This window comes from Balaenoptera ricei, chromosome 2, assembly GCF_028023285.1.
Source record: "Balaenoptera ricei isolate mBalRic1 chromosome 2, mBalRic1.hap2, whole genome shotgun sequence".
Lineage (NCBI taxonomy): Eukaryota > Metazoa > Chordata > Mammalia > Artiodactyla > Balaenopteridae > Balaenoptera > Balaenoptera ricei.
The window spans coordinates 62670739-62739290 of NC_082640.1; the positions used below are offsets into that span (position 1 = coordinate 62670739).

Below are 68552 nucleotides of genomic sequence, written 5' to 3' on the forward strand. Positions count from 1 at the left end.
CTGGGAGAAAGCCCCCGCGGATACCGAGGGACGACTGTATGCAGTTTCTCTAAGAGTTCAGCGGAAATTGCCCTCCCCGAATTGATTCCCACCACTGCACGCTGGGGCGTAAGAGGAACCCGGCTTGGTAACTTCTCTCAACGAACCAACTTTTGGAGGAAGTCATCGTTGGGTTCCTGGTATGCCCTCAAAGGTAGGGTCGCCACGAGAAGCCAAAGGCGAGAAGCACAAAAGAGGCTGACTTCACCCGAAGGCAGGCCGTTTTCTGGTGAGGGCTGCAAGGTTGAGGCGTGTCTGAAGAGGCCGCTCGGGAAAGGGCCCTCTGGGAGCGAAGGGTCGAGGCGGGAGGGGATCCGGGGTCCGCGATGTGCCCAAGAGCCCGGCAGTGGGAGTGCCCACCTGCGGCGCTGTAAGGACCCGGAGTATCCGAAGGACTCTGCATGCGTCCCAGGACAGTGGGGGAATCGCGGGGCTGTAAACCTCACGCCAAGCCCCGCTCTCGTGACCTGCGCCCTGAAACACTGACAGCTCTGGACTCCTCTCCGACGAAAGCACGAAGACGCTCTCGCGCCGGAACTTTCAAACCGCAGAGAAGCTACGCCCTCCCCGGAACCGGAAGCTTTATAACTAGCGCCACTTGCAGGCTGGCCAATTATAAAGGGGCGGGGGCCGCAGTAGGAACTGCAACTCCCAGAATGCAGCGCGGAGCTTCCTGTTTCCGGCGAGAGGACGTGAGTGAGTGTTTACACCGGCGGCCCTGCGGCCGGGTTCCTTCCGCGGGACGGGTGAGGTCGCTGGGTCATGGGTCGCGCGGGCTCGACGTGTGTTGACTAGTTAGCTGGTCCCGTGGGAGCGGTGGGGTCGTTATCCAAGAGGTAGTGTCCCTGTCCCAATATAAACTATCAGTGACCTTAGGCCACTGACTTCACCTTTCTGAGTCTCGGTTCCTTTGTCTGTAGTATGTAAATGAGAATTCCTGTCTCAGGGAACAGTTGTGAGGATTAAATGAGATATGGTAGATTAAAAGCCCCATTTCCTTCCCTGCCATAAACCTGGAGATGGCCGGTTTGAGGATGCCTTAGGGTCTGCTGGTCAGCCTCTGAAGCCTTTTCTTTCCTCTTACAAAGAAGCCACTTTGGAAATAATAATGATTATAGCAAGGGCTTATCTTGCCTTACAAGGTTCTTCTCCCCTCAGGTTTTTGATTCATTTTCTGGGCACCCATAAGTACTTGGCTTTGGGACAGTAACGACCAAAAATTCTGGTCTTTGCTTTCCAGAGTCTCTAATAATGGGATGCCGGGGAGATTGAGAAGTAAATAGATAATTGTAACCCTTTGCCATGAGGGAATACGACAACAATAGAGGGAAGAGAGAGGGGACAGGAGAGGTTGTATTTGGGTTGGTCTTGATAGGAGTTTGCTTAGAGATGGAAGAGGGAAGATGAGTTACATGCAGAGTTAGCAGATGAGCGGAGGTATAAAGTGGGGGAGAGCTTTGTTTTGAATCCAGGCTTGGGGAGGGCGGGGCAGCCCAGAGCTCCTGGGGAGGAAGGCTGGCAGAGAGAACAGTTGTGAATGTTTTTGAAAGCCAGGCTGTGCCGTTTAGACTTATTCATAGAGGTGGTCTGGAGTCATTGGAGGGATTCTAAGCAGAGGAGTGACTTGATCAGATCTGTGTTTTAAAATGATGGCTTGGGTGGCAGCATGGATATTTAGTAGGGAGAGGCCAGAGGCAGGGAGCTTGTTGTAAAGCTGTGTGGTAGTTAAAGCAAGAGTTGATGAAGAAACACAGAGTGTACGTAAGGGAGAGTGTTGGATGATCTCATTTGAACCTCACAACATTCCAATTAGCTGGCATAACATTTTTTAAATTAATTAATTAATTAATTAATTAATTAATTTATGTCTGTGTTGGGTCTTCGTTTCTGTGTGAGGGCTTTCTCTAGTTGCGGCAAGTGGGGGCCACTCTTCATCGCGGTGCGCCGGCCTCTCATTATCACGGCCTCTCTTGTTGCGGAGCACAGGCTCCAGATGCGCAGGCTCAGTAGTTGTGGCTCACGGGCCTAGTTGCTCCGCGGCATGTGGGATCTTCCCAGACCAGGGCTCGAACCCGTGTGCCCTGCATTGGCAGGCAGATTCTCAACCACTGCACCACCAGGGAAGCCCCTGGCATGACATTTTTATGTCCACTTTAAAGCTGAAGAAACTGAGACTTAGAGAGCTGAAGTCCCTTGCTGTCTGTCATAGGATGAGTGAAGAGAGGGCCCCAGGTTCTGGCCTCCTGATGCTGCATCTTGCACTTTTCCAAGTGTCACCCTGAATTACCTCTCATTCAGCCCCCTGGTGGGGTGGGGGCGGTGTAGGGTGGTGGTCTGTCCTATAACCACTAAGGCTTTGTTCCTTTACAGGGAGAAAGAGAGAGCGCGAAAGAGAGAGGATGTCTCTCTCAGATTGGCACCTGGCGGTGAAGCTGGCTGACCAGCCACTTGCCCCCAAATCTATTCTTCGGTTGCCAGAGACAGAGCTTGGAGAATACTCACTGGGAGGCTATAGTATTTCATTTCTGAAGCAGCTCATTGCTGGCAAACTCCAGGAGTCTGTTCCAGACCCCGAACTGATCGGTGAGTCTCTGTGGACTAGGGATGGGCTGCTGCTCTGATCTCTTTTGGGGGAGAATAATTCTGGAATTAAAGGGTAAATTAAGAGTTTGGGATTTGTCTCCTAATGTTAACACTCCAGGGAAGTGATTGTTGTTGGGTGAATAGAAACACAAATCATAATGAAACTGTTGTTGCCATTTTAGTCGTTCGTTATACTGAGCTACTTTATCACGCCATTCCTTAACTGTGACATTGTTGAATTCTTTCTCTGATAGAGCAAGAGTTTGGGGTAGGGAGACTTCCCTGGTGGTCCAATGGGTAAGACTCCGTGCTGCCAATGCAGGGGGCCTGGGTTCAATCCCTGGTCGGGGAACTAGATCCTGCGTGCATGCCGCAACTGAGAATTCGCATGCCCCAACTAAGAAGCCTGCATGCTGCAACTAAGACCCGGCACAACCAAAAAAAAAAAAAAAGAATTTAGGTTAGGAAGGAGGAGCTGGCTAGGGAAAGCCCCTCAGCATATGGCATTTGAGCTGGGTATTAAGGGGTGGTTAGAAGGATTTTTGGTTGGTTTGTTAGAGGGAAGGCAGTGAAAAAGGAAAGATGGCAAGGGCATTCTAGGTGGAGGAAGAAGGAATTTAAATATAATTTCTTCCTTCCTTCCTTCCTTCCTCCCTCCCTCCCTCCCTTCCTTCCCTTCCCTGCGTGGCTTGCAGGATCTTAGTTCCCCCACCAGGGATTGAACCCAGGCCCCGGCAGTGAAAGTGAATATAATTAAATTATATTATAAACACAATGTCATATAAACTGACAAAATGGTATAAGCTGGCAAAAAGTGTGTTTTCAGTCATAAAAATATGGGGTTCATCCTTTTATATTGTTGCATTTTTCCGTTATTTAAATTGAGCAGTCTCCATGGTGTTAAGCTCTAGAGTTTTCCCGCGTAGATTCTGTGTTTTATCAATTTGTGCTTGCTAACAATTGTTATTAAAATGTATTTATTGGGCTTCCCTGGTGGCGCAGTGGTTAAGAATCCGCCTGCCAATGCAGGGGACACGGGTTCGAGCCCTGGTCTGGGAAGATCCCACACGCCACGGAGCAGCTAAGCCTGTGCGCCACAACTACTGAGTCCACATGCCACAACTACTGAAGCCCGCGCGCCTAGAGCCTGTGCTCCGCAACAAGAGAAGCTACCGCAATGAGAAGCCTGCGCACCGCAACGAAAAGTAGCCCCCACTTGCCACAATTAGAGAAAGCCTGCATGCAGCAATGAAGACCCAACGCAGCCAAATAAAAAAAATAAAAAATAAAATGTATTTATTAAGTAAGAGTACTTTTAAAAACATATATCATTCTCTAGCTATCTGTCCAATCAAGATAAGGTTCTTAGGGGACAAAAATCATTTAAATTGTTTTGAGGAATAAAATATAAATGAACAATTCTTTTTTTTTTTTAGATCTGATCTACTGTGGCCGGAAGCTAAAAGATGATCAGACCCTTGACTTCTATGGCATTCAGCCTGGGTCCACAGTCCATGTTCTGCGCAAGTCCTGGCCTGAGCCTGATCAGAAACCGGGTGAGAGAGTGCTGTCTGTTAGACAGGCAGGGCTTCTGTAATACCTACAAGGGAAGGAGGGTCTGTGTGTGTTCTTGAGGCAAGGGCCTGGGTGGAACAAAGGGGTGATTTCCTGAGATGATAATAGAGAATATCTGTATTACTTATTGGATTAGACCACATTGATTAACAGAGTACAATTTTGATCTTCTTGCTGCCAACACCACTAACAGAAAGGGATTTGTTTCTCTACTTTTAAGTTCATTACCCACTGTTTTAATGGGGTGGGGAGGATGTGTCTATTTAAACTCCTTTAGGGGGTGAACCTTGTATCTTTTTGTTATTGTTGTTGTTGTTCTCATTAGAAGAAAGCTGGAAACTCCCTGCTTTCCTCTAAATGCTGTAGTGTGCTCTCATGTTAGCAAATCTTCCCACAAGCTGTTGCAGGCGGTGATTTGTTCAGTCACCTCACTCCTGCTGTACTGATAATTTATTTTCCTGAAGCTTGAAAATATTCGAGTGGTATGAAAGTAGCTCTTGGAGAAAACATACAAAGCCTCTAATGCTTTTTTGACTTATTAATAAAAGGTGCTGCTTGGAATTCATAATTTAAATTTTGCATCTGTGTTTTAAAAGCCTCCCCAAAGATAAAGCTGAGCTGTATAAGAGATTAGCTTTGTTAAAAACGGGCAGTTTGATATTTTAATAATGTTCACGATTGCTTTGACTGGTTATCAGCTTGAAATTTTCCCTCTTTTCAATTCTAAACATAAAGGACAAAAAGATCTTCTTTTGTACCCTGATGGGAAGTGAGAAAGAGAAAGGCAGTCTCTGACATCTGGGGGCTGGCCTGGCCTTCAGCTAGGCCTTGAAACATGAACAATTTCACAAGTCACCAACATCTACAAGGACACTCACTCTGGGTCTGTAATGGATCAAGACAAAAACAAGATTCTTCTCATTTCTGAACAGAGACAAAAACATGAACATTGTCCAAACCACAAAAATGACCAAATATCCCTCTATCCTGGCTATTATGAGTGACTGCTGCTTCTTTACCAATTACAGCTTTCATCTTACACTAGTTTTCCTTCCTTCTAGATAAGAATTATTAAGATATGTGATCATAAAATCACCCCCACTTCCTGACAGCCTCCAATCCAGACCAAAACCCTGCTTCCTTAAACTTCTCCCTCCAAGTCACCCAACCAAAGCCCAAATCCTGTAAGTTCTTTCTGACTCCCTCTTATTGAGATGCCCCATGGTTCTGGTGGTGGCATTCTCTCTGTAAGAGCAGTAAACGCAACTTGCTCAACTGTAGATGTGCCCCTCTGATCTTTGGCTGGAGGGGATTGACAGAAAGAAAGTAGCATTTGTTGCTGCTTCCAGCCAGATTGTTTCTCTTTGATATCTCATTTAATCATTACAGTAGCTCAGCAGGGTTGGGTAACAGCATTAGCATTTTATAGATGAAGAAAAAGAGGGTTAGAAGGGTATTTATTCAAGGTCACCTGCTTAGAAAATGAATGTAAAAGCTGGCATGTGAATCCAGGTTTTCCTGGCTCAAGAGCCCATGTTCTTCCCACTGGGCTGGCTGCCTCTCACTTCCAAAGGGTGAAACTAGCTCACAGATGTTAAAGAGACAAGCATAACTCTTAGCTGATTGTGGGCTTAAGATTTTGAGTCCTTTTCATCCCTCCTTCTGCCTGGAGATTTATTTTTGAAACAAACGGACTTTTTATTGGGAGGTGAAAATAAACTTTTAGATTTGAAAAGAAACTTTTGTGACAGCATTTTAGGTATTTTATCCTTGAGTGTTCTTCCAAAAGGAAGCACATTTCTTTTATCTCCCACCAGATGAGATCCTGTAGGAGGAGAAGGTGTCAGTTTCTTCCTTCCCACCTGGATCCTTTTGGTGGTTCTATGCAGAGGGTTACAGATCCCTCTAGGATCTCACTTAGGCCTGCTGTTTGAGCAGGGGTGTGTACCCCGGGCTCCAGCCACCAAGAACGACTTACTGTTCCTTCGAAGCACCTCTTACATTCTTCCATGCCTTTGCACTCGTTCTCACTTAGGCCTGGAATATCTTCTCTTCCCAGTAAACATCTGCTTTACCTTAAATACCCCTCTCGAACGTTCTCTTCTGGGAGGCAGCTCTGTGTGGTCCTCCCTCTCGGTAATAGCTGTCTGCCTCCGTGTTCCTAATGCCCTCGCTGTGGTCCATGCCTCTGTTGAAGTCCTCAGCAGGGTATTTTGTAATCGTGTGTGTGTGTTTAATCCAGTCTCATTTCTCCTACTGTTAAGTTCCTTGATGGCAGGGACTCTCACTTTTTGTATTCCTGGGCCTTGCACAAAACAAGATTTACTCCAAAATCATGGAGTAAATGCTTAGCACAGGTTTGTTGAATGAATAAATTAGGTAATTTACTTGAGGTGAGTATTTTTCAGAAGAGACATCCCTCATGATTAGAGCTATAGGTAAGGATGGGGTTGCCGCACTGAACCCTAGGGGTGCTGTTCACCTTGCTCTGGGAACGGTGCGTCTGCAATTGGGCAGTACGCAGTCCATGCAATCACAAGTAGCCGTTTTGGGTGAGGGTCACCACACTTTTAAAAGTGTGACCCAGGGAGAACTTCCTGCCTACTCCCCCTTCTTTTACCCTAATTTCTTTACCTGTGAGATGGGCTGATGTCCTAAATAGTAAAGTGACCAAGTAAAACTAAGACAACTGCTAAACTTTCCCATATATGTGAGTCACTGTGTCCAAAGATCAAAAAGGAGCTTTGAGTCCCAGTGACATGCTTGTTTTTGGACACGTGATGAGTTGGTTAAGAACCCTAGAAGTACAGTGTTTTCTTGGTCGTTCTTGTATTTGTTTTTTTTTAATCAAAATAATATTACAGAGGCCTGAAAGAAAATATCCAAAAGAAAAGAGTGACCCCTGATCCTGTCACCCTAGCTTGTCCCCTTCCAGCCTTGGCCCACGTGCACACTGACACACATCACAAAGTTTTACTAGAGAATGCACATACAACTATGTTCTATTTCTTTCTCTTAACATATTGTGTCAACATAGCTCCATATTGTTCAGATGGCTTGCAGCACTTATTTTAAATCACTGCACAAAAGTCTGCTGAGTTCCTTATACCCTCCTCCTTTTCAAATGTGAAAAGCCTAGAACTCTTGCAGTGGGATATTGATCAGAACAGTCTCTTTCATGTGGTAAGATTCCCCTCTGCTGGAACTTGAATTTGTTTTATCTACTGAAGATGCTTAAAAGAGAGTGCAGTTTTCACATCTGTGGCGTAAATGTTTTTTTCTGATCAGGTGCCCATTCTTAGTGGGGTGATGAGGGAAGGGGACCTGCATCTGGGCACTTGCTGAAGTGATGTTGTGTGTCTGCAGCAGGGGCAGGGCCGGGTTGTAGGGTAACTGAGTGTCTTGTCCCCAGAACCTGTGGACAAAGTGGCTGCCCTGCGGGAGTTCCGGGTGCTGCACGCTGCCCTGCACAGCAGCTCCTCCTACAGGGAGGCGGTGAGTATGTGCCCAGCCCCTGCGAGACGCTTGCCAGGCCTGCTGGAGAAGGGTTGAACTCGAGTGGTGTAGAGAGGGAGCTGGAAGCCAGTTGCCATGGCTCCCAAGAGTTCCTTGGGGAGTTTTTGCCATGTCTGTGGGTCTCAGTAGAGCCCTATCTTCCCCCAAAGAGGCTCTCAGCTAGGCATTGTTGATTCCCTCTAATGATAATGATACAACCTCTCCTGACATTGGCCTCATGGAATGAATATGGTTACAGCAAAGGATGCATGTACTGTTTCTGCTGGGCCTCATTCTTTGACTTTGGCTGAACTGCCTGCCCCCCACTCCTTACCAGGATTTCCTCACTGGGAAAATGCACTGATGTCTTTCTATAGGAGAGTCGATAAGCAAGATTAATACAGCTGCAAACTTCCCAATATATGTAATTGTGTGGAGATTGAAAAGGACTTTTGGGATCTAGAGAAACCTTTGTTATTGGGCTTATAATGAGAGCTTTTATTTTGGAAGCACTAGAACTGTAAATGGGGGAAAAGACCAGAGATTGAAGGTTTATTGTGATCTTGCTTTTATATTGTTTGTTTCTCCTCCAGTAAGCCATGATCTCAGAGAAAAAAGAGGTTCATCTGTTTCCTGGGGCTACTGTCCCATTGCGGTGGTGTATGTGCAAGCACTTAGAGGGAGGAAGTACTTCAGCAGAGCGTGGGTATTTGCTGAGTGCATTGAGCTACTTGGAGTGCTCAGCCCTCCCCACTTCTCTTGCAGGTCTTTAAGATGCTCAGCAATAAGGAATCTCTGGATCAGATCATTGTGGCCACCCCAGGCCTCAGCAGTGACCCCATTGCTCTTGGTAAGTGCAAGGCTGAGCTTAAGGAAATAGGAGCTGTTGGAGAAGGAGAAACCAGGAGGAGGCAATGACCTTAAGGAACCTTTGACCATCTTGTGAAGAATCATTGGTCTTGTGGCTGGAGGGGGAGTAATCCAGATGGATTCCATACACCCAGCCCTCCAAGAGTTGTCAGTCCCGCAGCGAAAATATGGCCTAACTAACATCAGAAATGAGACTATGAGGAAGCCATGTGAGGGCAGCTGTTAGCCCAAACCACAGCCATCAGGGAACACTTCATGCACACCTTGATGGATAAGGGAAGAACCCAGAGATAAGGGGAAAAGAGGCTGGTGTAGTGGTACACAGCATGTAACCTAAGTGCGGGGGGCAAGTAGGGAGCAAGATGGAGAGCACGTGGTTGTGCTGCTGGGGCTTTGTGTCCCCCGCTTCTCGTGAGGGCTGCTTTGTAGTCTTGTCCCTGTTAAGCCGGTCGCTCTGAGGCCTGAAGTCTCTTCTCCCCACTGGATCTGGCTAAATTTCCAGTCTCTGAGGTGAGCCCTGTTCTCCTTCAGGGGTTCTCCAGGACAAGGACCTCTTCTCTGTCTTTGCTGATCCCAACATGCTTGATACGTAAGTATACCCATCTTATTAAGGGGACCCTATCTCTCCTCATGTTCGGGCCAGAAACCTAATCGTCGCCCTGTATTCTGCTCTTGGAGCCCATCCCCCAAATCTGTCTTCTAAATGTGTCAGGAGGTGAGAAGGAGCAAGGGCTATGGGGGGAATGACAAAGCCCAAGGGCAGGGGCATGCAGAGATGTTGGGATGAAGCAGGGTTCTGAGAGAGGTGGCTTTACAGGCCAAGCTCAGTTTAGATCTCATTCAGTAGATATTAGGGAGCCTTTGAAGGATTTTAACCTGGGAAAGAAACAGGTATACGTACATACACCCCAAAATTTTAGAGCTGGAAGGGATAGTAGAGGTTGTGTCCCCTTATTTGCAAGTGAAGAAAACAGCCAAAGCCTGGAAAGAGAAGGGACCTGTCAAAGATTGCCCAGTGAAGTAGTGGTGGAGTCAAGACCAGAAACTGACCCCTGAGCCTCCTGGGCTGTGCATGTCCCATCATGCATTGCCGGAGGGGAAGGTGAAGCATCTGCAGGGGGTTCCGGGGGCGAAGGCCTTGCTGTTGCTGGGGACAGAGCAGCAGGAGCACAAGCCGACTGGAGGGAGGTGCTGAAGACTGGGAAATTGAAGGGCAGGCGTGGGTAACTTGATTGTTGTGAGGGGCACCCAGAATTCTGTCATGGCCAAGGGTGCTCTTTCCTTCTTAGTCACCCTTGGGTTTCTTCCTGCCCCATCTCAGGTTAGTGCCTGCTCACCCGGCTCTGGTCAATGCCATTGTCTTGGTTCTGCACTCGGTGGCAGGCAGCACCCCGCTGCCGGGGGCCGACTCCTCTTCCCGGGGCATGCCCTCCAGCTCGTACCGGGATATGCCAGGTGAGCCCCAGGACAGTGGAACGCAGGCCTCCTCGGGAGCGGGCAGTGGTCCAGGGGTTTGCTTTACTCAGCAGCTATGTATAGTGCTGGCAGAGGGCGTTCCTCGGGAACTCTCCGTTTGAGTCAGGGAGTGCATCTGTCCTGTAATTTTCCAAGGGGAGAGATGAAAATATGAATTTGGAGAGTAACTAGAGCTGAGATTCTGGAGCTGTGCCTGTGCCTTTCTGTTCCTCCTCCTGAAATCTGTTCTCCCTCCTCCAGGTGGCTTCCTGTTTGAAGGGCTCTCTGATGATGAGGATGACTTTCACCCAGTAAGTGGCCTGGCTGCCTGCCATTTGGGGGAGTTGGTGCTGGGGATGTACCCCTCCCTGGGACCTGGCACGCCCCAGCTGGGAGGTGATCGGAGGCCCTTTGGTGACCCAGCTATGTCATACTATTGCTGTCTGAACCTGGCAGCTTGGGGAGGTTCCCCAAGAGCTGTTTGTGGAGCGGGGGTGGGGTTCACCTGAGAATGTCACAGGGCTGCTTCCCTGATTCTTGGTGCCTCTCCTGTTCAGAGCGCCAGGTCCACGCCCTCGAGCAGCACACCCAGCTCCCGCCCAGCTTCCCTGGGGTACAGTGGAGCTGCCGGGCCCCGGCCTATCACCCAGAGCGAGCTGGCCACCGCCCTGGCCCTGGCCAGCACTCCGGAGAGCAGCTCTCACACGCCAACTCCTGGCACCCAGGTATGGAGAGAGGGCGGGAAGATGAAGGCCAGGCCCCTAAGGGAGAAGGTCCCAGTGGTAGAATGGATTTACCTTTGCTGATCCTGGTGCTAGATCTGCTTTGAGCCGAACTCTACCTGGAGCCCTGGTGGGTTTCCCGCTGCAGCTCAGGCGACCTCCCCTCACCAGCCTTTAGGGCTTAGAAGTCTGGGGTTCATCACGGGCCTGATTAACTCCTGCCAGCACTTTGGAAGAACCTCCCGTCACATAATATACCCTTCCTTGTCCCTGAAAGTGGCCAAACATCACAGGCTTAAGCATTCCTGGTGACAGTCACTCCAGCTTCCAAGGCCATCTCTCCCAGTGCTGGGTCCTAGGCTAGGTCGGGGCCTCCATTCCATCTCCCTGGAGCAAAAGAGAACAGAACCTTCCCTGCCCACATCGAGAGCTTTTGGGTACCTCTGTGTGGTTGTCTCATGCAGGCCCCTGCTGGGAGGCAGTCGTTGGGCACCCAGGGGCACCCTGGGGTGATGTGACAGCAGTGGGTATGTGCTGGGAGACTGAGGTGGCTCTGAGCGTGGCACTGACCCTGGTTTTGACCCTGGTTTGTCTCTAGGGCCATTCCTCAGGGACCTCCCCAATGTCATCTGGCGTCCAGTCAGGGACGCCCATCACCAATGATCTCTTCAGCCAAGCTCTACAGCATGCGCTGCAGGCCTCCGGACAGCCCAGCCTTCAGGTCAGTCTTCCCCACTCCTGATGTTCACGTGGCTTCTTAGTTACTGTGGACACTGAGCTTTCTTCTGCTCTCTGGAGGCCCTTCCCACTTGGCCTGCTTTGCTCCAGGAGCAGCTGGCGCGTGGCAGTGTGACAGGAGAGGATGCTCCCAGCACGGGCAGTTGTCCCTGTGGCTTCCACTCCTGCACCCAGTGACCACGGCCTGGCTCCGCTGACCACCTGGCTTGAATACTTGTGGCAGTTTTAATTGAAGAGACACTCACCCATTCTGTGAGCGGTGACTGAGCCTTGAGCATGTATATACCAGGCCTGGGTCCAGCTCCTGGGGTAGAGACGAGCCAGTGCTCATCCCTGCCATGGAAGGACGCCGGGCAGTTACTGCAGTGAGGGAGCAACAGGGCGAGAAGCCCAGCCCAGGCTTGAGGTGAGGGCCTAGGTCAGGGAAAGCTTTTCTGAGGAAGGGGTGTTTGGACTGACTGTCAAAGAATTAGTTAGAGGTTAGCCAGGCAGGGAAGGGGTGTTTGGTTCAGGGGACATGGTGTCCAGGCAGACACAGCCACTTGTTTGAGTGAATGTGGAGGTACAGGTGACAAACTCAAATAGGCAAGACCAGAAGGCGGTGTCCTTGTGCGGAAGATCCTGAGATGGAGCCAGAGTAAAGGAGAGCAGGAGCCTGAGTGTGAGGGCCTCATTGAGCGCCTGTGTAAGGAGATTAGTCTTGTCCTGTGGTCACCAGGGAGCCGTGGAAGATTTTAAGCAGTGGGTGACACTATCTCCCCTGCGTCACGGAATGTGGAAGCTTAGCTGCTAGCAGCTAAGTGCATGACCCAAGGGGTTCACGTTTTACTGCATGCCTCTGTGCACAGGCTGTTTGCTTCACTCTCTTTCCTTTGCTCCTAAGCCTGGGGCATGAAAGTCATTTCTGGAGCTTGTCCACGGTCATCAAGCCATTAAGTGATAGAGGCAGGGTCAGGCCCGTGTGGTTTTCGCCAGTCCGCGTGGCCCTGGTGGACAGCGAGGGGAGCGGGAGCAGGACCCATGGGCAGCTGGTCCTTTCCGTTCCTGCATCTGCCCCATCCTGCTGCCTGTTCACTCTGCTCTCCAGCTCAGAAGCTTTCATGTCTCTCCCTGGCCTGTAACATGAGTTTGAGTTGGTTTATGTGGTTTTATAAAAGCCCAGCACATCCTCACCCTTGCCTGCCTGCTTCTCTGAATTTGCATTTCATCCCCACTGCCTTCTTCTTCCCATAGTGTGAACACAGCCTTTTCCCTCAGGTGTGCACTTCCTTCTGCATGGGATAGAGATATTGATGAAGCTTTGAAAATACGAAATTTCTTTAAATCATTATGGTAGAGAAGGCCTTTTGTAGCTGAAAGTCAAAATCGAGGAACCATTGTATAAAGAGTAAAAGATATTTTGAGTTAATAAATGTGAACGTTGCTGCATAGCAAATCAAACCCAACCAACCAACCAACCAACCAACAAAAAAAACAAGCGAAGTCTGAAAGCTAATAACAAACTGGGAAAGAAATCTGCACGTATCAGACAAAGGGCAAAACCTCCCTGAACTATAGAAGTTCTTGTGGTTTAGGACCAAGAACGCCATAGAAAAATGGGCAAAAGACATGAACAGACTATTCATGAAGAAGGAAGTACAGATGGCCCTTAAAGCTGTGTAATTCCTTGCAGTCCCATTTCTCGAAATTTATCCTGAAGATGTATGTGCATGTAGAGGATGACATTTGTAACAATCAGTCACTGCAGTGTTGTTTGTAATGGCAAAGACTGGGAACAGCCCAATTGTGGTACATTTCAGGACATCCACAAGTTGGAATGTTATACAGTTATTAAAAAGTTCTTTATGTATTGGCATAGGGAGCTCTCTAGGATACATTAATATGTTGGAAGAAAAAAAAGAGGGGTATAAGCAAAGGGTAAATATAGGAATATATATTCATATTTCTTCAAAGAAAATAAAATAGGTTATCGGGGTGGGGAGGGGAGTAGATGAGAGTGAGACTTTTCACTGTGTATCATAGTAAAAAGCGAAGTTAGTTTAAAAGTGTACCCCCCACCCGTTTGTGTTTGTGTGTGTGTGTATACATACAGCAGGAGAAAGAAAGTAACTTAATCTTTTGCAATTTAGACATTGAGTACTTTGTGATTTCTCTTTTGATCCTTATGTTACATTTTCCCCTGTTTTATTGGAAAAACTTTTACTGTAATTTGTTCTGTAAACCCTCAGGCCTCTCTTATAGTTCTCCTAGAAGCACTGTGTTGTATGGAACTTCACATCAGCAACTTTGCTGGGGGAACCCACCTTTCTCTCTCCCCCTGAAAGGACAGACATAAGCAAGTCCCCGTAGGAGCCTAACTAACAGCTTCTGCCTGTCCTGTCTTTCTGCAGAGCCAGTGGCAGCCCCAGCTGCAGCAGCTGCGTGACATGGGCATCCAGGATGATGAGCTGAGCCTGCGGGCCCTGCAAGCCACCGGGGGGGACATCCAAGCGGCCCTGGAGCTCATCTTTGCCGGAGGAGCCCCATGAACTCCCTGCTCCTCCTGAGCCCCCAGCAAACTGCCAAGGCCGCTGCCCATGGGAAGCACTCTTGAAGGTGCCCCATCCCTCCTCTCCCCAATACATCTGATGGTCGACCTTCTGCTTTGCCCAGTGCTTGGCCTTTCTGGCTGATCTGAGCTGGTAGAGGCAGTGGGGCAAGCATGGTGTGCAGGTTTTTGTGCCGTGGCATCAGGGAGCACAGCTGGCCCCTGCTTCTGGGCCCTGGGTAGAGAATTTTAGATCCATGTCCTGAGATGCTGCGTGATGCCCACACTGGTTTTTTGGCAGAAGTTTCCAGTGATAGCCCCCAGAGCCTTTGGTGCTTTGGGTGTGGCATCCTCAGGATGTGCCCGAGGACTGCTGCCCAGTCTCCCTGTGGCTGCTGTGTTACAGCTGTGGCCAGAAGAGGCTGTGCTTCTGAGGTGACCGGTCTCAGGAGGGGCCAGGTGGACTTCCGGGGCAGCAGGTCGGGGAAGCTCACCCTCCACGTCGCTCCCTCTTCCAAAGACTTTCAAAAGATTCCTTGTCCCTCCCCTGGCCTAGTCTCACCAGGCACTCTTTGATGCCTGTTCTGTAATGATGCCAGAATCCAGGCCTCAGAGCCGTGCCAGGAGGCAGGGCCCTCTTCTCTCTCCTGAAGGTGTAAATACAAGAGCAGTTAAATAACAATACTAAACAACAACACCAACACAAACAGGACCCAGCTTTCATACTGAAGAGAGGGCACGAACCCCCAAGCTGCTGCTCCATCTGCCCGAGCTCTCGTTCCCCTGGCACAGTGTTCCCTGGCGCATCGCAGACATGTCCAAGTTGAGCGAGTGGGTTTCATGTGCTTTGAATACTTTGTCAGGAAGAAAACCCTTCAGCTGGTGTTTCGGTGGGAAGTTGCTCAGAAGTCTGCTCCTGCTGTGTCCCTTTGCCAGAGGTTTCATCCACAGCCTCCACAATCACGGTCATTAGTCTTCTGCTTGTCACCTCCTGGGACAAAAGGTTTACCACTGATAAGGACTGCCTACTCTGTCCTTTGTTCCCCAGAGCGTTTACCCCTTGGCTCCCTCTGCTCTGTGAGCTGGGCTCCGTGAGTTCAGGAGAGTGGTAGGAATTCACTTGCCCTTTGACCTGTCCTCCTGGTTTTGGTCCCCAGCACGTCCTGTTCCTCTCTCTGGATGACCACCAATCTATCAGTGATACTCTTATTAAAGAGAGGTACTTGGGAGGCCCCACTATTCCAGATATGGCCTGGACGGCAGGCCATATCTGGAATAGTGGCCTGCCAGAAAATGTGAAGTCTCCACATTTCCCTCTCCATCCTAGAGTTAATGTTGAGGGGTGTTTGCATTGGCTGAAAAGACTCAGAGCTCACCAGGCTTCTTGGTGCCAGGCCTCTTTGTTCCTCAGTGGTCTGCCTGGAGCCCAGCTGCCTCTTCGTGGTCGGGAGCAAAGACCAGGAAGCTCTGTCTTTGAACCTGATGTCTCTGGTTTGTGATGGAAAGAAAGGCCAGTTCCATCCTCACAGGCCTGCCGTGGTCAAATGGGGCTGACACAGCCCTTCCCGTCCCCATGATACAGCCTGCCTAGAGCTGATTTCCATTCTGTGGCAACTTGCACCCTGCCCCCAGGGACTGTGCTGGGGCTCCTTAACTCCCCCAGCCCATTATGCTGGGGAACTCTTGGGTAACCTTGCCCTGTCCCTGGAACTGACTCCCAAATACCAGTTACACTGTTTCCCAGAATTGAACTGTCCCCACGATTTCCCTTTCCCTTCTTTGTCAGCTCTTTCCTCCAGGGTCTTGGCATGTTGGCTCTGCTTCCTGTAGCCATGTTTTAAATAATATATGTTGAGTCTGGTAAGTTCCTCCACCGAGCCTGGGGCTTTCCATGGGCCAAGGACTCCTTCCTTGCCATTGTCTGCTTTACCCTTCCAACAAACAAACATTCAGTCTCTGCCCTGTGCCAGGTAAACATGACAAGGTCCTTGCTTTCACAGAGCCATGCCATTGGGAAGACAGACCAACAGATGTTTACACTAAAGCCTGATGAGAGTGGGCCAGGCAGGCCCTGTGGGCTTGGAGCTCATAGGAAGGGGCGCTCACTTGGGTTAGGGTGGGGCTGTGTGTGAGGGAGAGCTGCTTGGAGAAGGTGGCATCTGACTTGAGACCTGCAGCAGGTGAGGAGGAATTGGGCAGGGAGGTGTACGTACAGAGTGGGCTGGGAGCGGAGAGGACACAGCTCCTGGAGCCCTGTGTGTGAGGGTGGACTTCAAGGTAGGCAGAGGCTAGATCACGTTCAGCTATGCAAGGCGTTTGGACTTATCCTAAGGACAGTGGGAAGTCACAGGAGAATTTGAATCAGGGGAGAGAGTCAGGTTTACATCTTAGAAAGGCCGCTGGCTGCTCTGTGAATAGATGGGGAGTGAGGCGAGCTTGAGGGGAGACCAGCGAGGAAGCTGTGATCCTCTTAGAACTGACAGTGTGTGACAGGCAGTGTGGCAGCTGGGGAGGAGAGGAGTGGGGGGGAGGGGAGACTTAAGGAGTTAGTGTTGATAGCACATCTTGGGAAAGGTGAGTGTATTATGATTAGCTCCATTTATCCGATGGAGACACCGAGGATGAGAGGTGAGATCACCTGTGCACAGTCTCATGGTGGGGCAGTGGGCAAATCAGCCTTGGAAACTCAGGTCTGTCTTCCTCCAGAGCTGGCACCCTTCCCACTGCTGCCCGTGGCTTCTGAGTGTAGAGATGTGGGAGGAGGTGTGTGGGTCTCATCAGGCTGAGGAGCTTGGGCTTCATCCTGAAGGCAAAGAGCACCCCTTGGATGGCTCTAGGCCGGGCAGTGGAGGGCCAGACTCGTGTGTGAGAATCTGACAGCTGCGTGGAGGCTGGATTTGTGGGAAGTGAGACGGAGTGGGAGACCAGCTAGGAGGCCCATTGCCTCCAGATGGGATGCAGTGGGGGTCTCGACTAGAGCTGCAGTGGGGGAGCTGGGAGGAGGAGAGGGAGGTGAAATGTGAAGGACTAGATCTGGGGGGCAGGCAGGATGTGAATGGGTAGATGGTGGTGCAGCAAGAATGAGGGAGTGGGGTTGGGATCTGGAGTGCAAGACCAGTTTTGGATACACTGAGCTTGAGGTGCCATGGGACGGCCAGGTGGGGATGTCTTGTAGACAGGTGGAGGTTTCTAGGCTGGAGATAATGATCAGGAAGTTTCAAGTTGAAGGCTGGGCCTGTGTCAAGTGCAAAGGGAATCCAACTTTCCGGGGAAAGGTAGAGGAAAAGGGATGCCCACTAAGGAGTTAGACTTTCCAGGAGATAGATAGTGCCTGATGGGCATGGGCATGGAAGGGGGAGATGTGCTGCCTCTGGGAAGGCGAGAGCAGAGGTCATCAGAGCTGACGGAGTGCAGAGAACTGGACAGCAGGGCATGGTCAGTGGTGTGGAATGCCACAGAGAAACGTCATAACCCAGGGGCTGACCTTTGACTTGACTCCTTTAGCCATGGTGACCTTGGGGATGTATCACAGAGCTCAGTTGCAGGGGTTGAGGCCTTGAATAGGTGGGGGCAGTGGAGGCACGGAGGGCAGAGAACTCTGGAGTACCTTTCCAGTGAGAGGGTAGTTGGAGGGGAGATGGGATTGAGAGTGAGCTCTTGCAGTTCAGCAGAGGTGAAGTTGGAATTGATCACGAGAACTTTTCTAGGAAGCTAAGGGGGAAAAAAAAGGAAGAGACCCCAAAATAGAATATGCAAATATGCAGAGATGGGTGAGTTTTTTGAACAGATCCCTTCTCCTGATATAACTCAAATTTGGCTGGGCTGGCATGGGCTGGGCTGGCACAGCTTGCTGGGCACATGGGCCCTGGTTCTGCTCCTTGCCTCAGCCCCATATGGCCTGGGCCCCCAACCAAGCTCTGAGTCCTACCCTGAGGTGGCCTCTTGTTGCCTCTGCCACAAACTTTGGCAGTGAATGTTTGGTGGGGGTGGGGGGGTGGTATTTAGTCTTCCCTCTACCTGCTTACCCAGCCTCTGCAAACGCCCTCTGGCCCTGGGCTGGGGTCGGGTCAGCTTGGCTGTGCCCCTGGTTTCCCTGGGCTCAGCTGCGTTTGGCTCCTGTAGCCTCTGCAGTTGCTGGTAACAGAATTCGGCCTCCTCTATGCTTGAAATGCTTTTTGCAGAGACCCAGGCACTGCCCTATTCTACCTCGGCAGAAGCGGCTCACAGCAGTGCAGTGCAATGGTGCTCACTTATCAAGCACCCTCTCTGTGCCAGTCATTGAGCTAGGCATCAATATGCCATCTCAGTTGATCCTCGTAACAACCCTGAAAAGTAGACATTATTATCCCCATTTACAGATGAGTGCTTCCTGTTAACCGGACGTGACTGTGCTGGGAAACTGGTCTTTCTAGGACTTGGGTGGGATTGTATCAGCACGATTCCATCAGTGCACCCCCCTGGGACCTTGTGCCTGGCTGGCAGGCCGGAAGCTACTCAGAGGGGCTGAGGGTCTGTTCACCACTCATCCTTCCTGGAAGTGGCAGCTTGAGTCCTGGAGGGAAATCAGGCTTCTACGTCAGACTGACTGAGCTGTAGGTCTCTTTTCCACAGAGAACCTAACCTCTTGGAGCCTCAGTTGTGTCCTGTTTGATATTTTCCCTCAATTTATATAAGTGGATGTTGACAACGTGTCTATCTGAGATGCCAAGGCACTCAGAGCTGGACTGGTGAATGTTCTAGATGACCGAAAGAGTCAGGATCCTGACAATTAGGCATCCCTAGCAAGAGGGACAGGAACAGGGACACTGAGGTCCTGCGGTGGGGACTAGAAAACCATTTGCTCTTCTGCAGGATGGGGTCTCATTTCTTCCCCTCTTGAACCCAGATTCAGACTCAATCTTTCTCAGCCAGTATCTCAGAAAGCCACTGCTGATAGATGGGAATGGCTCAAGGATGACCCTAGGCTAAGATCAACAGGATTTAACAGCCTGGTGTCTCAGCCCAAGGAGGCAGTGCCTTTGGAGGGGCTGTAATAGGAGCAAAGAAGTCTTTCCAGCCCTTTACTCCTCCACCTCTCTTCTAAGTGCTGTGTTCTGATCTGACACCGACCTTTGAAGGAGATGGTCACAAACCAGACTGCCTAGCACCTAGGACAGTCTCAGTAGAAGTTTGTTAAATGACTGGCTGATGATGTCCTAGGAACCAACCAGGATTAGAGAGACCAAGCAAAGCCCCACGAGGGACCTAGTTGGAACTGGGGTTATTTACCCTGAGAAAGAAGTAGATTTAGAAGGACATGACCTCTGTGTTGAAATCCCTGAAGGGCTCTATTCCAGGAAGAGGGATTAGACGTGGTCTGTGTAGCCTTGGAGGATAGATTTAGGACCGCTGGGTAGAAGTCTTCCACTGGGGAAGAAGACTTTGTGTCAGAGCTAAACAAGAGGGGCAAGGCTGCCTTGGGGGAAAGCTCATCGCCACTGGAGGTATGTAAGCAGAGGCTACATGGCGTCCAAAAGGGCTGTTTGAGGGGCTCCCAGGTTGGACTGAATGACCTCTGAGAGTTACTTCTGACCCCAAGAATTGGGATTGTTGGATCACGGTATCCATGAAAGAAAGTGAACTGTTTGTGGGAAACCACATGTCTGCATGCATTTCTTTTCCTCACTCAGGTGGCCCCAGCAGGCCCAAGGATCACATCAGAATTGGGTGGGCCCTGCGATGCCTTCCATCCTCCAGAGATTTAAAAGCATGTTTATTTCAGCCTACAAACAAGAAGGAAATGCAGAAGATAGAATGAGAAAGCTTTGTCTACTCTGGTCCAGATAGGAGATAGAAGAACTGCTGGTTTAGCTCCTTTTTCTCACTTTGTAAACAAAGAAATGGAGGCCTGGCCTGGGGTAGGGTCTTGCTTAACTTGGGTCAGTGGTCAAGCTGGGGCTTGATCTTTGGGCCTCCCAGCCATGCCTGGTCAGGAGACTTTGTTAGTCTTGATGGGTTCCGCATGACTCCCACAAGATCCTGCTCTGCCTCAGGCCTTGGGCACTGAGAATGGAGGCTCAGAGATGGATTTTGAGGGAGGCGGGCAGGAGAGGGAGTAGGGTGGAGTGGAGGGAGGAGTTTGTCTCCAGAAAGGCTTGGGAGTATATATAGTTGACCCTTGAACAAGCGGGGTTAGTGGTGCTGACCCTCTGTGCAGTCGAAAATCCACATATAACTTACAGTCTGCCCTCGGAAACTGCTGTTCTGCATACGAGGACTCAACTGACCGGGCATAGCACTGTGTAGCACTGTAGTTTCTAGTAAAAAAAAAAAAAATCCACGTGTAAATGGACCCACGCAGTTCAAACCCATGTTGTTCAAGGGTCAACTGTGTTACCTACACACTTGGTCTCTGCTAAGACTCTGTTCTTAAGTGGCCACCAGGTGGCACTCCCGCCACAAGCCCAGTGCCATAAGGGCAGAGTTTTGGGGCTAAGGATGCCGGGCTGCCCTTGGAAGCCATGGGAGGACTTACCATGTTTTGGAGTGAGCTGAGTGCCCTGACAGAAGGAGAAAAGGTCTCTCCTCTGCCAGTCTCCTGTTCATCACTGAATATCCCCCTGTGGATTTTTACTTTTTGTCTCTCAACTTGGCTGGCCAGACTCCGATCTTAGCAGTTTAGGATAGGGCCAGTCAAATAAAAATGCATCTAGAATGACTAGGACAGAGAACAGAGATCCAGGAATGGGATGCTGCTGGGAAGTATTGACCCTCAGAGCTAAGAAAGGTGGTGGCAATTCTGAGAAGTTCTTCATTTAGGGTGGCTCTGAGCTGGCCTAGAAGGAAGAGGCAGCCTTGGGTAGGAGGGGAGGGGCAGGCACTTGAGGGGACATCCTGTCAGAGGTTTAGGGGTGGGCAGACCACTGAGGGAAGGGTGAGATGTGGTATTAGCGTCTGTATGAGCCGAGGAGGTTTCCTCTGCATGCCTCGCTTGGTCCAGCCCTGAGCCCTGACATGGTCTTCCAAGAGTTGGGCCAAGTCCAGTGGTAGCTGAGGCTATTATGACCATGCCTGTGCCTGTGAGATAGTCAGGGGCCTACACACCATGAGCACACAGTAAGTTGGAATTCCCAGATGTGGCCTACATGACCATCAATATCTTAATTTTGAATTATTTGCAAATATTTTAAAATTGGGAGTTTCAACGAAAACTCATTTTTAGCTTCTTTTGAAAAATCAGCTGTCTGTCATACTGAGTGTACTTTCCCATGGCCCCCAGGGCTGGAGCTGTCTACAGCTTCCCTGTAGACAGATCACCCTGGTCTCTCTGCCCCTGCAATGGGTGGTGGTGGTGATGGGGGGACAGGAAGAGTTGGCTCTTATTAGTAGCTGCAGGTCCTGGGTGGGCACCAAGCTCTGAGGCTTCATGAAGGGGCTGTCGTGGGCTTGGGCTCCTTAGACCTCCCACAGGCCTCTTGTTAGGGGTGGGTCGCTCCTTTGAAGACCAGGTGTAGCCATGGGATCAGGGCTGAGGACGGGTCGGAGGGAGCCTGGAGTGTGAGGAATGTTCTGAGTATGGCCCTAAAAGGCCTTACTTGGAAGGCTGGGGAAGGCTTCCAGGGCCTCTTGCGGCTTTGGGACCTCAGGTCTACGTGTGTCCATTTCTCTGACTCCCCAAGGGGCTTCTTGCATTTGGCTGTGCCTCCACTGCCCACAGGGAAGACCTCTACGAGGTAGGTTTCCCCTAGATAGAAGCCCCCGCATCATTTCTTTCTCACAGCCTCCTCCCCCTGCTCCCCCCACGCGGAGTGGCAGGGAAGGGGAGGGCAGGAGTGTGCTTCCCCCTCAGACCTGTCAGCATCCACATCTGTTGTTTCCTCTGCTGATCCATTTCCCATCATTGACTGTGAGTGTGGATTGTGCCCCTGTCCTTGGTTCAGGCCCAAAAGCCAGCCTTGGGCCCCAGTGAAGAAGGCGGGCTCCTGTCACCACCTACACCATTCCGATTTGATTTCCCTGTGCTACCTGAGGCAGGCAAGTCCACGCCAAACACTGGCCCTGTGCTCTCCCCACGCTGGGTACCTGTCCTCCTTCACGCCCTTCCTCCAGCGGCACTCTTCCGCTACGGAGTTACTGTCCCAAATCACTTCCGCGGGCTCGCTTCTCACCTCCCCTGGCTGCCTGTAGCCAACCAGGAGTGGGCTGCCATCTGGCGCTGGCCCTTTGCCCTTAGATTGGCTGGCTCGGGGTGTCCATTGGGGTGAAGCAGGTGCTGAGATGAGCATGGAGGAGGCCAGCCAGAGGCCCTCCCTGTAACATGAGGTGGGACAGTCTTCAGCACTACCCCCTCACCCCCACCCCAGCCTGGAAAAAAGTTCCCTGGCACGTGCCCCAGTTTCCATCTGCTGCCCTGTTTGTTGGGAGGCTGAGCCCAGCCCCTGACCTGCCCTCCTGTTTAGCACCTGGTAACCTGGGCCCCTGTCTGGGTCTTTCTGAGGATCGTTTGGATCCAGCCACGCACAGGAGGCAGTAGCGGAAGGGTGCGATGCATTGAGAGCATTACGACATAGAAGATAAGGGTGTGGGCCCCAGAGAGACTGCCTGGGCTTCAATCCCAGCCCTTCACTAATGAGCTGTGTGACCTTGGGCACATCTCATCCCCTCTCTGTACCTTGGTTTCCATGTTTGCAAAAGGAGCCAAATAATAGCACCTACCTCTTAAGCTTGCGAAGATGAAATGAATTAAAATGAGGCTATGAAACGTGCACGGTGCATAGTAACCTCAGCATAAGCTATTGCTATTGGAGTCAGAAAACCCAGGTTCCCATCTTGGCTCCATCAGCTGAGCTTGGGGAGGTCTCTCTCCGTCCCTGTGCCTCAGTTTCCTTCTCTAATATAGGGATGTGCTCTCTCGCTCACTAAGGGAGAGAATGTAGGACTGGCAGGGAGAATGTAGGTGGAAGTGGGTTGTGTGTTGTGAGTTGCTGTGCACGTGGGCAGTGTTATCATCAATTCTGAATTCTCAGTTCTTAAAGGCAGGGCAGGCAATTTCTTAATTTGCTTACCTTTGCAGAGAGGGCGGACACTGGGGGTCATAAAGTTCAGCAGGTGAGGCCCTGGGCTGGAAACAGAGTGTCAGTCTTGGAGGCCAGCCTGGGCCAGGACGTGCTGCTGGCTTCAGGGCCACAGGCTTGGGTATAGGACTGGGGAGGGGCCGTTCGACTGTCCACAGCCTCCCTCTCTTTGTGGCAGTGTACCTCTGGGCATCATGAAGCTGTTGGCCCTACCCAGCAGGTCAGGAACCTAGTCCTACACTGTCTCTGGAGGCATCCTGATTTCACCTTTTGGCCTGTTGGGGTATCTTAGGAGCACTTAGGGAAGAAAGAGGGGATAGCTGGAAACAAAATATGGAATGGTAAGGCAGAACTTCCTGGTGATAACCTTTTCTTGGCTCTGGAGCTGGGCAGAGGGCTGGAGCTGGGGCTGGGGCCAGGGCAGCCTGTTCCCTGTCTTTGGTGGTGTCTGCAGTATGTGAATCGAGTCCAGCTAGGCGTGTGTGTCTTGGAGGCCCCAATACACCTCTGCTCCTTCCTCCTCAACCTGTCTTCTCTCCGTGCAGTCCCCCTGGGGATAGACATCCAGTAAGCACTGGATAAGTGGATTTCCCATCCATGGTTACCTTGGGCCGCAAGAGAGATGGAAGGTCTGGACCCTCTCTGGTTTGAGGGAGAGGAGACTCCTTTACAAAGGGCAGACACATGGCTCTGAAAAGATGAGCTGACGGCAGAGCTTCCTGGGGCTGTTCAGATGACTGCAGAGGGACTGGGCCGGACCCTGCCGGGGGTCACCACCAGGTCATCAAGTTGCCTGCACAGCTGAGCCCTATGCATCTTGTGGGCAGAGATCCCTTAAAGCTGGTCTGATTCTGCCTCCCCAACAGTGAGTCCTGGGCATGCAGGATGCTCCCCTCTCTTTCTACTTGGGGAAGGGGCCTTCTTAATTATATCCCCCTCCACTCACATGGAAATGAGTTTGGATTTTCTGAGCATACACCAGCTGGCTGGGGGGGAGGCAGCCCAGAAGGCTGCTGCTGGCTGGGGAAGGGAGGAGAAAGGAGGGGAGGGAGCCAGGCCAAGATGAAAATTCCGTGTTCTCACAGCAGAGCAAGGATGGGGCTCTGAGTGCTCCCCACAGGTTATTGACCCTCTGCCTGAAACCCACGCCCCCTCCTTAGGGAAAAGCATCTTGCTCCTGCTTATAGGCTCAGAGGAGCTGTTTTCCACTCAGGCCAGTCCATCCTCTGAGCATTACAGCCTTCAGGGTCCAAACACTTAACTGACCATTAGCGAGGTTGTGCCCTCAGGAGAGGTCCTCCCTGACTTCTAGGCCAATCCCTTTATGGGGTGGGGGGAGTGAATCTAAGGCCCTGAGAGGGGACAGGACCTGGAGCCGATCACAGAAGACCACAAGTCTGTCTTGCTTCCCGCCCACCCGGGTTCTCCCCGTGGAGTTGCCCAGGAAGAGGTGGTGAAGGTTCCCCGGGCGGCGGTCACTGCGCCCCCGTTGGCCAGCCGGGAGGCGAGAAAGGCTGCGAGGGGCGGGGGAGGGGCGGGGGAGGGGCGGAGTGGGGTCAGGCGTTTGACTCCGCCTCCTCGCGCTTGATTCTGCCTGCTGTCGGGCGCTGGCTCAGTCTCTGCTGCTCTCCGCTGTCGCTCCCGGGCCTCGGGATGACACCGCCTCCGCCCGGATGCGCCTCCCTCGGCGCCCCGCGCGCCCGCGTTCCCACTCCGCTGGCTCGGTCCGGGCTCCCGCTGCGGCTGCTGCTGCTGCTCTGGACGGCCGCCGCCTCCCAAGGCCACCCGAAGAACGGACCCCGCATCTCCGCTGTCTGGAAAGGTAGTGGCGCCGCGCGAGCGGCGGGGCGCGGGATCCGATGCCGCGCGGCGCGGGTGCGGAGTGTGCGGCACCGGAGGGAGTGCGTGCGCGCGGCTCTGCGGGTCCTGGGCTGTCCCCGCGGGTAGCGTGTGGGTCTGGGTGAGTGTGTGAATGTGCGCGCTGCTGCACTGGAGCGGGCTGTAACGCTGCGGCGAGAGAGCCGCGGGGGCTGGAGACCCGGCTAAGTCACTCCAAGTCCGCCCGCAGCCGGGAGCCGCAGCGCCCGGGCGCAGGGGGGAGGGAGAGGGCCCCTCTCTCCGCCCCGAGGCGCTCCTGGTCCTCCAGCGGCGGGGCCTCTGTGCGGGATCCTTTCTCCCGCCGGGACCCCCACCCAGCTCCTCTCTTCCTGAGCTGCGGGCTCCGCTGTCGCGCGGGGCGCAGGCTGGGCCGGCAAGGGGGGCGCGGACCCTTTGCCGCCGCCGCCGCCGCGCTCCGGCTGCGGGAACAAAGACCCCGCTGCCTGCCCCCCGCCCCCGCCCCGGCCCCGAGCGCAGACCGGGTAAAGGGGGTGGGCACCCGGTGGTGAGCCGGGACGTGGTGCGGTGCGGAGGCTTCAGGCACCGGGGCGCTGCCTCTGCAGTGCCGGGACAGGCCGCTCCCTCCTCGTCCGCACGTGGCAGTTGTCACCAGGAATCGGCGCCAGCGTGGGGGGCAGTGCCCGTTGGGTGGGGCGCGGCCATTGGGACCCCCAGGCAGAGGATCTGGGGAAGGGCTGCAGCTTTTAGGCCCTGGTGGTTATGTGAACTTGGGGGACCGGAGTCTCCCCCAGGGGCGCCTCAGTTTAGACCACTGTACGATGGGTCAGAAAGCCTGCTGGGTGGGTTTTGAGGTTTTTCTGCCGCGAGGGGCTGAGCTCCCCTCCCCTGCAATGCATACATATGCTTCCCCACCTCCAGGCTGACTGGGCTCTGTCCCCAAATTTGGCGGCGCTGGGCCCCCCTGTGGTGGTGGTGGCCTTGCAGTGGGGGGTGGGGGGGTCTGGCCCCTCCGGGAGCCCTTTGATGCCTGAGGCGGTTTGCAGGGATTGCCAGAGCCTGAGCATTATCTGGGGCAGGTATTCTTAGCAGAGAGAGGAAAAAAAAAAAAAAACCGCTCAAAAAGCGAGTGGCCCGAACTGCGGCTGCAGTGGAGGGAATGTGACTTGCCCAAGGTCACTCTGCATTGTGTGAGCTCACAGTGCAGTCAGGGGGCTCTGATCTGGCACAGGACCAGTGCTTGTTCTGGGTTAGGAAGTGGAGAAAGATTTAGGCAATTTTTTGGCCATGAAGAGGGTACTCTGGGGGCCAGCTCTGCTACCCAGCCAGAGGTATTCCTGGTGGAAGTGGAGCAGGGCATCTGGACCTCTGGCCATCTATCTACTCATGGTGGACACCTACACACCCCTCAGTCATATCAGCTCCAGTCTGAGCTTCCTCTGCCTTCCCAGCACCTTTGCCTTGCCTCAGTTCCCTTAGCCGTCTTGGGCAGCACGGCATTTGTGCACTCTGAAGCGGATGAATGGCCACATCTGAGTGTTCTGGAATCTCCCTCTGCGCCAAACCTTTGCATTGGGCTCTGCTTGTCCACATCCCCTGTCTTCCCAAGATACCCTTCCACACACATACTTAATGCACACCCACCTCTTAGCACCTAATGCTGCCTCCCCATCTCGGGCACTTAGTCCCCACCCTGAGGCTATTTAAAACTGCTTTCTGTCCTCTTACCCACTTTCCAAAGTGCTGTCTCCCCTGCACACAGTTCACTATTGTAGTCACACTGGCCATGCCTTCTGTTTGGTAATGCACTATTGACCCCCACTGGGGTGTGCCAGCCCCTCACCTATCTTGTCCAAGGGCAGTCTGTGGTCTTCTTCACCAGTGCCAGGCACCCTACTGGCCAGACAGACCCTGCCATCCACCTGTCCCCCAGGACCACCAGCTGGTAATGGTATGCCTAGCTGACAGCTGCCTCCCAGTTCCTGTGGAGTGACACATGGCAGTCGGACAGGAATGGGCTTGGGCGGGGCAAACGAAGGAGTAGGGTGAGAAGAGGACCCTTGCTGTAGGCCTAGGTCCCTGTATACCAGTGGGTTGAGGGAATGGGGATGGTGGCCTCCAGGAACGACTAGATCAAGGATAATGGTGGTTCTGGAGCTGCTTCTCCATGAGGCCTAGACAGGGCTTTTAGTTATAAGACAGGACAGGTGTGGGGACTGGAATGGGTATGGAGGGATCGTCTCCATCATTTATTTTCTGCTGCTTGGACCTATAAGATCTAGGGAAAGATTAGATAAGAGAGTTCTGGGAGGGTCCCAGCCTGCCCTTCTCAGGGAGGTTGATGCCTCTCTAGCCTGATGAAGGCCTGGCCCAGAGCAGCTCTGGACAGAGAGAGGGATGTGCTAGTACTGACCTGCCAGGTACCCTTGAGCTCTGTACCTGTTTCTGACCCTCAGAGCCTGCCAGGGCTCTGGAGGTTGTCCCCCCAGGGCTGTCACTGACACATGGGTCAGTCAAGGATGTGACTTTGTGGGCCTGACCTCCCTGCAGCAGGGACTGGAGGGGAGTGGTTTGCAGGTAAGGGCAGGAGGTTGGCATGCTTGTGTAAGCTGTATACCCCTCTCCCATTCCATCCCTGGTTGGAGGAGATGGAGAAGCCCGGGAAGGCCCTGGCCTCCAAGGTCAGAGGTGAGCCAGCTTGTCCACAGCAAGAAACAGAGCCCAGTCTCCACTTATCCAGCTGGTTCTGGCCTCACCCTTGTCCAGTTAAACAACAGGACGTTATTGATGACTTGGTGGCTGCTGGGAGAGCCATTATGGGGCCGCTCCCCAGGGCAGGGGGTTGTTGTCACCTCCTCTAGGGGATGAGGTCACAGCTGGGACTCTCCAAGCATCACCATTTCCAGTGGAAATCCTTGCCCCCTTGGGAGCTTAGATGTATTCATCACCTTCAAGGTGAACTCCCCCTGCAGCACAGGGTGGCAGGGTGGGGGAGCAGTTCCCAGGAGGAGGGGGGGTTTCTAAGCTGGGAGAGATGGGAGAGATGCTTGGTGATGTCACCAGGAGTTTCCTGCCAAGCTCTGTGGCCCCTCTGTCCTGAATAGTGAAGATTCTAAGAGCAGGCTGGGGTGAGGTAGATGCTGGCACAGGCCCAAGATGACCACGGTGTGGAGGAAAGAGATGGGAAGTTGGAAGCCTGGTTCTGGACCCAGCTCTGCTGATTTTCTGTGTGACTCTGGGCAAGTGCTTGCCTTTTCCTGAGCCTCAGTTTCCTCAAATTTCCAAAGCAGGTACAGGGAGGAGCTTATACTTATCAGAGCACTAATCCCTTGCCTCTCTGGAGTAGGTGGAGGCTGCAGTGGTCTGTTCAAACCCTAGCAGTGAGGAGTAATTGAAAGCTGGGAAGTCGGGGAAATCTTTTAGTTTCATGTTCTTGCCTTTCTTTTTCTCTTATAAGCGAAGGCTGATTGATCAGTTGGAGGAAATGGCTCATTCGGATTGTGACCTCAAGGGCGGGCATAGTAATTCAGCATTTTTGACATTTATCATTTGCTGGGGCCAACCTTGTGCTGGTCCTGGGCTTGGGGAACCGGAGATGAGAAACTAGATGTGTCCATAGGCTTCTCCGTGTAGATGGGGAGACAGACAGGCAGGTCAACCTGCAGTTACAGTGAAATGTGTCAGGGCCTGTAACAGAGGCAGCTGTGGGGGTCTAGGAGGTACCTAACCCAGTCTGCACAGTCAGAGAAGGCTTCCTGGAAGAGGTGATAAGTCAGGATGGCAAGAGGAATAGGAGCCAGCTTGGGGAGGAGAGGGACAGGAGGAAGTACCCTGGTGTGACAGGATTTCAGACCCCAGAACTTGCAACTAGGACCAAGGAGAAGAAAGGTGGTGTGTGGGGGTCCCCAAGAGGGAGACATTGAGTCAGCCTGGGCCTGGGGGCTCCAGGAGGGTTTCATACAGGAAGGAATATCTGAGCTATGCCACCTGACCTTCCACAGCCAGCGCAGCAGTAGGAAGGAAGGACCATGGCAGGCAGGGAAGACCTCCCCAGTGTCACAGCTCCCTGATGGAAATCTGGGGCTGGGTCCAGGGACACCAGGGCTTTCCGCCTGACTCCTGACCACAGGAGTTCTCCAGGTGAGGAGGCCCAGTCCTCAGCAGAGACTCTCCATGGGGTGAGGAGCTCCCCCAGCATCAGCCGGGCCCTGCCGGTGTGGGAGGGGCAGATGGCCTTCCTCTGCCTAGCTTCCCCTTCCAGGAACCTTCACCTCAGCAGGGGTGGTTCACTACCCAGGCTGGGCACTTGGGAGAAGCAGGGAGAGCTGGACACTCTTCTTGGAGGAGGGCCAGGCCAGGGCCCCTAATGTGCAGGTGGGAAGCTGAGGCTCAGCCTAGGGGGTGGGGCGCAGCAGCCTACAGGGGGCAGTGGTAGGAGTGGGTGGCTTTGGAGTTGACAGCTCAGCCCTCACCTGATGTCATACCCTCCACCCCCAGTCCCATTTCAACCACTGCAGGGCTGTCTAGCTATGTCACAAGAGACTGACCACGCTTCCCCTGCTCTGGTTGACAGCTCTGGGGCCAGAAAGCTTCCCCTTTTCTCGGTTTCCTTTTTTGGCAAGGCCTGGCTGCCCTTCCTCTCTTGCGGGGGCGGGGTTGGGGGGAGGTAGGGGGGAGGAAGGGGTCCTCCTAGAGCAGGGACTGTGGCCCCTTGTTTGGCAACCCCATCAGAGAACATGGACTTCTCCCTTCCCTAGCCAGCCCAGGCAGTGAGGGACCGTTTGATCCATCTCTTTCTTGCCCCCTATGGTCTAATCAGCCTCCAAGCCTCTTATTCCACCCCCACCCCCACCTTGGCCTGGGCCCTGCTGTGTCTTCAGGACTGTGCCCTGGCCTCCTCGAGGCCCTTGCGTCCCTCTGGGTCACTGTGCTGAGCATGCCAGCTGGAGCACACAGCCCACCTGATCTACAGTTCTTCCCTCACCATTCCCCAGCTCCCCATGCTTTCCTGCCCCAAGGCCATTGCCCTGCAGGTCGTTGCCCTACCGGTCATCCCTCCATGTACCCAACTCACCCTCCTCCTCCTTTCTGCCAGTTCTATCTCACTTCCTCCAAGGAACCTTGTTGGATGACTGTAACTCACACAGCCTGATGTCAGAAAACAAATGTCAGAGATCAGCTGGGCCAACATTCCACAGATGGGGAAACTGAGCTCTGAGATGACAGGGACTGGCCCAACATCACCCAGTGAGACAGGCAGAGCTGGGACCAGGCTATGTCTTCTGCCCGAGCCTGTCCTGGCCTTAGCTTTTGGCCTCCCTCCACTTGTCTGTCTGTCTTCATGCTCTGTCCCCAGGCTTATGGCTCCCCGAGCCCATTTCCTCCTCAGCCAGTTCAGCTGAGCCCTGACTCTCCCTGCCCCGGTGCTGTCTGCTCCCGGGAGCCCCAGCAGCCATGACCGTCCTCCCTTCAGGACCTTAAATGTGGGCCAGCTCCATGCACTCTTCTGGTCTTTTCCTCGGGGCGGCTGGGCCTCAGGTCTCGGGGGCAGGTTGATCTGTGTCATGGCCTGGGCTAATCTGGGTTTAACCGTCACAGCAGCCTGGGATTAGGCTGATACTGTCGTGCCTCCTGCACCCCCTTCTTCCAATCAGGGGCTGGGGCTCTGAGCCAACACACCCCTGGGGGCAGCCCTCACGATGGAGGGCAGCCAGTCCCTGCCCCGTGCCTAGGTCTGTGTTCAGCTCCTCTGGGGGAGGGAAAAGGAGAAGCCCTGGGTTTGCCCTTGGGGCGCATGCTGGTGCCTAGAGAGGTGGGCCTGCTGCCTGTGACGAGAGAGGGCACGTGGGGAGGTCAGGAGCTTCGGGCAGCCAAGGATTGTGACAGGAAGTGAGAGCAGAAGGGTCAGTGTGGGGCGGTGCCACCGGGGAGGACTTCCTGGGGAGGGGGGCAGAGCCAGGCTAGAGGGAGAGGCAGGGACGTGGGGTGGGGCAGAACGCGGCACAAGTTGCTGCTCGTGTTCTTTGTCTTCTGGGCCCAGGGCTCTGGGCCAGGCTGGTGAGGGAGGAAGGTCACTGTGGTAAGCTCGGCACCCTAACAGTGGCCCAGGAACCTGTTCTAAGGTGTCTCCGCGTCTGACACGGGGGTTTGGCCTACCCCAGGCCTGCTCCTCCTTACGCTCTGAGCTGCCCCCACTTGCCCAGTCCTGGCCGTGGCTTGGCCCAGGGACCATGGAGTAGGAGGAGGGCTGGCCTTCACCTTCAGGATCCCACAATCCAGGTGAAATTCCACCAAAACTGTGTGATCTGAGAGAAGATAGTGTGTGCCAGATGGTGTATAGCACAAGGTCAGAGGGAGGACGGAGCTGTGAGGGCTGGAGCAGTCTGGAACACTCCGTGAAGCCAGGGGGATTGAGGCTAGATCTTCAAGGACAGGTAAGGCCACGTGCCTAGAGAGAAGGGGAAAGGGCAGTCAGGGGAAGGGAAAGCACAAGCAAAAGGGTAGAAGCGGGACTCAGCCATGGCAGAGATGAGCAGAGACGGGTGGGCCTTGACTGCCAGGTAGAGGAGTCGGGCCCTGCTGCGACAGGCAGTTGGGACCCACGGTGGGTTCTTGAGCTGAGGAGCCAGGGGGGTAGAAGCGAGTGTTTTTTGCCAGTGCAGGTTGGGTGGGAACCTGGCTGGTCGGATAGTAAAGAAGGGTCTCACCATATCCTCCCTTCTCTATAGCCTGCCCCAGATTGCACAGCACTTCTATTCTGGGCAGACACCATGGGATACTTGTACGCTGGTCAGCACTCAGTGCCGCACTACACCCCCAGATCCCTAGTCCCCTCCCCGCCTCAGGCCTGCACACCCACGCTTACTTACACACACTGTCTTTCGGGCATCGTGGATGAAGGTCAGGCATTCATTGGCCAAGCAGCCTCTGACCAGGCTCCACCCTCTCTGGGCCTCAGTCTCCTCATTTGTATGGGAGAGGCTGGCCTAGAAGCTTCCAAGGGCTCATCTATGGAGCACAGTGTTATAAACACAGATTCCAGAGTCAGTCTGCCTGAGTGTCAACCTCCACACCACCACTTAGCTGTGAGATCTTGGGCAAGTTACTCAACTTCTCTGTGTCCGGCTGCCCTCATCTGTAAAATGGGCATAATAAGAGAAGCCACCTTATAAGAGTTCAGTGATGATTGAACGAGTTAATACACCTGACACTCAGAGAAGTGCCCGGCACATAGTAAATGCTATGGAACGGTTAGGTCGGGGTGGGGGTGGGGATATCATCGTTGTCAGTATCATCCTCCTCCTTTGGCATCTCTGATTTCTGCTGAAATGCAGCCCTGGCAGCCCGGCCCCTGCTAGCTCTCCCTAACTGCCTATGTTGGCTGACTGCCCTTGCTCTCTGACCCCTCCCTCCTTCCCCACTGGCCCAGGCTAAGGCTGAGCTAAGGAACCTTCTGTTTCTCAACAGTCTTCCTGTCCTGCCTGCGTCCTTCTACTTGGGGTGGTTTAGCCCTCCTCTGCCCTCTCCCTGACTCCTGCCCTGGCTCTGGGCACAAGGGCAAGCCCTGCACCTCTGCCCATCCTTTCCTTTGAAGGATCCACCCGCTGACTTCTGCCTCACTCTAGGGCTTTTGGAACCTGCTGAGCTGAAGAATGGGCAGAATCTGGACGTGGCTTCCTGCCTTCCCTGGGCTTGGAGCCTGCTCCCCTCTCTGGCTGGGCCTCTGTGCCAGCCTTCCCTCCCTGAGCCCCCGAATCTGTTTCAGCTCGGCCCCGCCCCCAGGACACACTCAGCTTTCTCTCCACACTGCTTCTTACCCACAAGCCTTTGCCCCAGCTGGTCTCCCCACCAGCCAAGCCTTCTGGTCCTTTGAGCACAGTGGCGCAGTGCAGAGAGCACACAGCCCTTGCTGGCGTGGAAGGCCCTTAGTTTTCCTGTCTATAAAATGGGCATGCAGATGCTGTCCTGCCTTCTTTACGGGGTGGTTGGGGGATTTGGTGAGCTAGTTGGTGGAAGCCAATGAGGATATGGTTTCTTCTGCTGCTTCCATCTTTAAGAAGCCGCCTCTGACTTATCCAGTACTCACAACCCCACGCTTTCCCCAAACGCCCCCGAACTTAACCCTGATTGTTTTGTTCCAAGAGTCATGGTGGGTCATAAAACCTAGACCTTAGCCCCTCCAGTCCACAGAGGAGGAAGCTAAACTCAGGAAAGCCCAGCTCTTGGTCACAGTCACAGCCAACCAGCCACTTGGCTGAGAGAGGGAGCACAAAGCTTTTTAGAACCAGGGCTGAGCCCACACCTGAGATATGCTCCCCTCCCACCCACGGCTGACCTTGGTGGGTGGGAAGATGCTCCCCCTCAGCCCAGCGCACAGCTCACTGTTCCCATGGCTGATAAAGAGAGACACACCTCCCACACCCCCATGAGCTAAGTACCGCCTCAAGGACCCGCCACCTGCCCCAGCACACCGGCTCTGCCCGTCAGGCAGCTGTGTCTGGATCCTTGCCCTGCTGAGTGTCGCCAGCACCCCAACAGCAAGCACAGCCCTTCCTTAGCACAGGCCCGTGCCACCCCGGAAACTGGGCTTCTGGATATGAGGAGCGGCTGCTCGTGCCCTCATGCCTGGCCGTACTGCGAGAGGCAACATCGATGAAACATTTGTTCCTTTGCCCCCCCCCCCCCCCCGCCTCCAGTGAAAGGTTTCCGTCCACCGATCTGACACACGCAGAGTTCCACACTTAGTCATTCCTTTGAGTTTAAGGCTTTGATTGCTAAAGGCTCCTGGAGATCAGAGTCCTACCTGGAAGATTGGTGGGTGGTTGATTCCCTTCAGTTATCAGGTCAGTGACTTATCCCCTGGCCTGCAAGAAAGCATAGGGTGGAGAGCAGGAGATGACACAGGGAAGTAGAGAGAAGGTGATGTACAGCTTTTTGAAGATCAGGAGGCTCTCAGGGAAGTCCCGGCTGTGGTCCTGGTCTGGAGCCGGGTGATGGGCACCAGAAACCCTGAGCTGCTGCCTCGCTCAGCTTCTGTCCCCCTTGTTCTTTTTTTTTTGGCTGCACCGTGTGGCTTGCAGGATCTCAGTTCCCCGACCAGGGATTGAACCCGGGCCACGGCAGTGAAAGCCTGGAATCCTAACCACCAGGCTACCAGGGAACTCCCCTGTCTCCCTTGTTCTGTGCCTTGGGCCAGGGGCACGGTCTCTCTGGCCTCCGTGCCTCCCTCAGCTTAGTGACTATTCCCTTCCCTTCCACCTTGACCTGTGGGGTTCCAAAGGGTGGCGAGGCTGCAGGCTAATTCCTGGGGCCCCGCACGGGCCTTCCCTCTTCTTCCTCTGGCGAGGCTGTGAGGGGGCACTGGTGATTCAGGTGGGGCACGACTGTGGGAGGAGACTCCTGCCTGATGTGGTTGGGCCTCCAGTCTGAGGCTGGCCTGGCTCCTGCCCCATGCCCGGGCCTCCCTGGCTGCCTGACTCAGGCACTCCCTGCTGGGCGCCGCATTCCTGCCCTTCTCAGAGCCCGCCTCACCAGAGAAAAACAAATACAGTATACTAACACATATATATGGAATCTAAGGAAAAAAAAAAAGGTCATGAAGAACCTAGTGGCACGACGGGAATAAAGACACAGACCTACTAGAGAATGGACTTGAGGATATGGGGAGGGGGTGGGGTGAGAGGTGACAGGGTAAGAGAGTGTCATGGACATATATACACTACCAAATGTAAAATAGATAGCTAGTGGGAAGCAGCCGCATAGCACAGGGAGATCAGCTCGGTGCTTTGTGACCACCTAGAGGGGTGGGGTAGGGAGGGTGGGAGGGAGGGAGACGCAAGAGGGAAGAGATATGGGAACATATGTATATGTATAACTGATTCACCTTGTTATAAAGCAGAAACTAACACACCATTGTAAAGCAATTATACTCCAATAAAGATGTAAAAAAAAAAAAAAGGGCTCCTTGAGGTTAGCATTCAAGGCCCGTCAGGTCACTGGGTCAGCTTGGAAGGCTGTCCCTGCCCAGAGCAGACTATGGGGCCCGTCCCTTGTTGCTCCCTTCACAGATGACGACACTGCCCCCCATCCTAGCCACCACTCCACCCTCCCCCTGAGCAGCCCTCTTTCACAAGTAATGAGGATATGGGGTTGGCGGGGACCAGATGGGGACAGCACCCAGAGTGGATGAGGAGGAATGATGCCCCACCAGGCAGGCCTGCTTTAGGAAAACCCACTCCACAGAAGTTCACACTTGTCCCAGCCAGTCGGTTGCTGGGATTGTGCTGGGAGGGTGGGGGGCACGAGAGGAAGGTCTGATTCGTTCCAACAGGATCAGAGCCCCATGGATGGCCTGGCTGGGGGCCTGTGATAGGGGAGGACAGCCCCTCACACCCAGCCATCTTCTTGACCCTCATTTCTGGCGGGCCTGGGGCTGGGCCTTGTTGGTCCTGCCACTGTGAGGAAGGTGGGGGGCTTCGGGGGCCATGGAGTCTAGCTGGGTACGGGGCAGCCTGATTGTGCCCTTTCTTGGTCCAGAAGGAGCCAGGATTGGCTCAGAATCACATGGGGGTGGGGTGGAAGCTTGTGCCTGGCCCGCCCCTGGGGCCATGCCCACCCCATGTGTCCCTAGCCCCCTCCCCTGCCTGAACCCCTGGTTATTCTGGGAGCTTTTAGCTCCCACTTAGTCAGCCACTAATGCGTCAGGCCGGGGAGTGAGGGGGGAGACACGGTGCCAGACGGTGCTCCTTTTAGACATCCAGGATGGGAAGCAGAGGGGGCTGGTCAGGCAGGGGGACCTGGGGGGTGATGCTGGAGGAGAGGAGGCTTTCTGGATCCTGGCCCTGCTCATAGATAGGAGAGGGCAGCTCCGCAGACTGACAGGCAGTGGGTTGGTGTATCCTTGGGCCGCTGCAGCTCCCTTCCCCCATCACACTCGGGGCTTCAGCCTGCCTTCCTGATTCTTCTCTCATTAGGTCTCTGTACCCACTGTACGGTCAGCTTCGCCAGCTTCCCCACCATTGCTCAGGCTGTTTCCACTGCCCAGAATTCTCTTCCTGCCTGTTTCTGACCCATCTTGCTTTGGTCCGCCTTCCCCATCCTTTTGGATTCCTAAGGAAGCAAAAAGACGCATTTAGGGATGCGGCACTTGCTCCCTTGGCTGGGCCTCTTTAGGAGCAGCCCCCAGCCTTGCTCAGCCTCTGCGTGGGTGGAGCCTTGAATGCCACCACCTCCCCTCTTGGTGCCAAGGGGCCACAGATCCTGGCCGCGAAGGCTTGGTTCTGCCTTCACTTCCAGGCAGCCCTCCTGCCCCTGAGCCCCCAGCCCCGGGCTCCTGTGACCTGAACAAAGCTTCCTTTCATGTATTCATTGAGCTGCTGCCGCTCTGACACTTCCCCTGCACAATCAGGCCCTTTGAGGGCCTGAGGCAGTACGGGAGCCGGGCTGGGGCTGGGGTAGAGAACGGGCCAAGGCCTTGTCCTGGGGCCGAGCTGGTGCCATCTCCCCCACGCACATCACCAGGCACAGAGCCGGGAGGGGCAGGTTCTTCGGGGTCGAGGGAGGCAATGCTCCTGGGCTTCTGTTTGTTCTTCTGCAAAATGAGGTGAGCAGTCCCTTCCTCCCTCCAAATCCTGACCCTGGCAGCCACAGCCAGGATTTGAGGGGAACAGGGCTCAGACTTGCAGAGCTGTGCAGGACTGTCCTGGTCGGGCAGCCCCCCATGCTGCACCCGGCAGCAGGCAGCCCTCACCCTCCCTTTGTGTTCTCAGCAATACTTTGTGAGCAGCTCTGGAGTCTGTACCAACACAGTTTTGCTTGAGTGGTACGGAGGCTTGCTTTGGTATGGCTGTTTCACCCCTCCAACTGGATTCCACGGTAGGGCCGGGCCTCCCCCTCAGGCCTTGCTCTCCGGGGCCAGGCTGAGTCTCTCCCATCAGACTAGACTTCCCAGGGCAGGACTGCATCTCCTCCTCACTTTGACGGCCCGGTGACCCCAGACAAGGGCTCCCTCAGGGCCCCTTCATGTACCCCTTTCTCCACCACTAGAGCTGTGCATTGGCTGTGCAGGCCCCTCTTCTGAGGCCTGGGGTTGTGGCCTTGATGTGAGCCGAGGTGACTGTTTGGAGGTGGCCAGCATGACCTGAGCCGTGGGGCTTCTCCCCTGTGGCCTCTGGAGGGCTTCAGATCTCAGGCCCCAGCCCAACATCTTCAGACACAGACATATAGCTTTTCCCAGCCGCCTGGCTGTCTGGGGGAGTAGGTGGGGAGCTGGGGCTACAGACTGTCTAGATTCCGGGCTAGGCTGTGGGGACAGTGGCCGCTGCTCAGGCTGCGGGTGAAAGGGGAGCTGGAGCCATGGAGCCGAGTCAGGAAGGCCTTGTGTCTGTCCCTAGCACTCTAATTTTATCCCAGCTGGTGGGGAGGGGGAGCCTGGGGCCTGAGACCTGCCAGCCCTGCCCGAGCCTTGGCCAGCACCACACCCCTACCACCCAGCAGGAAGTGGGCTCTCAGCTCCCACCTTGCGCAGACTTGGGGTCCTGGGAGGCCTGACATCCTAAGCTGTCAGGCTATTTGCGGAGCACCGGAGGAGACCCAGGTGAACCCGAGGGCAGTGAGCTCAGCACTTCTCTGTGGCCTGCGGTGCTGGCATCTCCCTGAACGTACCTGAGAACCATTACTCAGTCTGGATGAGCCAGTCTCTCCTGCCTCCTAGTGTGACCTTGGGCTAGAGTATCCCTGAAGGCCCTCAGTTTCTGCCTCTGTACAGTGAGCTGGGCCACAGCTGAGGTGGAGAGTAAGAATAGCCCACTTGCAGGGATGACCTGGCCATGCGGGGATGTATCTTAAGGAAAGGGAATGAAGGTGGGGGTCGCATGGTAGGTAGTGCTCTTCGTCCCTGCTGAATGCAGCATCAGTAGGAATGGCTCAAGTGGCACCAAGGGGAATTGGGGGCAAACTCAAGGACATGGCAATTCTGTTCTCTCTGGGCTTGGAGGGTGTCCTGCTGGGATGTCACTGCTAAGTTGGCTGCCCCTGAGTTTGCTGCAGCTGAGTAAACAGTGGTCAGGCTGAGGACCCAGGCTGGTCCGAGGTAGGAAGATGGCTGATTGCTGGGGGCACAGCCACAGGCTGTCCCATTCCTGTAATTTAGCCCTGCAACCAGGACAACCTCAGCAATGTCACCGGAGATGAGACATCTTCTCCCCGGAGGCAGTGGCTGCAGACAGTTTCTTTTTTGGGCAAAATTGTCCCGGTCAGCCCTTCTACTTAAAGGCCCAGGCTGTGCTCTGTGAAGGGCCCCCTGTCCCAGAGTTGCTGGGGAGGGAGGGCTGATCTTTCCCCCCGGGGTGAGCTGGGATCTCTGTGAAACCAGGCCAAGGCAGGCCAGGATGCAGAGTCCAGCTTGGGGGCAGGAGCTCTGGTTCCTGGCCTGCTACTGACCATGTGAGCTTGGGCTGCCCCTCTCTGGACCTTTGTTTTTCCATCTGTAAAATGGGAGAGAGTGGACAGTAAGATTCCTTTCCAGCTCTGATCTGTACTGACCTGCTCACTAAGGGGATGGAGTGGGCTGGGAAGGGTCAGAGAGGGCTTCCTGAAGGAGGGTATAGGGTTCTGAGCAAAGTGATTCCTGGGAACCTGAACTGTACGTGGGGTTCTTAGAGGCCTTGCTACCTGCAGGGGGTGGAGGTGGCTGCTTGCTCTGGCCTAGATAGCAGAGAGCCTCAGAGCAGAATTGGGGGCCCTGGTCCCTCCTGCCCAAGCCCAGCCCCTTAGGAACAGCAGTGTGTGTGTGTGTGTGTGTGTGTGTGTGTGTGTGTGGTGGTGGGGGGGGGTCTGTTCTCCCCAGGGGTCCCTAAGTTCTGCCCCCACTCTGAGGTCACACATATTGTAGGGTAGGGGTCATGACTTTGGGGTGAGGACATCTGGTTGCTGGACGCCGCCAGAGGACCCCTGTCTTCTCCCACTCACGGCTCTGAGTCCAGGCGTCGCCCTAGCCAGATCCAAGCACTAGTTGCTTGGGGGATGCCGGTATGCATGTGGGGGGCGGGCCAGGATCTTCCAGCCCAGGGTCCAGCCTCAACGTTTCTGCCAATTGTCTCTTCCTTAGGCCATGCAGGGCAGGACCATGTGGACTTTGGCCCGGCCGAGCCGCACACGGTGCTTTTCCACGAGCCGGGCAGCTCCTCCGTGTGGGTGGGTGGACGCAGCAAGGTCTATGTCTTCGACTTCTCCAAGGACAGGAATGCCTCCATGCGCACAGTGAGCCTGGACCCCTCTCCCGACCCCCTTTTCTCTTCCCCCTTCCCCATTTTCTTATCTCCCCTCTGGCCTTGGAGAGGAGCCTCAGGGAATCCGGGGGAACTGGCATTTCTTCCAGAACTGGTCAACCCCCTATTATATCCCATAAATGGTCCCTGGGGGAGGCTCCCTGAGGGTGGTCCCAACTGGCGTGGGTGTTGGGGCAGTGTGGAGAGAAGCGCGGAGCTAACACGCCTGGCTGGGCGGGTAGCGCTGACTGCGGAGGCCTAGCGGGAAGCTGGGCTCCAGAACCCCATGGCCGCTGTCTTCTGAGATCTCTGGGCTGGCTCGTGAGCTCTGGGCTTTGGCTCCGGGTATCAGGCTGAGCAGCCTGTGTGATGTTGGGTAAATCACTCCTCTCAGAGCCCTAGTTACTCATCTGTCAAATGAGCCTATCCTGAGGATGCATGGAAAGCACTTACGGGGGCATCTGGCCCCTGGCAGAGTGGACTGATGCTCCCCCTGTTCCCCCCAGGTGAACATTGGCTCCACGAAGGGGTCCTGCCGGGACAAGCAGGTGAGTGGGGGAGAGGGAGTGCAGAGGGGAGGCTGGGCCCCTTCGAGAGGTTCCTGAGAGTCTGAGGAAGGAGGCCTGGCCCTGTCTTGGGAGCCCCAGTCTGGGAGGAGAGAAGTAGCCCTGCCCCAGGGTTCCCAGTCTGAGGGGGAGACACTCCTTCCCTGAGGCCCTTCCTCTGTTCTTGGAGGGGTTGGAGTCAGCTGCACCCGCTCTGGGCCCTCCTTAGAGGCTGCCTTCTGTGCTCAGACTTCTGATGCCTTCTTCCCCAAGACCGAGGGTCCCAGTGCTAGGCCTGCCAGGGCCTCCCACCAACCAACCTCTCTCCTTCCCCTTCTCCCGAGCAGGGCTGTGAGAACTACATCACGCTCCTGGAGAAGCAGGGTGAGGGGCTGCTGGTCTGCGGCACCAATGCCCGGCGCCCCAGCTGCTGGACCCTGGTGAGAAGGCCCCTCCCCGTGCGCCTGGTCAGCTCACACTTGTCTGGGTGGGCTTCTGCTCCCCATGGTGGGAAGGAGGTGGGCGGACTCTGGGGCTGGCCTCACCTTGTACAGAGTTCCTGGGAGGATGGGGACCCTGGCTGGGCAGCTGGCACCCATGGGAGGCAGTGACCGTGGGGTCACATGGCAGTCTGACCCCCTTGGTCTCCCCCAGGTGAATGACACTGCAGAGTTGCTTGGTGAGAGGAGAGGCTATGCCCCCTTCAGCCCGGATGAGAACTCCCTGGTTCTGTTTGACGGTAGGGCTGTGGCTGGCGCAGGAGGCTTCCCAGAGGGCTGCTGCCCTGGGCTGGGGGAGGGTGGTCAGCTCTGTGCCTGGTGACCCAGGCCCGGGGGAGGGACTTCCAGGGCCTGTGTGCCCTTACCCGTGCCCCTCCCACTGTGCCCAGGCTCTGAGGTGTACTCCACCATCCGGAAGCAGGAATACAATGGGAAGATCCCTCGGTTCCGCCGTATCAAGGGTGAGATTGAGCTGTACACCAGTGATACTGTCATGCAAAGTGAGTCAGGCTCCAGCTGGGCTGGGCTGGGCTGGGCTGGGCTGGGCTGGATGAGGCGGTGTGAATGCTCAGGGCGGCAGGTGGGATCCTCATGTTTATGGGGAGGCTCCCCTAGGGCCGCTAGGGCCACAGGCCAGTCAGGAAAGCGGGAGCTTGGTACAGCCCTGTGAAGACAGAGCTGAGGAGGTTGGCCTGGCAGGGAGCAGGGGAACAGCAGAGAGAAAGATGTGGAGGCAGGATGGGCCCAACACCCTCTGGGAACAAATCAGAGGAAACCCCAGACCCAGTGTGGAGTCCCCGGGTGCCACAGCGTATCCCTCTGCTGAGCTCACGCGGGGGCAACACCCACTCCCTCCTCGTTAGGGCTCTGCCAATTAGGCAGAGTGACATAGGGGCCCCTGGGGCTCTCCCCCCAGTCCCTAGGCCTGAAGTCATTGCTCCTGGGCCAATGACATCTTTGTAAGAGAGGTCAAAACAGGTGTGGGGTGGGAGTGCAGAGTCTCAGGCCCCTTGGGGTGTTGGACCTGTTTTTCTGAAGTTTATTCCAGGTGTGATTTGAGTCGGGTTTGTTTGTGCAGACTCAGGGGGTGGGCAGGGTGTGGGTGGGTCCTCTGAGAGGCTCCCCACCTCACACCCTTTCACTCCTGTCCCCGGTAGACCCGCAGTTCATCAAGGCCACCATTGTGCACCAAGACCAGGCCTACGATGACAAGATCTACTACTTCTTCCGAGAGGACAACCCTGACAAGAATCCCGAGGCCCCTCTCAACGTGTCCCGAGTGGCCCAGCTGTGCAGGGTGAGCAAGTGCTGAGTGGGCAAGAGTGTGTGTCTGTGCCTAAACAGGAGCGAGTGAGTGTGTGACTGCCTGTGTGCAAATGTGCAAGCGAGTCTGTACGGGATTGTGGGAGGAAGTGTGCGTGCACAGGAGGGTCCCTGCACCTGTGAGTGGGTAAAGATGGTTGGGCTCACGTGCATGTGTGATAGTGTGCAAATGTGTGTATTCGTGGAGAGTGTGCGTGAGCGTGTGCGTGAGAATGAGAGTGCATTGACGTGTGTGTGTTTCCCCTGTGTGGAGGTGCTGGGTTGTGCAGGTCTGTGTCGTGTGTGTGAGCGTGAACGTGTGAGAGTGGGCAGATGTGCGTCTGAGCCGGTGTGCTCTGTGGGGGCCTGATACCCGCACCCTGCAGGTCTCCACTGTGAGCCCTGTGCCCTGGGTCAGCCAGGCCTGCCTCCTGGAGCCTGGCCCAAGAACCTGGCCTGAGTGGTGGGGTACCTCAGCCTCGTCCCCTCGCAGGTCCCGACCCCTTTCAGGGCCTCCCTTCCTCCTCAGAAGCCTGGGTGCTGGCATTCCCGGCAGCAGGTGCCCCGGGTGTGTGGGGCAGCCCAGGCAGGTGCTGAGGGGCCTCCTCTCCCCTCCACCCTTCCAGGGGGACCAGGGTGGCGAGAGTTCACTGTCGGTCTCCAAGTGGAACACCTTCCTGAAAGCCATGCTGGTGTGCAGTGACGCCACCAGCAACAAGAACTTCAACAGGCTGCAGGATGTCTTCCTGCTCCCTGACCCTAATGGCCAGTGGAGGGACACTAGGGTCTATGGCGTTTTCTCCAACCCCTGGTGAGTGGCCCTTGTCCTGGTGCTGGGGCTGGCATTAGTTAAGTGTCCAGTGGGGATCAGAGGGTTTGGGCCCTGCCCAAGGGATGGCTGGTGTGGCAAGAGCAGGGACCCCGGCTCAAGGGACAAGGCTGTTGCTGGTCCTGGGGTGGGCGGACACACAGTGCTCAGGGGGATGTGTGTGCTGGTGTGTTTGTGAGTCTGTACACATGGGTGTGTGCGCATGCGCCATATGCATGCTCATGGCTGCACCTGTGCCTGTGTGCCTGCCAGCTGTGTACTCAGAGCGGGTGCTGGGCCCTGGGAAAAGGCTGCTGCGGCCTCCGGGGTGCTGGGTGCCGGGTGCCGGGTGCCGGGTGCCGGGTGCTATCACACCCGCTCAGGCACTGCCTGCGCCTGATAATTCACACCTCTTAATCACTCTCATTGATTGAAAACAAGGCAGGCAAAAGTGTCAGGTGTGTGTGGGGAGAGGTGGGTGGCAGGGTAGGGAAGCCAAGACCCTGCTCTGGGGCTCGTGTGTGCATGGACCCAGCAGTCTGGGAAGGGAATGGAGGTCTGGCCTCCTTGGGCATCAGCATTCCAAGGATGCACGTGTTGGGATTTCTCCTGCCCTGGGGTTGGCCTCTGAACTCAGTGATTCTGTGACAGAATACAGGTTGTGGTTTTACATTGCAACATAAAGAAATTAGGTTGCACTTCCCTCCCTCCCTCTTCCCGTCCTCCCTCCCTCCTTCCTTCAATGGTATTTGGTAATACTCAGGCACTGGCCTTGGCCCCCAGGATAGTCCCTGCCCTCATGGAGCTCAAAGGCCAGGGAGCTTGGTCGGAAGGCTGCAGTTGTACCCCATTTGGTGCTGGGCTCGCCTGGGTGAGTGGAGGTGGGTGGGTCCTGGGCATCCCACTGAGGTGGCCTGTGTGTCCCCCAGGAACTACTCTGCCGTCTGCGTGTACTCCCTCGGTGACATTGACAAGGTCTTCCGCACTTCCTCACTCAAGGGCTACTACTCAGACCTTCCCAACCCACGGCCTGGCAAGGTGAGCGGTGACACCCACCATGACCCAGGCCCCGACCCCATCGCCCAGCCACCCCACTGATCTGGACCTGTTCTCCTTGCCCAGTGCCTCCCAGACCGGCAGCCGATACCCACAGAGACCTTCCAGGTGGCCGACAGTCACCCTGAGGTGGTGCAGAGGGTGGAGCCCGTGGGGCCTCTGAAGACGCCACTGTTCCACTCTAAGTACCACTACCAGAAAGTGGTTGTCCACCGCATGCACGCCAGCAACGGGGAGACCTTCCATGTGCTTTACCTAACCACAGGTGAGGGGCTACCCGGGACCAACCCCTCCAGCACCCCCCGCCTCGCCCCTGGTCTGCTTTGTAAAAATGGGTATAAAGAATAATGTAGTTAACATCTGGTTGGGAGAACTGAGTACTAAGAGCTGTCAGGAGTTAATATGTGTGGCTGTGGAAGAGTCAGGCAGTGAGAGCTTCCCAGAGGAGGTGGGGCAGAGGGGAGAGGGAAAGGCATCATAGGCTAGAAGGTGCCAGGATTCAGAGGCAGAAATGTTGTAAGTCTGAGCAAAGCTGGGTATAGCTTTGGTCCAGCTGTCTGACTCCTGAAGATGGTAGGAAAAGATGTGGAAGTCAGGAGGAAGGACCTGGTCCAGGGTGTCCTGTGGGCCTCTGCCAGGCAGAGCGAGGAAACTGGACCCTCTCCCTGTCTTTGGGATTATGCAGATGAGAGGAAACTTTTGATGTGGGATGCAAAGAATTTAGTGAGATGTGAGGAAGGACTTCCACATGGCAGGGTCTTTGCAGGTCTTGCAGAGGACTGCCGGAGCACCTCCTCTTCCCTAGAGGGGCTCCCCTTGGGGATCAGGGTCTAGCTGACCCCGGCAGCTGAGTGGAATGTTCTGAAAGAGGCGCCTGCATCCCAGAAAGTCACTGGCCATGGAGGAGCCAGCCCTGTGCTGGCTTTATAGCAACTTCCTTGTCCCAGGCTGTGGGCAGAGATAGCTCTGGGAGCGGGCGTGGAGATCAGTGTTGGGGGACGGGAGTGCTTAAGGCCTTCCTTAAGACTGGGTGGTGGTGCCATCAGGAAGACTGTCTCCCCCAGGTGCCTGCACCTCTGGGCTTACATAGGCCAGGCCTCAGGTTTTGCCCTTAATTGTTCACACTGACCCATGTAACTTCCTGCTGTTGCTTCACCTTGGGGTGTTCTCAGGGTCATGGTGACCTTATAGGTTTTTTGGCTTCTGGGAGTCTTGGGGAGAGTAATTTCCCATTAACAGGCCTGGTTTGTGAGGCCTGAGATCCGCCTCTTCACTCCTTCATTCATCCTGGCTCCACCCACTGGCCCCTGTCCTTGCTCTGCTCCAGCAGCGGCTGGCCTAGCTGTTGTGGCCAGCCACGGGGACAACAGAGCACTGGGGTGCAGGAGGGGGTCACATGATATGGGACTGGGAGCAGGAACCAGGACAAGGCAGCCTGGGCCTGGGCTGGGGGAGCTGTGGGCTCCCTTTCTGCAGACCTGAGAGCCAAGTGCACTTGAGTGATGAGGGCATTGGTCTCTGTTCTCCCTGAGGGCCATCAGAGAGATACTATTCTGGAGTCTGAAGCAGGAAGGATTGGGGCTAGATATGAAATAGAACTTTCTGAGCCCTCTGCAGAGAATGGGAGGCTCTCACGTCTGGGAGAAGCGATGGGAGGCTGTCACCACGCTGTGTGGAGGAGGTGAAGGGCAGTGTGTTTATGAAGGTAGTGACTGGGCTGGGAGCTTGTCAGGCCAGAGGCGCAAGGGGCCACATCCCAGAGCCTGCAGAGGGGGGTCACAGACACATAGAGGAAGGGTCCTAGGCAGGCAATCATCTGATCTTCTGACTGCTTTTTTGGGGCAAGTGATACCCTGGGAAATTGGGAAGGGAGCGAAAGGGAGGTAGGCTATTCTAGAAACTGGAACAGCCTGTGAGGTGGGATTGGGAGGACCCAGGGGACAGGATGCCCGTTAGTCCCCGACAAGTGTGAATAGAGAGAGCACTGGCCTCTGAGGCAGGCAGCCTAGAGTGTGACCTTGGGTTCCCCTATGCTGAACCTAAGGTCCTTTTCAGATCTAAGATTTTATAAAAATTAAAAAATCCCCTAAGACTACTTGCAATGTGGGATCCTGGATTGGATCCTGGAACAGATGAAGGACATTAGTGGAAAAACCCGTGAAATCCCAGTAAAGTCTGTAGTCGAGTTAATAATTATGTACCAGTGACAACTGCTCAGCTGTGACAAAGATCACAGTTATCTGAGAGGAAACATTAGGGGAAACTGGGCGAAGGGTATACGGGAACTCTTTGTACTATCTTTGTAACTTTTCTGTAAATCTGAAATTATTTCAGAATAAAAAGTTTATTTTAAAGACAACAAATCCCAAAGAGTCCAGGAAGCAGAGGGGTTTATAGAAGAAGTTGAGGGGTAGAGTTCTGACCCCTCTGGGTTCCAGTCACCAGCTGTGTGACCTTGAGCAAGTTGCTTAGCCTTTCTGAGCCTCATTTCCTTATCTTCGAAGTGGGGATGATAATACCCCCCTCCCAGCAGTGTGGAGGATTAAACGAAGTAATGCTAATGCATGTAGCTGGAGGCTTAGCAGTGCTTGGGCACGTGGGACTGCTGGTTCTGTTATCCATGCTCCAGCTTCCCCTGCGGCCTTGGGGAGCCCAGGGCCTCCTGGGATGGCCTCCCTGGCCCAGCCTTGGAAACTTCCTGCGATGCCTTTGGGCTCTTAAGACCCTCCCCAGTCATGCTGTCCTCTCCCCATCCCACCCCAGTCCTATGACCCTTGCCTGAGCCATGACTTTCCAGCCCTCCCCACCGGCATCTTTCCTGGTCAGCTCAGCCCAGAGGGAGGCTGCCTGGCTCTGTGGTGGGACTCCCGCCTGCTGACCCTCTGCCTTTCACCTACAGACAAGGGCACCATCCACAAGGTGGTGGAGTCGGGGAAACGGGAACACAGCCTTGTCTTCAGCATCTTGGAGATCCAACCCTTTCGCCGTCCGGCCACAATCCAGGCCATGTCACTGGACGCTGAACGGGTGAGCCTCCCCCCGCAACCCCTGCCCTGTGGGGCTGCCCAGGGATGGCCAGGTGAGGACAGAGCTCCTCTGCGTGTGATTTGCATGTCCTTTGCAGGGTCTCTGGGCCCCAGGGTCTGCCAGGCAGCTGGACCACAGCTTAGGGGCTGAGAACTCAGTTGGGCTGGGGGCCCTGACCTGACTCAGTCCTTTTCTCTTTCCAGCGGAAACTGTATGTGAACTCCCAGTGGGAGGTGAGCCAGGTGCCCCTGGACCTGTGTGAGGTCTACAGTGGGGGCTGCCATGGCTGCCTCATGGCCCGAGACCCCTACTGCGGCTGGAACCAGGACCGCTGCGTCTCCATCTACAGCTCCCCAGAGTATGTTGGCCGGGATCCCTTGTCGCTAGGAGAGAGCGAACACAGCAGTGGGGGTTGATGGGCTACAGGAGGCGGCCCTTCTGGCCAGACCCTCCTCTGGGTGGGCACCACTGCTGATGCTGGGTGGGGAGGAGGACAGGGAAGGGGCCAGGCCCGTGGCCTCCTGTCTGCTTAGCCTCTCTCCTCCTTCCAACTCCAGGCCAGTGCTGCAGTCCATCAATCCAGCCGAGCCACACAAGGGGTGCCCCAACCCAAAGCCAGGTACCTGACCTCGCCCTCCCCCCGTCCCATTAGGGTGGTACCGCCGTGCCCCGATTGCCCTGTCTGAGGGAGGCCTGGTCTGGTCCTGGGGGCTCCAGACAGATGGGGCAGGACAGTCCTGTGGAGGGAGCCCCCTCGGTGTGGGGTGGTTGTGAGAGGAGTGGGGTGAGGGCAGCAGGGGAGAGTCAAGAGGAGACTGGGCGCTGGTTTCCCCGCGTTCATTTAGAAGCCTTGGCCTTGGCGACCTATCAGTGGGGGAGGACACAGCCTGCCCTGGGAGCCCTCAGCCCCTCCTCATGGCTGTCTCCCTATCCCTCCCCAGAACAAGCCCCACTGCAGAAGGTTTCCCTGGCCCAGAACTCTCGCTACTACCTGAGCTGCCCCATGGAGTCCCGCCACGCCACCTACTCGTGGCGCCACGAGAACAGTGTGGAGCAGAGCTGTGAGCCCGGCCACCAGAGCCCCAACTGCATCCTGTTCATCGAGAACCTCACGGACCTCCAGTACGGCCACTACTACTGCGAGGCCCAGGAGGGTTCCTACCTCCGTGAGGCTCAGCACTGGGAGCTACTGCGCGAGGATGGCGCCGTGACCTCACACCTGCTGGGCCGCGCCCGCGCCCTGGCCGCCTCCCTCTGGCTGGGTGTCCTGCCCACGCTTACTCTCGGCCTGCTGGTCCATTAGGGCCTCCTGGGGCTGGGCATGCTGCGGGCTTCTGCAGCCCCAAGGCACTAGAAAAGTCTCACTCCCAGAACCGGCTGGGCCCGGGAGCTCCTTGCCCACCACTTCTTCCAGGGGGACTGCATAACCCGACGGGGGACGCCAGGCCTGGAGATGGCCAGCCGCAGGCGGCTGCTGGGCCCCGGTGGGGCCGCGGGGGGGTGTGGGCCAGAGAGTGAAGGCTCCGACTATGAAGCTGGGGCTTTGCTGACCCAAGACTTTATCTTTTGGAGACTATTTTTCAAAAACTCCTCAAACTGACTAAATGCAGTGATGCTCTTGGCCTAAGAGCCTGTGGCCCAGAGACTGGGGTTTAAAAAGGGGAGTTGGGACCCCATCTCTGGACCTTTGGGCTGAGGCCTGAGTCCTTCTGGACTCTCTATACCCAAATTGCCCCCTCATCCTCCCTCCTGCCATGGCTGGGGGTGGCTAGTGTTCCCGCAGGCCCAGGGCTGCCCTCTGTGGCCCCCTCACCAGCCCTGGGTCTCACTAGGCAGCTGCCTTGCATGTTTATTGAAGGATGTTTGCTTTCCGGACGGAAGGACGGAAAAAGCTCTATTTTTATGTTAGGCTTATTTCATGTATAGCTACTTCTGACTGCATCCGTATGAAATACCAAAACTGCGTGCTGGGTTGGGGTGGGGAGGGAGGGGCTGGGGAAGGGATGGGTCACGGGCGGGGGGCTCCCAGTCTGCGGCTCCCGGGGATGGGATAAGAGTCCAGGGATGGGCGTGGGTTTGGCGAGAGTGGCATGAGCTGGCTCTGCCCTGGGAGCCCAGTCTGAAGGGGACGTCGTCCAAGCCCCTGATGTGGGGTGGTTATGGGAGGGGGTGGGATGAGGGAGACAGGGTAGAATGAAGGAGAAAACAGAGCGCTAGGTTCACCGTGTTCATTTTGAAGGAGGAGCCAGGTCCTCAGGGGGAGGTTCTGGGACTCTGCCCTTGGCATTGGGGGTTGGGGGGCGGGGGGGTGGGGGCCACCCTCCCCTCCCCTCCCCTCAGCCCCCTTCCCCAGGGGCTGTGCTTCCATGCTCCTAGCCTCCCACCTTCAGCTCAGGACATGTTATAACTTAGGCTAAACTGTGAATTCCTGTAGGGACAGCCTGGGCCAAGCTCTCCAGGTGGGCGGCTCTGCCCCCAGTCCTGTCCATGAATTTCAGCAGAGAGCTGGGCCCTTCTCTGGCTGTGTCCAGCCAGCCTGGGGCAGGGCCTGGGGCTAGTGGCCTTCCAGCTTCGGCCCCTGCATCTCTTCTCAATGCACTTTAATAATGTAACATATTACTAATAAACAAGCTATTTATTTACCTGTGTCTGCTGCTTGCCTTTAAAGCCCTTCTGGTCAGGGGGTGAGGGTGAAGGGGTTCCTGTTCAAGACTCGGCACCTGCTGCCCCTGTGAGCATCACACACTCTCACTGGCCCTCTGCTTAGAGCCTTAGAGCTAAGGAAACACACAGCAGGGCTCCCAGTTAGTGAGAGGCAGGAGTGGGATCTAAACCCACAGCTCCTGAGCAGTGCTCTGCCTGCCAAGCAATGACCCTGGAGCCCAGACAGCTCCTGCACCCCGCCTTTCCTCACACCTCAGGAGCGGGCCTTTCCCCCTTCCCAGCCTCCACCCCGTGACCATTTCCCCTGGTAGGCCTGGCCATGCTAGAAACAGCCTTGGGCCTCCCTGCCTTCAAGGGGTCCATTCTGGGAGGGAAAGCTGATCAAATAAGACCCTGCGGGATAAACCTGTGGCGATGGAAGTGTGTGGGCAGGAGGCTAGAGGGCAGGGGAGGTGGTGGTGCCTGAGTGGAGATGAGGTCCTTATTCCAGGTGGGGCCAGCAGGCAGGGCAGGGGTCAGTGTGCGTGCAGAGGGAACAGCTGGAGAGCAAGGAGGGACCAGTGGGCAGGCTTTGTGTGCTAGTCCCAGAGCTTGGCTTTTCAACCCGCAGGGCAGTGACAGGGCTGAGGTGGGATTTGTGCCTTAGAAACTCTTGAGCTCCCTCCAAGGTAAAGCAAATCAAATAGATTTAGAATCCCAAAAGGTGTGTGAAAAGGAGCCCTGACGTAGGTGTGGGAGGTGGGGAGGGGAGCTTGAGGCTCTTCGGGGGATGGTGGACAGAACTAGGACAGGACCAGGGATGGAGGGTGGGGCATCCTGTGGGGAGATGCAGAGGGAAACCCAGACTTTCTTCTCTCCCTTCCCCTTTGTTCCCCTCTCTCCTGCCCCTTGTGCAGGGATCCAGGCCTTTTGAGATTTGCTGGGAGATTTTCCCAAGCAGTAACTACTGGGGAGAGGGATGTGGCAGACTTGGGACAGTTCCCCTCTCTGAATCTGAGCCGAGCTTCTGGCTGGTTTGCAGACCCCACAGGGCTGGAATCGCCCCCAGCCGTGGAATCGCTCCCTCCTATTCAGGCTGCCCTGTGCTCTCCTGGGCCAACCCCACGCTGAAGGTTCTCCTTGGTTCTTTCCTCTCCCACACCCTGCCTTCCCAGGGTGACCAAGGTGGCAGCAGGTGCTCAGGCCAGGAGTCTGAGAGTTTGGGGGACCCCAGTGATCTCTGGGCTGGGGGCAGAGACCTGGGGCCACCATGACCCTTCGTGATCCTGGGCAGACCTGGCCCTTCCTGAGCCTCATTCTCCTCATGTGGAAGAGGAAGAGGCTTGGCCGGGCTTCTGAGAGGCCCCTTCTTGCACACTGTACTGAGTTCGAAGACTAATTTGGTCTTTGGAAGGAGCTCAGAGTCAATGACTTGGTCAATCAGTTTTTCCAGATCACAGCTGGGCAGCAGCGGCAGCAGCGGCCCCCTCCACAAGCCCCTCGATGGTGGGGGAAAGGGCAAGAAGGCGTGGGTTCTGGGAGCCGCTAGTGGAGAAAGTGGGGCTCAAGTCCTGGCCCTGCCTGGATCGCTGGGCAGCCTCCAGTGAGGTCCCTGCCCTCTCTCTGGACCCCAGGAAGTCCCCTCTTTCCTAAGGGGACTCTCTCGGTGCCCCTCTGGGCCTACGGCAGGGGACATGCGGGACAGAACATACTCCTTTGTCTGCATGGAGGCACCGGGAGAGGCCTGGCGGGCAGGCGGGTGGGAAGCCGTGTGCATCGAGGCATGAAATGAGCCCGTGTAAATCCCATGTAAATGAGCCGGCGGGGAGGGGGCAGGCCGGGCACAAGGCTGCTGCCTTGTTTTCCCCTGACAGGTAAGCAGCACAGTGGGCCTTGGGGGTGGTGGGTGGGAGGACCATTAAGTTGGGCCTTGGGGGGCATGGAGATCCACAGAGTATCACGGCACCAACACCAGTCTCTTGGGGGCCACGCCGGGGACAGGAACCAAGCGTGTCCTTCTGTCTTCTGTCTTGTGCATCCCTCCCAAGCGGGGCACAAAAGAGAGAACAAGACTGTGAAATACCGAAGCTCAGCTCTCCTGGAGAAGCTGGCAGGGGATGGGGCATTCCGTTAGGCCTCCCTCTACTTCATAATCCTAAGGGCCACTGAGGTTTACCCTCATCTGTCAGTGTCCTGCCATCCTGTCTTGCTTGGGGGAAGGCCACTGCCATCTCATCTCTCTGCTGCTTGAAACCCTTTAACAGCTCCCAGCATGCACAGTCCTGAGTGCCCTGGTCTTCTCTATCCCTGTCTCCCCTTAGTCCTCCACCTTCCTTTGCTGGAAACAGTCTATGCCTTTGCTCCTCCAAGTCTCTGCCCTGGAATGCCAGGAGTAAGATGGTCCCAGGCAGAGGTTTCAGAATGACGTTGAATTCTTCAGAGGAGTCCTAGACCCCACCTGGACTCCATGTCTCTCCTGCTCAGTCCCGAGCTGTGGGGAAGATGGAGCTTTAGGGGGAGTGCACCCAGAATTGGGTCCTGGGGTCCTGGTGAGAGAAGGCACAGGCCCTGCCCTCAAGCCCTTGCATCCTGGTAGGGGAGGCAGATGTGGGGCTGGATGGTGACCATACTTGTGAGGGTCCTAGGTGGGAGGGGAACCAACCCATTTTGGGGGAGGTGTCAGGGAAAGCATGGAGTGGGCCTTGGATGATGAGTAGATGCCCCCCCAGGTAGAGAAGTCACCGAAGAATGGAAGAGGGAACAGCATTTGCAAAGGCCTAGGGGTGTGCGAAGACTTGGGGTGTTATAGGATTAGTTGCAGTGATGTGAGCTCCAGGAAGGCAGAGAGACACTTGTCAGTTTTGGTCACAGCTGCATCTCTAGCACCTAGAACAGTGCCTATGATACATTCTTGTTGGATGAATGAATAAGGTGAAAGGGGGGAGAGGTTCTTGAAGTAAGATTAAATTACCCCATCAGTGCCAGTTCCTGGGGCCAAGGCCCTAGATCTTTATCCCGTAGGTTCTAGGGAGTCATTGAAGGATTTTGAACAGGGGTGGGGTGGATGATGACGGTAATGATGGTAAGGATGATGTGGACCTGAGATCCAGTTTTTCTCATACCTTATCCTTGCCTCCCTCACTCCAACCTCACCACTGCCCCCTGCCCCCCTCCCCTCCTTCCCCCCTCCCCCAATCCCCAAGCATTTCCAGCTGTCTCCATGGCCCAATTTTAGCTTCTCATTGTCTGGAAAAGCAAGTGGAGAGTCTGGGATGGGCTTTCCCAGCTAGGGTTCTGGTCAGGAGGTCTGTGGGTGTGGGCTGGTAGAGTGGCCCTGAAATGGCTAATTCAGGCTCAGGAAACACTTTTATGTTGATATTATTTAGCTTTGGGAGGAAGAGGACTTGGGGAAAAAACAAAAGCAAAACCCGCATTCCCAGTGTCACCAGTGGCCACAAACCAGCCCACACAAGAGGAAAGAGCACAGGACCACACCCAGGAGGCCCTCGTCCTGTTGATGTGCTGGTGCCATTTGGTAGGATGGTGCCCATGCCAGAACTACTGGACCTACACCTGATTAAAGTCCCAGAAGTCAGATGGCAGTTTTCTCAGGTTGGGCAAAGTGAATGGGCTCAAAAGGGCTAGGTAGAGATGAACACGTGCTTGGGGTTGGGCCTATAACACAGAGGCCAACACATGGCCTGCAATTTTATCCAGCTCAGGGGACCGGCCCAGGTCCATAGCAGACATCACTAATCAATTGTGGCATTCCTTTCTCCTGCGCTCAGATGAGGAATTTCCTCTAGAATTGCATTCTCCAAGGGCTACTGAGAACTTGAAATGTAACTCAAGTGAATTGAGATGTGCGGGAAGTATAAAAGACATACTGGATTTTGAAGATGTAATATAAAAAATAATTTATCTTATTAATAAATTATCATATTGATTACACATAGAAATGAAAACGTTTTGGATAGATTGGGTTATATAAAATATATTGTAGGGACTTCCCTGGTGGCACAGTGGTTAAGAATCCGCTTGCCAATGCAGGGGACACGGGTTCAAGCCCTGGGCCGGGAAGATCCCACATGCCGCGGAGCAACTAAGCCCGTGCACCACAACTACTGAGCCTGCGCTCTAGAGCCCACGAGCCACAACTACTGAGACCGCATGCCACAACTACTGAAGCCCACGTGCCTACAGCCCATGCTCCACAACAAGAGAAGCCACGCAACAAAGACCCAACGCAGCCAAATTTTAAAAAAAAAAAAAAAAAAAAAAAAAAATATATATATATATATATATATATATATATATATATATATATTGTAAAAGTTCATCTCCCCTGTTCCTTTTAACTCCTATTTAACGTGGCTGTTAGAAAAGTTAAAATTACCTGTGGGCCACACTGCTGTAGAATTCCTGCTTTGTGAGGGCATTTTGTCATTTTTGCTCACAGCTAAATCTCCATCACCTAGAATAGTGTCTGGCACACAGTAGATACTCAAATGATTATCTGTGGATTGAATGAATGAATCCTTGTCAACATTGTTCTTCAGGGAGCTACCACTGAGTGATCAGATGGAACATATTTGTTACCCTGCTAAAATCCCCTGTTTGTGCTTTCTGATTTTAGAGCTTCATCACCCTCTCCTGACTTTCCTGATACCCAGGAGGGGCAGCTGGAAGTGGACTCGGGTGAGTGTGCTTCTCCACCAACGGTCCTCTGAAAGGGACCTTTCTGTTCCTTCTGATGAGGAAGCAGGGCAGTGTGCAAATGATACGGAAATCCCTCGTGGGTGTTTGCATGTCTGGGGGTACTGGATATGATTCTGGTTCACTTCCTGACACCAGCTCCTGGTCTCTAAGGACAAAAGAGAAAGCTCTGGAGACCTTGAGCTCCAAGGGGAACCGGGCCCACTTTAGTCTCTCCCCAGTGAGCAAGGGCTGTAGCCTGGAGCATCCTTGTCTCTCCAATCCAACAGGAGCCTAAAAATAGTCTGCAGTTCCAGCCTCCCTCACAGCCAACCGCGCGAAGCTGGGCCCTGTGCCCACCAGCTCCTCCGCAACCCAGACTGTCTGCAAGGTCTGTCCCAGCTACCAACCCCTGTCTCCTTGGCCTTGGTCTGTCTTGGCCCCTGGGGACCCTGAGCTCAGTGTGCCCACTGTCAGGCCTGGTGAGGGTTTGCCGACTGCTCTGCCCGCCCTAGCAGACAGGACCCTGGACCCCTGGACCTCCAGACTCCGTGCTCTGTTCACTCTCCTGTTCTTGAGGGGATGCTGGCCAGACACAGAGGCAGGTGAGGGTGTTCCAGGCAGTGGAACCAGCACATGTGAAACCAAGTGGTATGAGAGACCACGGGAAAGGGTGAACTGTTTGGAAGGGCTGGTTGAACAAGATGGAGCGGTGGGGCTGGAAGGTAGTAGGGCAGGTCTGCTGCCTCCCTTCCTCCCAGGCATGGGTCCCTCAGGTGTCTCTGTCCTGCCCCATGGGGAGGGGGCTGTCCCTCTTACATCTGGCAGCCCATGATAGGGCTGTTGCCATTCTGTCCCTACCGTGTGTAGAGCCCAGGGGGAGCGCTCAGTGTCAGGGCCCTGTTCCCCCATATGGGCCTTCCATATCTATGATTTGTGGGAAGCCCTGGTGCCTTCCAGATCTGAGCTTCTGGGGTCCCTGCCTACTCATCAGGGCTGCAGGTGGGCAGCGGGGCTCCCCACTGAGGCGAAGAGGGAGGAGGTACTCAAGGCAATCTGGAGCATCTGGCAGAGTTGGAACCAGAATCTCTGAACCCTGATGCCCAGCTGGGACCTATCCCCTCACTCTGAGGCTGGGTAATCACTGTTGGGGGCACACCCTGGTCTGAGTCTAAAGAATGGGGTTTGGGGCCCCCCTCTGTGGGGGGCCTTCCTGGTGGCAATAGTGAGAATGCAGGTGACACTGTTCGCCCATGACGGTTTCCCCGCTTGAGCTGAGCAGGGTCCCAGCTGCAGGAAGTGGGGCCAGCGGATGTCACAGTCACTTTCGTCTTCTGGTGGGGGGCGAATGTGGGGGAAATGCTGAGGTCATGGAGCAGTTCTTTCCCCAGCTGGTGCCGGGGGTCCTATTACCAAAGCCCCTTCTTGCCCTGACATCTTCCAGTAGCCTGGCCACAGCCCTGAGAGGCAGACAGCCTGTGTGGGCATTAGCTTCCCCCGGCAGAGAGATGGGCTGGTGAGGCCAGGGGGAGGGAGCCAGAGCTACCTGGCCTATCAGAGCCTGGCCTAAAACCCCGGATTCTTACCTCTTCCTGCTCCCACACAACACCCTCCCCCAAGGAAGCAGGGGTGGGTGTCATCTAGATGCTTCTTGGCCAAGGTGAAGGTGTTGAAGGAGCTATTTATATGTTTGAGGTTTTCTCACCCCCTACTGCTCCCCTCATTTCCCAGAAGGTGGAAGCCCTTCTCTGTGGCCATAGGCCACCTTGAAGTGTCAGACAGTTTTAGGACATTTGTTCCTGGTTCTGGGGCCTGTCAGAGGTGCTCCCCTCCCCCAGCCACCTCAGGAACCCAGAGCCACCTGGAGCTCTTCTGTGCCCTGGATAGCATCCTTGGGACCTTAGACCCATTTCTCAGCTTGAGGAAACTACAGTCCTTGGAGAAGGCCAAGACTGGCCCCGTGAGTGAGGAGGTGTGGGATTGCTGACATCCTAGCCCTGATACACCTTTTCCTGAACTCCACCTGCTGCTTACTCACCTCCCCTGGAGACACCCCCACCCCTACCCCAGGTCATGAGTAGAAACACAGGCAGAGTGTCAGTGTAATGAGAGAAGAGTCATGTCCCTGACAGCCCTCACCAGGGACGATGGAATTGCGGGATTCTTTACCTCTATGCCTTTCATGTATACACATAACAGGCACATGGGACCACACACATTACCTGCTCACATGTACACACACGCAGACATGCACATATGTGCACCCACCCACAGAACCCTCTCCTAGGGTCCTGCCTACATACTCAGAGAGCGGGGGGGTTGTGAAGCTCTCTTTTTGTGTGTCCGCACGCTCAGGGCAGACCCACGTCTAATTCCCCAGCTGTCCCTGCCTCCCTGGAACTGGCAACTGGGAGCTTGAAGACCTAGGCTAGGACCCCCACTGATATCTGGGGAATTTAGTGGGGACTCCCTGGGCCAACAGGACCTGTAGAGAGAGAAAGATAGGGAGAGAGAGGGCTCCAAGGAGGTGAGCAGGGGAGGTGGAACAGGAGGGTGCCATGTGGAGTTGATGCCCTGTCCCAGAGGGTGTTTTAGACGCTGCCTGTGGTCCTGCCGAGATGTTCTATGACCCATCTGGGAGCTGGAGACAGAGGACAATTGGACCACAGGAAGCCCCAGGGGGAGGTAGCTGCAGGGAGGAAGGCTGACTCTGCGTGTATCCTGCCCACAGAGAGCTGGGGCTGGATGTCCCTGGCGGTCGGGAAGGGGGTCCTGGTGACAGAGGCCTCTGTTCCCACCCTTTCAGGACAATGGGCCAGATGAGGCCACGCCAGGTACTTGGGTTTCCTGGGTGGGTCAGGATTTCCCTGGAATAACCAAACTTCCTGGTCTCCCAGGGTTGAAGTGATCTCACTGGAAGAGGGGGGTTGTGCAGGCAGGAAGCCCCTGGAGACACCGAGGGCCTGCCCTGCCCTGGCATCCGGGCTCAGGTGGTCCCTGGAGCCCCCTTGTCCACCACCCTCAGCCCATGACCGGCCCTCTGTTCAGAGCAGCCCACTTACTGAGCACCTGAGTGCAGGCTCTGCGTGCAGGAGGCTTGTGAGGGGCAGAAGGAGCCGGGGCCGGGCACCTGGGAGGGGGCACATACCACCACTGGGGCAAGAGCTAACGGTCCTCCAGGGACTGGGGCTGACCCAGCAGGAGCCCAGAGATCTCCTGAAAGGTGTCACTGATCTCCACTCTCTTTGCCAGAAAAAGGCGTCGGTCAGCCAGCCACCCGGCTGGTCTTCAAAGGGCAAGACTATGAGGGCAATATTACAAATAGTGATAATAGTGACTGTACACCATAGATCATCACACATATGCCTGGGACTGTTCTGGAAGTTTTATATGAATCATCTTAGTCAATTTTCTCACCAGCCCTATGAGGTTGATACTATCATTGTCTCCATTTTATTAAAGGAACTCAAGCACAGAGAGGGTAAGCAGTTTACCAAAACTTCACAACAACAAAAAAATGCAATTAATCCTTGTCCTCAAAAAACTGGGCTTTTGGGCTGTTTTATCTGATCTCATTCACTCATTGTGTAGTTATTTATTAAGCTCCTCTTCTTTGCTGGGCTTGTGGTTGACATATGGGATATATGAGGCAGAGGTGAGCATACTGGTAGGTGGACGGGTCAATCTGGCAAAATGAAAGAGATCAGGCCTGGGGCAGACTCAGCCCCAGGGGACCAGGGCTCGTCTCACGCCATCCGTTCAGACCTGATGCTTGGACATCAGAGGAAGATAATGGGACCACTCATTCTAAAAGGCTCAGTGAGGGGAGGGCCACCTGCCAATCTACCCTCTGAGGGACTAGAGGCAGGTTTCGTGGGGTCCCAACCCCTCTGTTCTGGCTAGAGGGCTGCCGCAGGAGGGTGGGGAGGAGATCAGCCTTCTCTTGGCTGGAACCATTTCAGGGAACAGCTGCTTTGGGGGCTGGGGGGAGCCCACATCCTGCTTCATCAACATGAAGTGAGCATTTGAGCACAGGGACCTCCATGGGCACCCAAAGCTGAGTAAGGCTGAATCAGGCTTACTCAGTGGAAACCTCTGCCCACTAGCGTCTCCAAGCCGGTTACAGCAGTCAGACCAAAGGAAGTGCTTCCCAACTGCTGGTCCATACACTGCTGGAATGCAAGCCAAGGGAGAGGGCTTTGGAATGGTGCCCCAGTCTCAGGCTCTGTCATACCTCATCCTACCCTGTGAGGCAGATTCCTGATGGGGAAACTGAAGGAGGAGACAGGACCGGTGCCAGAGCCCAGAGTGCAGCCAGCCCCCTAGTCCCCTTGGCATGGGGGAACCTGCCCTGAAGCTGGGACACAAGGTGAGGGCTTCGTCCTCCTACAAGGCCCACTGGGTCTCTTCCCCTCCCACCTACTCCTTGCAGGCTGAGTCTTGGGAGCAGGGGTGGGGTGTGAGGGTGTGGCCTTCCCCAGGACAAAGAATGGTTCCTGTGGGATGGTGTTTTCAGAGAGACATGAATAGGTGAGCAAACCAGCCAGCCGGAGAGGTTTGGCCTTCCAACTAGTCCCCAGGGAGGCTGTTTGCTTTTATTTGTTTATGTATTTAATCGAGATTAAAGTTTAAAGTGTACAGTCCAGTGGTTTTCAGTATATTCACAACATTGTGTGACCACCACCACGATCTAATTACAAAACATGCCATCACCCCAAAAGAAATTCCATACCTGTTAGCGGTCACTTCCCCTTCCCTCTGCCCCCACTAATTGCCTTTCTGTCTTTATGGATTTGCCCATTCTGAGCATTTCATGTAAATGGAACCATATGTGTGGACTGTGTGTCTGGTTTTCTTTCACTTAGCATAACGTTTTCAAGATTCATCCATGCTGTAGTATGTATCAGTTCTTCACATCTCTTTATTGCCGAATACGAGTCCATTGTGTGGATACGCCATATTTTGTTTATCCATTCATTAATTCATGGACACTTGGGTTGTTTCCACTTTTTGGCTATTATGAATAATGCTGTATGAACACTGGTGTACAAGTTTTTGTATGAACATATGTTTTCAATTCTTTTGGGTATCTATCTACCTGGGAGTGGAATTGTGGAATCATATGGTGATTCTATGTTTAACTTCTGGGGAACTGCCAAACTGTTTTCCACAGAAGTTATACCATTTTACATGCCCACCAGCAACGTGTGGTTCCAATTTCTCCACCTCCTCACCAACACTTGTTATTTTCCGTGCCTTTATTCTTTCAACACATGTTTTGTTGAGCACCTGCTTGGTGCGGGGCCTGTGCTTGGGCTAAAGGATGCGGGCGGTACTGAGCCTCAGGCTGCTCTGACAGAGCGAAGGGGGCACAGACATAAAACAGTGGCAGCTGGTGGTGAGTGAAGGAAGAGTAACAGGGGGCCCAACCTGCGAGGGACAAGCAGGGCAGTCTTCAGAGCAGGTGACATTTATGCCGTGGTCTCCAGTCCCTGCCCGGCCCCCTTCCCAGCACCCATGCCCCTGGGAAGCATGGTGGTCAGGTGCCAAGTGCCTCAGTGTTGCTTATCTGGGAAGTCCCCTCCTTGCCTGAACTTCACCCACTAGAGCCTGTCCCTTTGTGCTGAGTCCTCGTCTTCACGTCACAGGTCAGCAGCCCAAGCCAGAAGAGGAAACTGAGGCTCAGGGGGGAAAAGACTTGCCAAGGGTCACCCTAGAAGCCAGTGGCAGAGGGAAGACCAGAGCCCTGATCTCCAGACTCCCAGCCTGGGGTCCTTTTCGCCCTGCTGGGGTGAGGCCTGGGGTAGCATGAAGCTGAGGGGAGGGAAGGGGAGTTGGCAGAAGGCTGAAAGGGGGGGGGCCCAGGTAGCAGGAAGCCAAGTTTCAAAGATTTGCCCAGGCCAGGGGGAGGGGGCTCTGGTGTGAGTGAGGAGTGAGCAGCAGAGGTCCCCGGGGACTGCTCAGACTGGTTTCTCCCCTCCCCAGTTTCAGTTCTGCTTCACTTGCCCCCTGAGACCCTGGGATTGGCGGTGGGTTGGGTGGTGTTGGGGTGACTGTTAGTCAAGCTCATCTTGTTCCTTGGGGGTGGGGTTGGGTGATGGGCCCAACACCTGTCAGTGGGCCACCTCCTTCAGCCTGCCTTCCTGTCCCCACCAGATCCCACAGTCTGAGAGAGGAGACTGGAGGCCCGGCTGGGCCCATCCTCAGTGGGTGGGGGTGAGCTAGGGCAGGGCCTGGCTGACAGACAATGTGACATGTTGATGGCCTCTCCTGCTTTCACATTTTGAAGCTTGGAACCTCCAGGGACTAGTGACTGGCCCCAAAACAGGGCTTGGGGAATGTTTGCTCAATAAACTCCTACTTTATAGGGCTAAGTCGAAAAGCGCTCACCCCCTTATTCCATACTCAGTGACTCACAGGGCCCGAAGGTAAGTCCCTGGGCGTAACAGGTGTTGTGGGCAAGTGGGGACAGGGTGGGACACAGTTCCCATCCTCCCAGACAGCAGGACAGGCCCTGGTTCCCCAGCCAGTGTGCTCAGGGCACTGGAAAAGGCAGTGGTGGTGGTGCTGATGGGGGTGCAGACAGGTGGGAACAGCCTGACTGGGGTGCTCAGGTGGGTGGGCTGGCAGTCGCGGGCCCTGCCTCAGCCTGGAAGAACACTTTCCATCTCCCCATGGCGACGTGAGCTCAGAGACCACGCCCCAGATTTATCAAAGATGGCCCCCATTTGGGGCCTTGGACCACCTTGGCTTTGCCAGGGACCTTTGCGGCCCTGTGGGAGAGGTGTCTGGGGCTGCTTCCATGTCTTTGGTTCTCTGGGATTTTTCCAGGGTTGGGGGTGCATCCTTTAGGGGCTCTGGTCAGTGGCAGAGGGGCCTCAGGCCTGCCCTGACTTTCCCTCATACGTCTCGACCTGCCGGCCCTGGGGGCCTGAAACTCTGGGAGCTAGGAGGGACCACGTGTCTCTCAAGCCCACCATCTGCCCTCTCGTTCCCCTCACCCCACACCTCATTTCCTCCTCTTGGGGGGGAGCTCAGCTCACTCAGGCTGGCGATATCTTTTGATCTTGTTCCCCGGAAGTCCCCAGGCCTGTTCCAGTGGCTGCTGTGAAGAAACTTGAATCGAGGGGGGAAGTCCAGAAGATGCTGTCGTTGAAGTGCGTACGGTCACCCTGGGCTCCCGAAGGGCTCACTTCCCCGTCTCGGAGCTCCCGTAGGGCTTCGGGGACAATTTTTGGATCTTTAGCAAAGGGCCTCTGAGGGCCTGGCTTTTCTTGGGGCTGCCCTGCTGCTGCGACACTGCGGGGTGGGGGATTTTGGCAACACCAGAGGCTCGGCATGGCTGAAACTCCCCTGGGCCGGCTTAGCTGTCCGAGCATAAGCCCCTGGGCTGCCGCAGCCAGGCCTGTGCCCCTGTGAGGACAGACATCAGGATGGCATTGTGCCTTTGGGATGAGCCCTCCAATGCCGGCCAGAGCGCTGACAGCAGTGAACCTAGGTGGGGAGCATTGAAAACCAACGAGGTACTGTGTTAGCACAGCAGGTACTACCTTAGGCTGGCCAGAGCAGTTCTTGAATTCTGCCTTTGCGGACAAGTAGGAGTTAGCTAGGCACAGAAGGAGCAGAGGGAAACTTCGTGGTCAGAGGCACAGAGGAAGGGAGCAGAATGACACATCTGGGGGAACTGCAAGCGTTTCCATATGACTGACTGGAGCGGAGTGGATGTGTGGGGACAGAAGGGCAGAGGGTGGGCAGAGCAGCTCCGAAAGGACCCCAGGGACTCAGGCAAGGAGCAGGAACTCTCCCTGAAGCCAGCAGTGGGATGGAAAGCTGGGACCCTCCTGGACCACTTGCACGTCTGTGCAGGGAGGCCTCCTGCATGAAGCTGGCCTGGCAGATGGCAACTGACTCAGCTCTGCCTCTGTGAGGGCCAGCAGGAGGTTGCCTGCCTACATGAACCACCTGAGCTGTGGTGTGGCCCGGGGCTGGCTCCTCTGGGCTGCCCTCAGTCCCTTCCTGAACTCGGGTCCTACTTCTGAGGGTAGGCAGGTTGGTACAGAGGGGAGAGCATAAATTTGGAGTCACCCAGTCCTGGGTCCAGATCCAGGCTCTGCTTGTGAACACCAGGTTGGTGAGGCAGTGAGAAAGTAGCACATCACACCTTGCTAGTTACCTTTGACCCAGCAATACCACTTCTGGGAATTTGTCCTACAGAGACACCTGCACACATATGACGATGCACAAGATCATTCATAGCAGTACAGTGTGACAGCAAAAGTTTGGAAACACCCTCTATATCCATCAATGTGAGACTTGCTTAGACTAGGGTACGGAATACTATGCAGATGTAAAAAAGAATGTGGAAGTTTTCTATGTATGAATGTGCAAAAAAGCTCTGGGATTTTTGTCAAGTCAAAAAGCAAGTACAAGTCATTGAAGCACAGAGAAAACAGCTCATGCCCAGGACCGGGGCAAGAAGCAGCGCAACGTGCTCAGGAGACACGGAGAGTTCAGTGTGCCTGGAATGAAGGGGCAGTTACGGGCAAGTGAGGTGGAGACTAGCTTGGGAGGGTCCCTGGGCTCAGAGAAGAAACTGAAAACCTCCAGGAGCCAAGGGACAGTTTTCAACAGGTGCTGACCTGCTTTTTCTGGTAACAAGATCTGGCAACTGCAAAGCAGTAACTCCCATTTATAATGTGCTTTATGCACATTGTCTCATTATTTTTTTTAATAGTCTTTTTAAAAAAAATTTATTTTTGGCTGTGTTGGATCTTAGTTGCGGCACGCGGAATCTTTGTTGAGGCATGCGGGATCCTTTCGTTGCGGCACGTGGGCTTCTCTTTAGTTGTGGCGCGTGGGTTCTAGAGAGCGTGGGCTCTGTAGTTTGCGGGACACGAGCTCTCTAGTTGAGGCACGCGAGCTCAGTAGTTGTGGCACACGGGCTAATTTGCCCCGCGGCACGTGGGATCTTAATTCCCTGACCGGGGATCGAACCCGCGTCTCCTGTATTTGTAAGGCGGATTCTTTACCATTGGACCACCAGGGAAGTCCCACATTGTCTCATTTAAACCTCACAACAACTGCAAACCCCATGAGGGAGGTGCTATCGTCATCCTTATTTTACAAAAGAGGGAATGGAACACAGAGAGGTTAGGGGACGAGCCCCAAATCGCACAGCAGAGCCAGAGAAAGAACCCAGACAGCCTGGTTCCTGAGGCCACACCTGAATCGCTTTGCTATCCTGCCTCTCAGAATGGTGGCCTGGAGGGGCGTATCCTGGAGAGGGCTAGCTGGAGGGCAGGGAGAGTCAGGAGGCTGTGTAACAACCCGGACTAGAAGCAATGAGGGCCTGGGGGGAAAGCAGTAGCTTTGGGGATGGGGATTCAGGTGTAGATTTGAAAGCTTTTAAGGAGGTGGAAACAAGACCCCGTGGTGAGTGGGGTGTAGCTGCTGTGGAGGGGGAGGAGCCCAGATCCATTCATTCATTCACTCATGTTAGCAAAATCGTCAGTGCCCCGGGGGTGCCAGGCACTGTTCCAAGAATTGGGCTTGCCTCGGTCACCAACGCAGACAAAGATCTCCGCTCTTAAAGAGCTTTCTTTTTTAGCTGGTGGAGACAGACAATAAATAATACACACAATAGGTATGTTAATTACATAGTCTGTTAGAACTGTGAAAAAAATAGAATAAAGGTAAGGGTGAATGGCGGTCCTGGTCAAGGAGGCTTCTGAAGTTTTAAATGGGGTGGTCAGGGTGGGGTGAGCCTTATCAAGAAGGTGACATTCGAATGAAGACATAAGGAGGGTGAGGGAGTGAGCCTTGCAGATATGTGGGGGAGGGGCATTGCAGGCCGAGGAGCAGGAGCTGGAACATCTGAAACGTTTGTTAGATTCAAGTGGAGCACAGAGTGGGCAACTGGGGAGAGATCTGGACAGGGAGATGGCGGGCGGCACATTTGGGTGTTTGGGTGTCAACAGCACAGATGGCATTTAATGCCTTGAGACGGAAGTAGATCAGGAGGGAGAAAGTGAAAGGTGGTGCTTGGTTTCAGCATCTGGGCCATCCATGATGGAGACAGAAGCGAGGGAAAGTTTGGGGAAGATGACAAGCTGTGAGTGCCTGAGGGGCATCCGGGAAGCAGTGTCCAGCGGGCATGTGCGTTACCTGGTCTGGAGCTCCGGAGAGGAGCTGGAGGGCCAGCGTCTCGAGGACGCAGGAGGGGAAGCTGGGGGTGGAAGAGGTCTGTCTCCTTGGCGTGGTGTGGGCAGAGAGAGGAAACGGCCCAGGACAGAGCTCTGGGTGGGGACTCACTTGAAGGTGGCACTGGGAGGAGCGGGGAGAACCAAGAAGGGGCCAGTAGGAGCAGCGGTCAGAGAGGTGCGAGGAGGTCTGGCTGTGCGTCTCAGGAGTCAAGAGGGCCCATGTTTCAAGAGAGAGAGTAAGTGGCCAGAAGCATGGAATAATGCTGAGAAGCAGAGTGAGATGTGGGCAGAGACGTGACACGGAATAACCATAAAGACGCTGCCCGTGACCTTGGTGGAGTGTTGGGTGGGAGTCAGATCTCAGAGGTTAAGAGGTGGGAGGTGGGTGGTGATGGAAGCGGTAAGTGGAGACTTGCTTTCAAGAGGCAGAGCCTGGAGGTCAGGGTGAGGGGAGCTTTGAGAGAGGGTTCTGGTAAGATGGGAGAGACTCAAGCAGTGGGTTTGATGCCAAGAGGTAGCAGCAGGAAGTGGGAGGAGGTTGGGATGCAGGCGAGACAAGGCCGATGCTGACAGGTTTCCTGGAGCCTCTCTGGGGCACGTCTGAGGAGCCGCACTCCTGCTTCGCTCTGGTTCCTGAGTCTTGAGGAGGGAGGAGAGGGACGCCAAGGAGATTACGGGACGGGGAACGTGGTCAGGGCCAAGCGAGGGTCAAAGGCAGGAGCAGAGGGAAGTGTCAATATCTTTTACAGAAAACATGATGGTTGTTTCACTGTGATAAGAAGACCATAAAGGAAACTCCGTGAAAGCAGGGGTGCCTTGTGAAAAAATTTCCAGAACATGTGGGTGCAGGCCCCTCTCCCAGCCTGGCTCTGCCCCCACGTCTAAAGCGGGCAACTCTCGGAGCGCCCCCAAACAGAAGGGCTTCCACGTGGGGCAACCCTACAGACACAGAGATGGAAGGAGGGTGGGCAGGGTGGGAGGGCAGCTTTAACAAAGACATGGAGGCAGGGAAGCCTTGTGACATCTGGGAAGCAGGACCAAAGGGACAGCCGGGGAGAGAAGCTGAGGCCCGACCGCAGAGACCAGCCTACCAGGCGGGAGCATCTGGGTCCTGCTCAGCAGGCCCCCGGTGCCGAGGAGTCTTTGCCGAGTGTGACCTGACCAGAGATGCCCACTGGCCCTGTGTCTATCTCGTGCCCCCAGCCTGCCTGTGCCTCAAGGCACTCACCACACTCTCCAGGGCCTGCGCCAGAGGTCCCAGCAGGGAATGGCCATCTGGAGGTGGGGCTAACGAGGATTCAGGGAAGGAGTGCTGCTTTGTCACCTCTTCCCTTTCTGGGCACACCTGGACCTCACCTACTGAATCTTCAGAGCTACACACTTGCCTGGGCGTGGATCTTCCCCCTCCTGTCTAAGGTTTCTTAGGAATCCACCTACTTCCTCTTTTCTGAAAATTGGAACAACCTTTTTTAAAAAAAATTTACTTAATTAATTAATTTATTTTAGTTTCGGCTGCATTGGGTCTTCGTTGCTGCGCGCCGGCTTTCTCTAGTTGAGGTGAGGGGAGGCTACTCTTGGTTGTGGTGCGTGGGCTTCTCATTGAGGTGGCTTCTCTTTTTGCGGAGCACAGGCTCTAGGCGTGCAGGCTTCAGTAGTTGTGGCACACGGGCGTAGTTGTGGCTCGCGGGCTCTAGAGCGCAGGCTCAGTAGTTGTGGCGCACGGGCTCAGTTGCTCTGCGGTATGTGGGATCTTCTCGGACCAGGGATTGAACCCGTGTCCCCTGCATTGGCAGGCAGATTTGGCAGGCCGATTCTTAACCACTGTGCCACCAGGAAAGTCCCCGGAACAACCTTTTAACTTTAGGGAAAAGGAACTAACCCCGTTGATAGCCCTCCCCCTACACACACACACACACACACTCCCTGCCCATGGTGTGAACAGGTGCCAGACCCAGAGCTGGTTCTTACCCACCTATGTGATCCTCATGAAGACCTCACAGAGAGGACGCTGTCCACCCCCCCCCCCCCAATTCAACAGGTGGGGAAGCTGAGGCCGGGGGAGACAGAGTGACTCAACCAAGGCCGCGTCATGTATTGAGTGGTGAGGTCACTGACATGACATGGAGAGGCCTGGCCATGGGGTTATTGGCATATGGCTGGCCACAAGCTCGCTGTGACAGGGTAATTTCTTAATCTTCCACTCCTATCGTCCACTCTTATCTTCCACTCCTTGGGTGCTGGTTTCCCGGATGCCTTGGTTTCCTGTGGCTCTCACGCATGTGAGAGAATTCCTCCATCTCTGGTGAAAGGCGCTCAGGCCCTCAGGGCCTGAGAAAGTTTCCGAGGGGGGACTTGGCACATGGCTGGCTTCATGGACACCCTTCAGTTTCTACGGGGACTCAGGATTGGCCGCTGGTGGCCAGAGCTTGGGGTCCACGCACGGAGGCTGGACCTGGCTTCCCAATTGTGACACCCCGGCCAGCAGCCTGCTCTCTGCTTGGCCCCAGCGCCCCACAAACACCCCAGCCAGAAATGCCCCACATTTCTCTGTGCCTGCTTGAGTACAAAGAGTGCAGGCTGTGGACTCAGAGATGAGGCTTTGAGGCCACCTGTTTCACCCTGGGCAAGGCCTGTGAGCCCTCTGAGCCTCCATTTCCTCACCTGCAAAGCTTGGGTGCTCACAGTGACACTGTCCCCAGAGGGTTGCTGAGGATGAGGGGAGATCGTTCTAGAGCCTGGCTCATAGGAGGTGCTCAGTAAATCCTGCTTCCTTTCCCCCAGGGCCCCAGCTTCCTGGGACGACCCCCCACCCCACCCCCCGCCACTGTCAGCCGCTAGGTGCCAGGAATCAGGGAGCGGAGTTTTAGGACTTGGCCCTGCTCGCGGGAGGTGATGGCTCACCCTGGGGCTTTAGAGGTCATGTCTCCTTTCAGGGCCTCCCTTAGGGAGGAGGCCACCAGCTTCAGAGCAAGAATGAGGAAGCGCTGCATGAAGTACCTCTGACAGGCCCACCCCTGACATTTGTGAGGCTCAGGGCAGAGTACAAATGGAAGCCTACATACCATATATCTAGATATTTGTTATAATCAAGCTAATAAACTGCTAAACAGAATATGTTTTAGCCTCCTACATTGACAAATGTACCTTCATAATCACCTGGGAGGCCAGGCTGCATTTAGAATTCTTGGACTCCTGGAGTCCAGTGCTGGAACGTGGCAGAGTGGGAAGAGCCAATCCCCAGCCCTGCCCCTGGCCCCAACCTGGGCCTCACGTGTGACCTCCCCAGGCCATTGGTTCGTGGTCCGTCCACACACCTGGCAACAGCTGCTCTGGGGAAAGGCCCATGCAGACCGTGGGGCAGGGAATTCTGGGGTCCTGCATTTGGAGGAGGAACATGGGCCTTGGGTGGGCATGTCCCCTTGGCTCACGGACTTTTTGCTCTCCTATTGGGGGTGGTGAGGGCAGAGGAGGACCAGAGTGCGGTCTTCTGGAATGTGGGGTCCAAGGCAAGGGCCCTTCTTGCCTAGGTCTAAGTTTGATGCTGCTCTCAGGACACGCCCAGGACCTGGCTCTGGAGTGAATGTCCTCACCCTGCTTGCGTCCCAGTACTTGAGGCATCCCAGAGCCCCACTGGAGCAGGGTGACATGGGCCACTGTGACTTGCTGAGCTTACAATCTAGGGAGCTGGCCCTCCCTCCCCCCAGATACCAGGGGGCTCCTCTCCAGCACCAGCCCCTCCCTTGCTACCCAGCACACCTCACTTTCCCCTTGTGGGGGTTGGGGAGTCAGGGGGGAGGGGGGAGGAGTGTCTGCTGCCGCCTGCTCCCACCTCTCCAGGACTCTGACCCTACCCTGCCTACTCTGGTTCTGTGGACCGCTCGGATCTGGGCCCTGTGGGCAGTGGGCAGCCCTCCCTAGCTTGTGCCAGGAAAGTGGGACACCGACTCTACTTTAGCCAATGTTTCTCGCTCACTCAGCTGAAAAGCCACTGCTCCCCTGAGGCTCATAACCCTCACTGGGCCTGGCAGCTCCTTCCCTGATGCTGTGTGACAGTCCCGATGTCAGGGCTCCCACACCTGTCCTGCCGCCTGGCCGGCTCCTGGGTGCCTCTCTCATGAGGGCACAACATCTGCCACAGGCGATCATCCTCCCCCATCAGTGCCACCTGCCTTTGGGCTCAGCAGGACCTCTTCTAGGCTCCCATTACTGTACTGTACATTCCCCCTCTTGCCCTAGAGGGTGTGGTGAACAGACCCTGCTGTCAGGGTTGGGAAGCAAGTCAGAGATCATGTCCATTGGGAGAGGAGGGCCCTGGGCCCTGGGAGGAGGGCAGTGACAGGGATTTCCCGGCAAGGCTGACCTGTGCCCAGAGCTGTGGCCAGGAGGCGCCGGTACCAGCCCTGCTCCCAAGTATGTGGTCGGGAACACTCTGGACTGGAACGCTCATCCTCCCTCAGCCACGTAGCCCGTGGTGCCGGCTGCCACCTTAGGAACGACTCCTGCAGACCCAGCCCCCATCCCTGTCTTTGTTCGCTGACGGCCTCGTTCTCGCTGTGTCAGCATCACTGCTGTCCCCTGCCAGGTGTGGCCGCTGTCCTGCAGCCAGCACAGCTC

General features: G+C 55.1%; 2 protein-coding genes across 4 annotated transcripts; both read left to right on the top strand.

Annotated features, from left to right (window-relative positions):
* Nucleotides 1-713: 713 nt before the first annotated feature.
* Nucleotides 714-14117, top strand: LOC132359236 (ubiquitin-like protein 7). 2 transcript variants are annotated; one of them, XM_059912776.1, is made up of 11 exons: nucleotides 714-785; nucleotides 2410-2622; nucleotides 4059-4178; nucleotides 7610-7692; nucleotides 8458-8542; nucleotides 9094-9151; nucleotides 9884-10017; nucleotides 10279-10328; nucleotides 10575-10742; nucleotides 11338-11460; nucleotides 13868-14117. In XM_059912776.1, exons 2-11 carry the CDS (start codon nucleotides 2439-2441, stop codon nucleotides 14003-14005), a joined length of 1143 nt encoding a protein of 380 aa, XP_059768759.1. In that variant the 5' UTR covers nucleotides 714-785; nucleotides 2410-2438; the 3' UTR covers nucleotides 14006-14117. The 2 variants fall into 2 exon arrangements, with proteins under 2 accessions (XP_059768759.1, XP_059768758.1); XM_059912775.1 differs by lacking the exon at nucleotides 714-785 and adding an exon at nucleotides 806-875.
* Nucleotides 14118-16122: 2005 nt separating this feature from the next.
* SEMA7A (semaphorin 7A (John Milton Hagen blood group)) lies at nucleotides 16123-48363 on the top strand. Of its 2 annotated transcripts, XM_059915450.1 has the most exons (15): nucleotides 16123-16184; nucleotides 24674-24879; nucleotides 39001-39152; nucleotides 39667-39708; nucleotides 40053-40145; nucleotides 40360-40444; nucleotides 40595-40705; nucleotides 41363-41502; nucleotides 42134-42318; nucleotides 43245-43353; nucleotides 43438-43636; nucleotides 46271-46398; nucleotides 46602-46756; nucleotides 46956-47017; nucleotides 47340-48363. In XM_059915450.1, exons 2-15 carry the CDS (start codon nucleotides 24711-24713, stop codon nucleotides 47699-47701), a joined length of 1992 nt encoding a protein of 663 aa, XP_059771433.1. In that variant the 5' UTR covers nucleotides 16123-16184; nucleotides 24674-24710; the 3' UTR covers nucleotides 47702-48363. The 2 variants fall into 2 exon arrangements, with proteins under 2 accessions (XP_059771433.1, XP_059771434.1); XM_059915451.1 differs by lacking the exons at nucleotides 16123-16184; nucleotides 24674-24879 and adding an exon at nucleotides 17727-17774.
* The last annotated feature ends 20189 nt before the right edge of the window (nucleotides 48364-68552 follow it).

Coding starts and splice junctions, on each gene's coding strand:
- LOC132359236 (XM_059912776.1), top strand. CDS start 2,439: ATGTCTCTCTCAGATTGGCACCTGGCGGTGAAGCTGGCTGACCAGCCA. Junction 10,018..10,278: donor CTCGTACCGGGATATGCCAG/GTGAGCCCCAGG, acceptor TCCCTCCTCCAG/GTGGCTTCCTGTTTGAAGGG. Junction 10,743..11,337: donor CGCCAACTCCTGGCACCCAG/GTATGGAGAGAG, acceptor GTTTGTCTCTAG/GGCCATTCCTCAGGGACCTC.
- SEMA7A (XM_059915450.1), top strand. CDS start 24,711: ATGACACCGCCTCCGCCCGGATGCGCCTCCCTCGGCGCCCCGCGCGCC. Junction 39,153..39,666: donor GGAATGCCTCCATGCGCACA/GTGAGCCTGGAC, acceptor TGTTCCCCCCAG/GTGAACATTGGCTCCACGAA. Junction 46,757..46,955: donor TCCATCTACAGCTCCCCAGA/GTATGTTGGCCG, acceptor TTCCAACTCCAG/GCCAGTGCTGCAGTCCATCA.